Source organism: Quercus robur, chromosome 5, assembly GCF_932294415.1.
Source record: "Quercus robur chromosome 5, dhQueRobu3.1, whole genome shotgun sequence".
Classification (NCBI taxonomy): Eukaryota; Viridiplantae; Streptophyta; class Magnoliopsida; order Fagales; family Fagaceae; genus Quercus; species Quercus robur.
Window position 1 is genome coordinate 13,753,916 of NC_065538.1, and position 72,089 is coordinate 13,826,004.

Below are 72,089 nucleotides of genomic sequence, written 5' to 3' on the forward strand. Positions count from 1 at the left end.
AAAAACCCAAAAAACAATTTCGTGTAACTCACATCTTTGAGAAGTAAACATGCCTTTTTCAAGGAAAAAAAAAAAAAAAAAAAAAAAAAAAAACCTTAAAAGCACAATGGCTACTCTAAGCTCTTCTACATATTTGCTTGTCAACTTGAAAGGCACATGCTCTGCCACATTCCCTGCACTGATTTCCAGCCTTATTTGGCTTAGCAAGGCACTTTTGTTTAGACTCATTCTCAATCTGCCTTTGGTACTCCAAATTCTTTTCAATCATTCTTTGCTCCTCCTCAACCTTACACTCTTCCTCAGCCTTAAGTGTATGATGCAGCAAAATACACAGAGTATACTAAAAATTAAGAAGAAATGAGAGTTGCTTAGAGTAGCTCTCAAGTGGGCACACATCTGCACAAAGAACTAATCTCTGAAACAATAGCAAAAGCTTTGAATTTATTTACTAACAAATGATTCAATTACAATGGATTCATTTACTAAAAAAGTAGTTACATCAACTGTCATGTACACTAATGGATTTCAAATACCAACAATTAACTATGAAGCTTTTCAATTATACTGAGATGCCCCTGCATGAGTGTAAGTTCCCATTCCTCTTGCTCTAATTCATTAGTGATTACAGGACCAACAACCTTAGGATCAAGAGGATAATGTCTGCCATGTGCAGCCAGAAAGGAACTGAAGCACAACAGATTTAAGCCTAGAAAGTAGGGGCACATTTTGCCTCGAATCTCTACAATTGACATGTTTTAGCTAAGATCTGATCAGCAATCAGGGGGGGGGGGGGGGGGGGTGGTCCTCAACCCATATTACACAGTCATCAATATTACAAGCATGCCTAGCAAGTAAGTGTGCTGCAAAATTACAGTGTCTACGCACATGGTTTGTCTTCTACTGCTTGAATGCCTTTAGTTTCGTTTGGGCTCCTTCCACAATCTTCTGAATTGAGCTTGGGGAGTGTTCAGGATTCTCGAGGGCAGATATTACTATTGAAGCATCACCTTCAACCATTATTTCCCCAAGTCCCAGTTTCCTTGCAAAAATAATTCCTTCTTCTGCCGCTCTTGCTTCCACCTCTAGTGCACCTAACGGAAGTAGAATTTTCTTAGACATTGCTCCCATCAGTTCCCCTTTTTCATTTCTAACTACCACTCCAATTCCGCTCTGCCCTGTGTCTTTGAACACGGCACCATCTGTATTGATCTTGAACCATCCACGTTTCGGGGTACTCCAAGTTTCCCTAAACTGCACCCCAGGTCTGTGATTGGCGTTGTTGGGGTCATTGCTTTGACGAAACTCTTCCACAAAGTTGACAGCTTCCCTTGCTATTGATTTGGCCAGTTTGCACCTGCCTTCGTGCTTAAACAGATTTCTATTCTTCCATATTCCCCAGGCCATGGTCGTAAATAACTCCCAATCAGTATCCAAAGCATACTCCCTCATCAACCACAAAATATCAATGAAGTCTCTCTGCGCTGAAACTCTATGAGGGATCTTGATACCCGATCCCTTCCACACTTCAGCAGCCTCCCTGCAATTCCAAAGAGTGTGACCTGATGTTTCTTTCTCTCCACAGTAAACACAACCATCCATTGTCCCCACTTTCCTTCTGACTAAACAATCATTCATGGGCAGAATATTCTTGCAGGCCCTCCACAAGAAATGTTTAATTTTTCTTGGGCATTGCATCTTCCAAATTGACTTCCAAAAATTGGACATTCTTGAGATATCTGAGCTGTTTCCTCTGTCCCGGTTCTGCTGGCCTTCTTTGAGGACTTGAAGGGCTACACCATAAGCACTTCGGACTGTGAATCTCCCATTATTAGTCCAAGCCCAGATTAAGGAATCATCGGGTAGGCATGGACTGATTGGGATACCCAAGACCACGTTAGCTTCATGGGGGAGGAAAGTGCTTTTCACTTTATCAATATTCCACATCCCTTTTTCACCATCCAGCAAATTAGCGACCACCTCCAAATCAACACCTTGTCTTCTCGGGCTAGACACTTTGAAGGAGATAGGAGTTGGGAGCCACCTATCCACCCAAATCTTGACCTTCTTCCCATTTCCTATGATCCATCTCATGCCTTTCTGAAGGACATCCCTATGAGTTTTCATAGGGTATGGCACAAATCACAATTCGATTAGTTGGACATCAAGAGAGGGAGGCACTAGATGCACCACCAAACAAATAGAAAATAAAAAACTAGCAGGACAATGAGGTTGAGCAAACAATTTTTTCTTTTTTCTTTTTTCTTTTTGAGAGAGAACAATGTAATTGCTTTCATAATTTTTTTAAAATTTATCTATTAAAGATTTATTGCATTTATGGCTTACTTACTGATAGGTAGCCGTATATGCAGGATTTAATTATAGATATTTTGAATAATGATAAGAAATTATACCATTAAACGAAAAAGAATGATTTGTTTAAATATTTAATAAAAAATGTGCACACAAAGGCTAATTTGTATTCTAATTGGGCTTATCATGAATGCATTTCATTATTGCACGAGAGAATCTACCCAATCTAAGTTCCTAATGTCTAGGATAAGGCCCAAACCCTAGTGCAAACCTAATCAACCCAATACTTGAAATCACAATCTAATTAGAGTATTTGACCTTTTACACTTTTTTTTTTTTTTTAACTGAATGAAAAAGGGGATCTTTAGTATGAACTTATCGATCCTAAGTAAAATAACAGTGATGAATAATACCATGTAAACTACCGGAGCCTTGATGGGATTATAAGTGCGGGTTTTGATCTTTCACATTTGTTGATGTACAAGTGGATTACACCCATAATTTCATACATATGATATTCACATTTTTTTTTTTTATTGACATCCACTTTTAAATATGAAAAGTGTAATGTGTACTTATTTATTGATGTATGATGACTCCCTACCAATTAACATTAAGATCAATTAATGCAATAGTTATTAAAAGCTGAGATTGAATTTAAAAAAAAAAAAAAAAAAAACTTCAATTTCAATTCTTGAATAATAATAAAAAAGTAAAAAGAAAAGTAAAAGAATTAAAGTTAAAATAGTGAAAAGGCTTGTGAGAGGTGGAGGGGGTGCAAAGTCAAAGTGCAAGACCGCAGATTCGAATCCAAAAATTTCAACATTTCTATCGAAAAAGTCAACCTTGTATTAATGTTTAAAAAAAAAAAAAAAAAAAAGAACCCCACTTTATCACCTTGAAGTTTAACATTTTTGGGAGATCTAGGTCAAGTGCACTGGATTTGGTCGGATGATGACACATGTCCAAAAATAGACATGTGTCATAATCCCAACAAGTCCAGTGTCACTAAACACTAGACCTAATCCGAACCCAACATTTTTTTTTTTTTTCCGTGTTGTAGGCCTCAGTAATAAAAATTACTAGAGAAAGTACATGACATCCAACTTTGAAGATGTAATGTCATATCATCCGGAAGATATTAAAAACATATACCATTTATATTAAATTATTTTAATGTATTAACAAAAAAAAAATTATTTCAATGTTATTTTTTTTATTCTAAAAGTATAAAAAAATAATAGGTTTTTTTTTTTCAATGTAAGCTAGATTTAAACATAAATCTTTTATTTGAGAAAAAAATTATCAAATAAGCTATTAAAATCCGTAAGTTAATATTAATATATAATTTCTAATTAATATGTGCATCATATGGATACATTTTGTTTTTATACAAAATAGAAATTATACTCTAATCTAATCTAATTGTATATGTGTAATGTGTGTGAAATTTCCTTTTAGAGACTTGAACCCTAGCTCTTCCTCCCCCCACACCTCTCAAACATTTGTAAATTAACCATTATACCAAAGGTGTATGGTAATATATGGACACATTTTAGTTTAACATAATAAATTGAATTTCCAACTAAAATTAGTGATGATAAGGTGTGGTTGTTTATATATATATATATATATATATATAACTTTAGATTTTTTTTTGGGCTTTACTTAGTTAAAGAATTTTAGTTAAAATAGTGAAAGGCATGTGAGAGGTGGAGGGGATGCAAACTGCAATACCCCGGATACTAATCCAAAAATTTCAACATTTCTATCCAAAAAGTCAACCTCGTATTAATGTAAAAAAAAAAAAAAAAAAAAAAAAAAAAAAAAAAAAAACCCACTTTATCACCTTGAAGTTCAACATTTTTTTTTTTTTTTTTTGTCTTGCAGGCATAGAATTAAAAATTACAAGAGAAAGTACATGACATCCTACTTTTTGACTTGAAGATGAAGCGTAGTTTGGCATTGATTATTTTTGTTAGTTTATTTCACTATTTAGTTTATTTTTGCTATTATTAATCGGTCTTACTATATTTTTGGTACTATTTATGGATCCAATTGTACCATTTTAGCTAACTTTTACCTTTATTTACAATATTTTCAATAAAAAAATTTCAATTTTAGCTAAATAAACTATTCTTAAACGGATACGTAATGTCATATCATTTGCAAGATATTAAAAATATATACCATTTATATTAAATTATTTTAATGTTATTATTTACTTATTTTTATTCTAAAAATCTAAAAAAAAATAATATATATTTTTTCCCAATGTATGCTAGATTTAACCACAAATCTTTTGTTTGAGGAAAAAAAAAAAGATCAGATAAGTTATTGAAATCCATTAGTTAGTATATAATTTCTAATTAATTTGCATCATTTATTTTTTTTGAGAATCCAATTAATCTGCATCATATGGACACATTTTAGTTCAACTTAAAAAATTGAAATTCCTACTAAAATTAGTGATGATAAGGTGTGGTTATTTATATATATAGTTCTAGAATAATTTTTGTTGGGCTTTGATTATTCCAAGCCCAATAGTTATAATGGACGAAACTACGACGCAATGGGCCCCTAAGTTTGATGGGCATCACAACACATGTTGGACTTAAAGGCCAATATAGATCACATACCCCACCACACAATAATGAACCACAAAAACTAACAGAGTAGAAAAAAATCTATCACCCCGTTTGGTTCGCGAATTCAAACACATATTTTTAGTTTATAAACAACATTACACGTATTTTTACATATTTTTTCACCCACATGTATTTTTTTAAAAAATTGAAAACTGTTATTTAAACACAAGTACCAAACGGACCCTCTATCACGTGATCTTTGACTTTTTAAGGTCGATTGATTGACAAAACACCAATGAAGACTAAAGAACACCCATCTTAATATATAAGGCATTCCAACAAAGGGTCTTAAGCCAGATTTTTTCTCTTTTCTATCTATTCTATCCAATTTAAAGAGTAAAGTTTTAGCGCAATCCACTCAACTTCTAGAGGTAGCAACAACTTGAAATTCAAGTCAAAAGCCTTGTAATTTGATGAGTTCAACATATTAACACCTTTTGATATTTTTAACAGAGATATTCAAATTCAAATCTTCCCTCTCTTGTTGTAACAATCAAATTATTTAAAAAAAAAAAAAATCATGATTATTAGACTATTCTAAAGTTGTTGATATTACCAATATTTATAAATGAAAACAAATATTTTTATCACTTATTTTAAAGTAATCTTTTGAATATTTATAATTTTAATTGCTTTTTAAGGGGCACATATCTCTAAATTTTAATGTCTATTTTGTTTGTATATTTTAGACTAAAATTAAAGATTTGGACCATTTAGAACCGAATGGACTGAATGGATTAAAGTGGATTGAATGGGTCGAATGGACTTAAGTGGACCTAAGTAAACCGAAATGGATCAAATTGACTGCAGTGGACCGAATTGGACCTTATGGACCAACTTATACTAAAATGGACTGAAATTAAACAAATGGACCAAAATAAATTGAGTGGACTGAAGTGTATCAAATAGACCAAGGTGGACAAAAATTAATGATCGAATTGGACAAAATGGACCAAATTGACTGAAGTAGATCATTGACCGAAATATTATGCTAATTTGACTCATAAGTAGACTGTAAACACTAAATTATATACTTCAACTTTTTCATATTATATAGATTTGTAAGATTTATATGTAACTACAGTATCACTAAAAATTATTTAGGAATTCTTTTATTATGTTATTGATGTGAAACTAACCAATTATGTCACATTGTAAAAATTTTAGTTAGTAAACGATATTGTTTAAATGAAAACATTTATAAGATGCATTATTTAAAAGATCTTATTATTTAATTAATATTAATTTTTTTTAAAAAAAAAGCTTAAATGATTTCATGTACTAATAGATTTGGACAAAATTTCCACATGACAAAACAGCAGTCGCAAAGTCCAAATTAGAACATTTATCCATGAACGACACAATAAAAAACAAAATTTGTTAACTTTTGAGCAAGCCCAAGATAGTAAAAAGTAAAAAACAAAATTTCAATGGTATCAAACATTGTTTATTTATTTTTTAATCTGTATTGATATCACATAATTTCCAATTGGTTTATTTGCTATATACCTATAAAAGCACTCTCTATTGGGAAATTACATTCTTTGAAACATAAATCTCACTCACTATTTCCATTTACCGCCAAAACCCACCAAAGCAAAGAGAACAAGAAAGAAAGAAAGAATGGCCTCTTCCTCTTCCTCTTCCTCATCCTCACTGTATGATGAAAGCGGTCGCGTTGTCGAATTTCTTGCTGCTAATAACTTCATCAAGGCACTGGAAGTCGCCAAGTCCCTAGTTTCCGGCCACCCGGACTCCGCCCTCGCCAACGCCCTCACCGCTCTCACCCTTATGAAATTCTCACTCAGAGACTCTGACGTCGTCCGAAGACGCGAATACATTGCCTCCGCCCTTGACTTCAGCAAAACAGCCCTCGCGCTTTCCCCAAAATCCATTGCTTTCGGTTTCTTGAACGCCAAAATCCACTTAGCCAATGCCCATGACGACGCTGCCATCCAAGAATGTGAGTCTGCTATGTCCATTGAGGATCCTCGGGACCCCTGGCTAGATTACTTGGGCATCATCAACGAGGGATATGATCCCCGAGAGTCCAGCAAAGAGTCGCGAATTGAGAGAGTGAGAGCGGAGCTCAGAAAGCTGTTAGTGAAAGCTAAGAGGTACAAGTTCAAGAGGCTCGTTGAGGACCATTCACTGGCAGAGATAAGTAAGGAATTTCAAGCTTTGCAAGATAGAAAGGAAGAGATACAAACAAGATTTGATAGGGAGAGGCAGAGTTTTGAAAAGATGGAAACGCCATCACCGGCTACTTCAGCAAGACAACTCAAGAAAGTCTTGTCCAATGTCGACATGATAACACGTGCCAGGGATTATTGGAACAATGTGATGAGCTTGGAGGCAAAGAAGGATTTTCTGAGTGTCAGGATTGAAAAATTCTTCCATAAGAATAAATCGATGGGGGTGAAGGCAAAAGTGGTGTTGGCAGAGGCTGTGGAGTACGCGAAGGAGACGAAGAGTTGGAAGTTTTCAACGTGTTGTTGTTGTGGCCAGAGGTTTTCAGATGAAGAATTGAATTTGGAGCATATGAAAAGTGCCCACTTAGGGACTTCGTCAGAGGAGTTACAGTCTGTTGTGCCGAAAACTGTACCAATTTCAGAAATTGAAATCGGTGATTGGAGGCCAGTGAACGTGGTTGCCGCTGCAAAATTGATTGAAGATTTGTCAAGAAACGACTCTGGAAATAAAGGCCAAGATGAAGGCAAGTCACAAGATTTGAAGTTGGAGAACTTGCCTCATTGCAATGATATCAACCGCGGCATGTTAATCAAGAGCATTTGGGTTCTTTTGCAATTGTTTATAGAGATTGAGTGTTTTGCTCCGAGTCATTTCTATATGCTGCTGGACTTGATATTGGAAATGCTGAAGAACCAAATCCCAGAAATGCTGCTTAATCAGCGTTGGATGAAGACAACGCTGGTCTCAGTTTGGTTTCTTGATGAACCGGAGCTTGAAAGTGTCCAAGAATTCTTGATAGAAGAACTCGGGATTTCTTGTGGATTACAAGGTCTCTACACCAGTTGCCATAGGGACAAAGCTAGACGTGGTCTTACTATTCCTCATGAGAGTATCGTCTTCAGAGACGATGACTTGTCTCATCTAATTCCGCTGCTTGATGAAACCAGTGAACTAGCTTCTAGAAGTGTTGATGATATCAAGAATGTTGGACAGGAATATAGAGATAATATTGTTCAGTGGTTATTCACTGGTGGTGAGCCTATTGGGGAGAAATTGAAGGAGTGGGAAAAATATAGAGAAGCTAGCAAAAGTCTAGGAATGGAACTTTTCAAGATCATTGAGTCTGAATTTCACCGGCTGCAGAATATGTGTGAGAGGAAATGCAAGTATTTGAGACACGAGAAGCTATGGCTGGATATGGAGGGAATATGTATGGAAGAAGATAAGAGAAGAAAAGAGATTTCTGGCAACCAACAGAGTTACAGGTCACTCTTGTTAAAGCGGCAAAAAGATATTGAGAAGGAGAAAATAATTGATGAGATGGGTAGCATGGAGTTGGATATCATAGGGAGTATTTTGAAAAAAGTACAAGCTGACAATGACATAAAAATGTTATTCCAGATGCACATTGATCAGATGGGTGGGAAGGTATGGTACCAAATTTTAGATGTTTCCGAACTTAGATGAAATACTATGAAAATGTGAAATGATAGTTTTTACTCTTAAATCTGTCCTCCCATGTCCCTTCTAAAGAGGGAGTCTGAAATATAACTAATGAGAAACTGTATGTGTAATATTTGCAGTGTTTCAAATCCGATGCTACAATCCTGGCTACTAATGCTGCCATGCAGCAGACATGGAATAAACTTAAGATGGTAACTTCTTATGACTATAGACGGATTGTGGTGCCATTGTTAAAGACATTCATGCGGGTTTGTGTTTGATCCTCTGGACTGTTCTATTGAATGTTTATGGTTACCTTCTTGTTGGCTTATGATTTAATGTTTTTGGGATAAACCTCTCCTCTATAGGCACAACTAGAAGATATGGTTGACAAATATGCTACAGAAAAGTCTAATGCTGAAATAGAAGTGTTGTTATCAGAGCTTGATCTTAATGCCAAGAACAACACTGGAAGAGGAGGAGTTGATGCAAGACAAGGACAGGGGAAATCAAAGAATAAAAAGAAGAAAAAGGATCACAGAAAGGCTAAGGAATTTAAGGTCTTAATTACTGCCACTAGTTATTGTTCTGTTTCCTTTCATTGTGATTTGGTTATCTTAATTACAGAGTCTGTCATGCAAAGTAATTCCCTAATAATATGCAATTCCCTTATTTCAGGCAACTGGTGGTAGTGAAGATCAACAGGGAAATGTGGAACAAACGTCAGTCTTTATTTTTATGCATACTATTATACTCGCTTCTGGAACCCTTTTTTTTTCTTTTGGTTGGCAAATATGCATGTAAATTATCTAAATTTGTGCCAATATGTCATACCAATCTCTAGGCTTAAACTAAGTTCATTGTCTTTTCACTTGTGTTCTGCTTCAGTTCGGTTCCAGCTGCACATGGCAAAGATCATCCTGTTAATCCTAAGGTTGTTGGTCCTGTAACCACTGATGAATTAGAGCAAGAGGAAAGGGAACTTACAAGTAAGGCTGAGGAAGAGTGTAGGGTTGAGGAGCATCGAAGAATGCTTGCAAAGCATTTGGAGTACCAAAGGCAGATTGAGAATGAGGCCAAACAAAAACGCCTTGCTGAGATAGATAAGGCTTAAACCAGTGCAGGGAATGTGGCAGAGGATGTGCCTTTCAGTGGGATCAACTTTGGTATTCTTGACTTGATAAATTTTACTGCCTGTGAACTTTTTATTTCTCTTGAACTTGATACATTTTACTGCCTGTAATGATGATTGTTGCTTCATTGAGCGCATTATTGATGACAGACTGATGTGAAATTGTTAGCTAGCAACAGACGTTCTAATGTAATTGTTAGCTAGAATGTAAACAAAATAGAATGTTAATGGTTGCTAAAAATGTTGGAGTAATGCTACAAATACAAAATATACGACTATTTTTACACTATTGATATAACAAATTTTTATTAGTTCTCATCTAGACCCATCATTAAATTTTTACTTTCCACTAATCACCAATCACATCATCAGTTTATAAAAAAGTTTGTAAAATAGTTTATGATTTTAGCATTTTCTAAAAGGTTACGTTAGTGGTTGGCCTAAAGCCTAAATAATAAGAAGTAAAATCTTGTTACCTCAATTGTAGCATTGCTTGGCTAAATTGACCAATTCAGCACAAAAAGTATTATCTTCTCATAAGGAAAATTAAATTAAATAAGTAATATGAATAACACTTCCTCCTCTTCCTCCACTATCTATCTATCAAAATTATGTGATTTGTTAGCTAATGCAACCAAATGATTGTTGAGAGCTTTTAGTCCAATTGGTTGGCACATCTTGATTTTTCCATGACATCTAGAGTTTAAAACCATTCTCCTATATTGTAACTATCTAATTATTAAAAAAAAATAAAAAAAATAAAAAAAATTATTGAATTTTATTAGAGAACCTAACAAACAATGTAAAAGAAACTGGGCCTAAGCTTTATTCTTAAAATAAAAGGAAATCAAAATAGAAAATTTCAAAAAATAAGGATGTTTCTAACCTAAGGAACAACAAGAAACTGAGACTAAGCTTTATCCTTAAAACAAATGGAAATCAAAAATATAAAATTTCAATAAGATAAATTTCAAAAATAAGGATGAGACAATGTCATAATTTTAAATAGAAACTAACTATTGATTTAGCAAATTTAAACAAGTGTGAGTATTTTAGTGGAATAGTAAACAAGTGACATGGTCTACCATGATAACAATACACAATTTCTTGTAAAGTGGGTTGCTAAAAGAGTGGTAAAATGGGAATAAATGATGTTTTGATGTGGCATGTTTTAACCTTCAGATGTTTTAAGTGTCACGTGTCCTTGAGAAAACTTGAGAAGTTTGAATAGGAGGGGAGCTGGTCCCATAAGTAATAACCATCATAATATCAAATTTCATATTTATATATACAAATTTTTTTGGGTCTAGTGTACGTGAGATTAGGAATTAAAGAAGCCAAATTTTTTTTTTAAAAATTAATAAAAGAAAACGGTGACTCTTGATAAAGTAAAAAAAAAAAAAAAAAATCGGAACATGGTCTTCAGGGAAATATCAAAGTGGATTGAAATTTTCCAATTTTCTTTTTAAATTTTTTTGAATAAGTCTGTTTTGAAAATATGGATTAATAGGAGAATGTCATATTTTGTAAATATTTTAAGTGGAGTTAGAGATATATTTTTACAGGGTTATTCTTAAGTTTTTTTTCCCATTAAACCTAAGGTTTAAGGATATTTTGAACCACATAAAAGTTCAATTCAAAGAAGAGAATCATCTATAAGTGTTGATAAAACAAGGTAATCCAAATTTGACAAGCATTTATTTCACAAGACAATATTACTTCATATTCTAATGCTCCCTTCCATGTCCCAATCCAAGATGAATTGAATCTTTTCATCTATTGGAAGAGTGGCAACAAAAATAACAAAGCTCTGTGATCAATATGCCTTTTATCTTCAATCCTAGCAACACTCTTGATCTTTGCACCTTTAAAATGATGTCGCCAACATTTGCGATGACAAGAACAGAGCAGTCTACCTCCTCATCTAGCACCTAGAGTTCAAGTAAATTAGAGACAAAATAATTAGTACTAGCGAGAATAATTTTTTTAAGACAAATTTGACATTTTCTTAATCAACATCATTGCTTTTCATAATCAAATTCTAGCTCGTACGTGAAAAAAATTAAGAACAATCACAATTGCACATTCTATATGTACAATGGATTGTACGCAATTAAGTATTACATAAAATACTAAAAAACTTGAATTATACGTTTATATATATATATATATATATATATAAATTTAAGGTTTAGATAATTGAATTTCCGTGTAAATATAACTATAACAAAATTGTAGTATAATTGAAAGAGCACTTAACAAGAAATAGGAATGAGTAGTGTTGGAGTCAATTTAGAATCTAATTTGACTCTTGACTCTAAGCAAATGAATAGTAATAGGATGAATCTCTGTTCTTGGACTTAGGTATGTTTTCCTTGATATTACTGATCAGCAACAAACACAATAAACATCAACATTTTCTCATCCCTCTCTCTCTCTCTCTCTCTCTCTCTCTCATTTTCATAGATCAAAAGGCTAAGAAATTTCCATATAAACGTAAAATATAGGCGAATTGAATAATAAATAAATAATGTATTTTAATTGTTTTGTTTTTAAAAATAATTATGGGGCTATAGGTTTAAATAAAATTAATTGGAAGAAAGAAGAATATCGACAACATCAAAAGAAAATCAACGGCAAACTACCCAAATTGCACCCGGAAAACCAAAGAATATCAAAGGTAAAAAAGAAAGAAAAATCTCTGTGCCTTCTGATTTCCGCTTTATTTATCGGTTTGCCTTTCTTCATCTCAGTTGTTCTCCAACTTCCCAGTCTCTTAACTGTCAATCAACACTTGCTTATAACCTATTTGTTAATTCTTTTTTTTTTTTTTTTTTCTCGCTTTACTCTATCTTCACTTTTTCTTAGTAATTTAATATGTTTGGGGTAGAGTTTCCGGCACAAAAGATGCTGAGAGAGAGAGGACCTGGGTGGTTTTCTAAGAATATGGAGGCAAAGGGTAATAGACATAGACAATGATGATTTGATTTTCTTAAGGTTATTGATTTTGGATTTTGCAATCAATTAACTCACTTGGTACAAAAATTAAAAAACTCAAAATATGATACAAAATTAGACTTTAATTTAAAATATAATTAGATTTTCTAAAATTCCCAGGCTTTGGCTTGTCAAGTTGTGGCAAATAAGGAAAGGTTCAAACTACAAAAGAATTAACCAAAAAAAAAATTAACATTTTTCATCCCATTTGTGCACTACCAAACCACTGCTAGTCTACAGCCTATTGCCTTCTACTAAAAAAGAAGATCATATTTGACTTTATTACTTGACTGAAATGCAAATGATTTTGTGAATCCTAATTGTTCGATATCTGGATGGATATGATTTTAAAATCAGACACCACATTTCCCCCATATTTAAATCAGATGACAACCCACTTTTTTTTTTTTTTTTGATAATCAGATGACAACCCACTTAAATCTAATTAATTAGGCGCACTCTAAAATCTAGTAGAAGAAAAATCATTCCTTTATTCACTTCTTCTGGGAATCCCAATCTGTTTGGCAATAACAATTTTTTTGGACGAAAACTCGAAAGCAAGCCCTCTACAAGACTTCTGTAATCCATTGACAGTGTCGAGCATCTTACATCTATCATCATAACTTCAAGTTGAAATGATGATAATTGCATTAGTAGACATACTTCCTCCCATATAGTGATTGTTAGGTTCAAAACTTTTCTTTGATTTGACATTGCTAGAAGTTCACTCAACTGAAGGAACCAAAAACTGAACCAAATAGTGTCATTGAAGAGAACTGTAAATGTGAGTTCAAAAGGACAAGGAGGATTCTTTGAAAAAATCATACGAATTGAATTCTCGAAGCTGCAAAATACAAATGATGACAAATTCGGACTATCAATTTCAAGCTCCTCCAGCTTTTGGCATGCATTGATTTTTAACATCAGTCTCCGTGCAGAAATTTTGACCCTTTTCAACATGTTGCAGCCAATAACATGCAAAGTTTCAAGGTGGGGAAATCAAAAAATATTGAAGTTAAGATACTGGTCTGTAATGCTCAAATCTCTCAAGTATAATTCTTTCAAATTTTGACATGCAGTGATGTCCACTAGACGTTGGTGTGATTTAATAAATCTGAAATGTTGAATATTTGCAGCTTCAACTTTGATACTCTCAACTTCTTGCTCAAGAGAAGCCACCTCAACCCTACTTAGTTTAGAGAGCTTGGAGATGTCGAGAGTTTTAAATCCCTGACATCTCACAATACCAAAATCAGTGATAAAAGGGCAAGTTCTGATAATCTATTGGATAATCTCTTCGTTCAGATAAATTTGCTCAAGCCATAACTTCTGTAGGGAATAAAATTTCACAGCACTGCAAGTAAATGGTTGCTCTAACTTACCACCATTAGTTGATTTTGCAACAAATATTGTTCTAGGCAGAGTATAGAATGAATTATTTACAGTTTGAACTCGAAGACTTATCTCTTTGGCATCATGTTCAAAGGCCCGCTCTATCCATTTATCAACCAATGCGGCCAACCTGAGGTTAACAAGGGTCGTGTGAAGTTTAAATTTCTGCATCTGCAAATCACGCTCGATGAATCTTCTTAAAGATTTATGCACACTCTTCATGAAGTCTATATGTACATATGGATAACAAATATCTGGCTTGACAAATTCGTCTTAATCAAAATCCAAAATGGGAAATGAAGACCATACAAAATTCCATTCTTTGGACAAGAGACAAGTCTTAGATGCCTCTTTTCGTGGTAGGAAGGACAAGATGTGATGCAAGATAAATTCAGGAAAATCGGATATCCGGTCCATCTTATCAATTTTTTCATCCATCATGTTTCTCTCATGCTCATCAATTTTCGATCCTTTGATTCTGTGTCATTTTATCAGATTTTTGAAAAAGAATATAATTAAAACGAAGTACAAGGGTACAAGCTTCAGCAAAAAATTGATAGTTTATCTAAAACAAAGGTTTCAGAATTGTTATTTTTATGTTAATTATAATTATAAAAGGTTAGTGAACTCAAGTAGAATTTCTTAATAAATTTGTTACTAGCAGTATCAAAATATATAGAAAAGTTTAAGATGAAAACCTCACAAATGAACAAGATATTCATCAAAAAGAGTTACAAGATGATGAAATAATACAACAAAAAAATAACAATGAGAATAAATAAAATGATGTTCAAACATGTAATATAAAATTTTTAATTATAAAAAAAAAAACTATTATACTTGTTACTGTTATTTCAATAGAAAGAAACTAAAATTCACAAAATTCTATTGAAGATCGATTCTGTCACAAGAAGAACTGATTGACTATGGTGGGGGATTTAACTAAAGTAATTTCTATACCAAATATATGCCTGAATTTTGAAAAAGAAAAAAGAAAAAAGAAAAAGACATTAAGCTAGGAGTTTTAATAGGAGGCATTTGGAATATGGCTTGTTTCGCTTCATAAACAGTCTAATGTTCTATTTGTTTCGTTGGAAAACCTTCTATATAGATAGTGTTCCACATTTTCCAGTGTTTAGTAATATAAACAAAAATTGGTCAACGGAAAACTATCTTTGGTCAACGAAAAACTCTTATAAAAATAAGGCTTATTTTCTATAGGTTGTTTTCCAAAAAAAAAAAAAGGAAAACAATCTCTCTCTCATGTGGCGCATAATTCTTAAAAATATTATCTTCTTTTGACTCAGGAAATAATATTTTCTTTCACTCATTCAGCCTTTCTCACAATAAACTCTCTCATTTCTTCTCTTCCCTTTATTTTCTCTCTCTTCTCACACCCTTACTATCACTCTCTCTGGCCTCTTTTCTTCCCACAGATTTCTCTCTCTATTTGCCTCTCTTCTCTTTTTTCTCCCTATTTCTTCTCTCCTCTATAACACCATTCCTTTAATAAGGGTTTTTTTTTTTTTTTTTCCCTCACAAATCCGTCAACAATTTTATAACAATTTTTGGTATTTATCAAACTATTTGGCCTATGTGACATTTTGAATTATTTAAAATGGAACTTATGGGTATAATATTTATTTTGAATTATGAGAAGTACGGTTAATATATATATATATATATATTTTCTCTTGATTTGTGCCACTATAGTACACTTCCAGTGTACTTGGTTTTTTTCTATGTTCATATACGTGAACAAGATGAGTATTTGAGATCATGAAAATTAGATAGCTAATTTTGATTGTGTTCGTTGTCAAAATTTTAGTTTGAAAACCAAATTCATTCTTGGTTATTTATTTATTTATTTATATTGATTACATTAGGTGGGTTTACACAATACACACATTATACATGTTTTAAATTAGAAAAGAAATTTTATAAAAATTGTGGATACCAAGTACCAGAAAACATTCTTAAGCCCATTTTCAAGATTATTACCAAACACCAGAAAATGAGATAGTTTTCCAAAAAATACTTTTTAGAAAATAAACCATTTTTCAGAAAATATTAATGCTGAAACAAACATAGTCTAAGTAATAATTCAATTCATTTGAGTAGTCATTATTTATAGGGTCTATTTGGTTCACCACTTATTTTTTTTTTTCCCCTTAAATCTTTCAATTGAAAAGCCAGAATTCCCATCCTCTCTGCCCATTTACCGCCAAAATCAAGAAGAAAGAATGACCGGCAAGAAGAAACGCTCCTCTGCCCCGCTCTCCCCACCCTCTTCCTCCGAACCCGAACCCATCTCGTCCTCTTCCTCTTCCTCTTCTCCACTGTCCAATGAATGCAATCGAGTTTTCGGAATTCTTCATTATGGGACCTACAGCGAGGCACTGGAAGCCGCCAAGTCCCTAGTCTCCAGCCACCCTGACTCCGCCCTTGCCAACGCCCTCATCGCCCTCGTCCATAAGGATATCGCGATATCGATCAGCGACACATCCAGTGTCATAAGACACGAACACATTGTCTCCGCCCTCTACTTCAGCAATGCAGCCCTGGTGCTTTCCCCGGATTCCATCTCTTTCCCAATGTTGCGTGCTGTGGTGCTGTTAACCAATGAGCAATACGATTCCGCCATCCAAGAATGCGAGTCGGCTTTGTCCATCGAGAATCCATTGGACCCCATGCAAGATAACTTGGGCATCGTCCAATACACTCCCCTAGATTCAACCCTGGAGTCTCGAGTTGGGAAAGTGAGAACGAAACTCAGGGAGCTAATAGCGAAAGCCAAGAAGTTCAAGTTCAAGAAGCTCGTGGAGGACAATTCACTTGCATTTCGAGCTTTACAAGCGATAAAGGTAGAGATAAACACAAGACTTGAAAATGTGTGGCAGAGTTTAGTGGAACTGCCATCACCGTCTACTTCAAGAAAACTACTCAAGAAAGTCTTGTTGAATGTGGACGCTATAGCACGAGCCAGGGCTTATTGGAACAACGAGATGAGCTTGGAGGCGAAGAAGGAATTGTTGAGTGTCAGTGTCGATGTGGATTTCGATATGAATAAATCGATGGGGGTGAAGGCAAAAGAGGTGTTGGCAGAGGCTGTGGAGTATGCGAAGGAGACGAAGAATTGGAAGTTTTCGACGTGTTGTTGTTGTGGCGAGAGGTTTTTTGATGAAGAATTGAATATGGAGCATATAAAGATTGACCATTTAGGGACTTTGTCCGAGGAGTTACAGTCTGTTGTGCCAAGAATTTTACTGAAGTCAGAAATTGAAATCTGCGATTGGAAGCCAGTGGACGTGGACGCTGCTGTGAAATTGATCGAAGATTTGTCAAGAAATGAGTCTGGAGATCAAGGCCAAGATAAGGGCAAGTCACAAGATTTGACGTTGGAGAACTGGCCTTATTGCAACGATACCAACCGCGAGGAGATGATCAAAAGAATTTGGACGATTTTACAAGTGTTAATAGGGGTCAAATGTTTTGCTCCGAGTCATCTCTATATGCTGCTGGACTTAATATTGGAAATGCTGAAGAATCGAATCCCCGAAACACTGCTTAAGCAGCATTGGATGAATAGGACGCTGGTCTCAGTGTTGTTTCTCGATGAACCAGAGCTTAAAAGCGTCCGTGAATTCATCGAGGAAGAGCTTGAGATTTCTTGTGGATTAGGTGATGTCTACTCTAGTTTCACGATGGACAATGCTATGGATGATCTTACTATTAGTCATGAGAGGATAATTTTTAGCAATGACTTGTCTCATCTAATTCTGCTGCTTGATGAAACAAGTGCAAAAGCTTCTAGAAGTGTTGATGAAAGCAGGAATGCTTGTCAGGAATATAGAGATGATATTGTTCAGTGGTTATATATGGCTAGTGAGCCTATTGGGGAGAAATTGGAGGAGTGGGCAAATTATAGAAAAGCTAGCAAAAATCTAGGAATGGATCTTTTCAAGATCATTGAGTCTGAATTTCGCCGGCTACAGAAAATTTGTGAGAGGAAATACAAGTATTTGAGAGAGGAGAAGCTGTGGCTGGATATGGAGGGAATATGTTTGGAAGAAGATAAGAGAAGAGAAGAGATTTCCGGCAATCCACAGAGTTACAAGTCACTCTTGCTAAAGCGGCAAAAAGAGATTCAGATGGAGGAATGTAATGATGAGACGGGTAGCATGGAGTTGGATATCATAGGGAGTATTTTGAAAAAAGCACAAGCTGACAATGACATAAATATGTTAATCCAGATGCACATTGATCAATTGTTTGGAAAGGTATGGTATATCTATTTTCTCTACTTAGATGGTTCCTAAGTTAGATGAGATAGTATGATACATGCAAAATGTTAGGTGAGATACATTAATAGCTTTTGCTCTTAAATCTATCCTCCCTTGTCCCTTCTAAAGAGGGAATCATTCTGAAATATAACTAATGAGATACTGTATTTTTGTTGCCATTGGCTCTTACCATGTTTAATGTTTGCAGTGTTTCAAATCCGATGCTTTAATCCTGGGTGCTAATGCTTCCATTCAGCTGACATGGAAGAAACTTAAGATGGTAACTTCTTATGACTATCGATCGATTGTGGTGCCATTGTTAAAGACATTCATGCGGGTTTGTGTTTGATCCTCTGGGCTGTTCTACTGAATGTTTTAGTTACCTTCTTGTTGGCTTATGATTTAATGTTTTTGGTATAAACCTATTCTTTATAGGCACAATTAGAAGAAATGGTTGACGAAGATGCTACAAAGAAGTCTAATGCTGCACTAGAAGATTTGTTATCTGGGCTTAATCTTGATGCCAAGAAGAACACTGAAAAAGGAGGTGATGATGCAAGGCATGGACAGGGGAAATCAAAGAATAAAAAGAAGAAAAAGGATCACAGAAAGGCTAAGGAATTTAAGGTCTTAATTACTGCCACTAGTTATTGTTCTGTTTCCTTTTATTGTGATTTGGTTATCTTATATACAGAGTCTGTCATGCAAAGTAATTCCCTAATAATATGCAATTCCCTTATTGTAGGCAACCGGTGGTAGTGAGGATCAACAGGAAAATGTGGAGCAAAAGTAAGTCTTTATTTTATTCATACTATTATACTTGGTTCGGGAATCCTTTTTCTTCTTTTGGTTGGAAAATATGCATGTAAATTATGTAAATATGTGGCAATATGTCATACCAATCTCTAGGCTCAAACTAAGTTCAATATCTTTTCACTTGTGTTCTGCTTCAGTTTGGTTCCAGCTGCACATGGCACAGATCATCCTCTTAATTCTGAGGTTGTTGGTTCAGTAACCACTGATGAATTAGAGCAAGAGGAAAGGGAACTTACATGTACGGCTGAGGAAGAGAGTAGGATTGAGGAGCATCAAAGAATGCTTGCAAGGCATTTGGAGTACCAAAGGCAGATTGAGAATGAGGCCAAACAAAAGCGCCTTGCTGAGATTGATGAGGCTTAACCAGTACAGGGAATGTGACAGAGGATGTGCCTTTCAATGGCATCAACTTTGATATGTTTTTGACTTGATAGATTTTATTTCTCATCAGATAGGATGAGAAATCATGTGAACTTTAATTTTCGTTTTTTGAGAAGACTTCAGTGAACTTGAACATGATATATTTTACTGCCTGTGATGCTGACTGTCGCTTCATTAAGCGCATTATTGATGACAAACTGAAATGAACTTGTTAGCTAGCAACTGAGGTAGATGTTCTAATGTAATGATTTACTGCTTTCGTTTATGAAGCTGTTTTCAAGATATCTTCAAACTGAGAGTGTAGTCTGTTGTGCTTCTCATTGGCAAATATACAAAGTCTTTTATCTTTTTATTTTATTTTATTTATTTTTATTTTTTTATGGGAATACAAAGCCTTTTTTGGTTCTTGAGAGGATGGTGAAAACTATAACTTAAGATCCCTGTCACACCAACAAAAAAGTTCTCAACAAAGAAATAATTTAACCATAGTTTTAAAAAAGGTAAATCTTGAGCAGCTGATGCAGGAGCATCTACATTATGAAGTTTTAATTGTAATCAAAATCAGCAGCTAGAAGTAATTTCAATTTTCATGTATGCAGTAGTAGCCGGTTAGAAAATACAGCAACAACAATGGATATTTTTCTGGGCAGCAGCTGAATTGAGTCATGTGTTTTAGTGTCATGTTATTGTTTTCATTGCAGTTTAGTTGACAATTAGTGCACATGAATGTATTAGGTGATCTGTTAGTTAGTTAGAAACAGTTAAGCATGTGCTAGTTATAACTGTAACTAATTCCATTACAGTAGGAGCCACTTAGCAAAGCTTGGTTGCTTTTGTAGCTAGTATTATAAGTAGCTGTAATTCTAATTGTAATGGATAAGAATTTCCCTGAGCCTTTAGTTCCAATTTTCAGAGATGGGTTCTCTGTGTAGAGGTTTGTCCACCTATAGGCTATAAGCTACTCTAACCAATTCTCAACTCTTTCTAAACCCCAATCCTAAACACATATCCCTTATGTACTTGCATCACCAGCTCTCATGAGAAATTTTGCTCCACAATTTGACCAAGTCTTACAATATTATTACAAATATTAGTCAATCTAAATCCAGCATATCGATAGAATCAAAATATATAAAAAATGGCCTAAAATTAGACCACTTTAATCTATATATAACACTACATCTAAATTGATCACTTTAGTAAATGGTCCAGAATTAGACCACTTGAGTTAATTTTTCTTTGGGGACCAAGATAAAAGAAATCCATAATTTTTAAGTACACAAAATAACCACCCCCCCCCCCCCCCCCCCAAAACACACAATTTATTATATAAATATATATTATTTTCTTGTATATAAGAAAATTTCGTAGTTAGTTTTATATAATTCAAGACTACTTTTACTTTCATTTTTACAGTTTTCTTGTATATAAGAAAATTTCAGCATCAGCTACCAACATATAATTCAAGACAAATATTTACATTTCATTTTTATTCAGGATTTTTTGTTTTGTTTTTTTAATGTAAAAATTAAAGATTACATGTTAGAGTAAAATTATAGTTTTTAGAAAATATATAATGTATAAAATTCAATTAATTTTAGATAAATTAAATAATTGATGTCACTTTAATATGTTTTAGCATATAAAATTTAATATAAAGAAATATAATAATAACATCAATAATGAAAAAAAAAAAAGTTCTTTTGTTTATGGATATAAAAGTAAAACAAGTCCCAAACTAGTTACCATAAATTTTGCTTCTTAAAAAAGGAACCCATAAAAATCATAGGATATTTTCTTCAAATGGAAAAAGAATAAATCTTATATGCATTCCAAAATCTCTAAATACAAAATTCAAAAGATTTTATTTGGTGAAAAAAATGGCTTTTAAGTTTTAATGAAGAGATTTACATAATTAATAATCTGATGGTCCTATGTATTCTCAACTCTCAAGATTGTAATTGTTGGAAAAATAATCAAGATGAATATATAGCTAAAATTCATCAACATGGAGAACACTTTTTATTTTTACTGTTATCTTATTAATCTTTCATTAATTGTTTGAGCTTACACCTAAAATTTTCTCTTCTTTGTGACTTTTAGCAAACCTACCGTTTTAGTATTTAAAACAAAAGCAAAAACCAATAATTTTAAAACAAAATATGTTTATGGAGAAATATTAGAGAAAATATTAATATATGTTATTACACTGTTGCCTTTTCCTTCCTATGTGGTTTGTCTCTCTATTTTTAATCATTAACTCATTGTTGTGATAAAGAAAACTCATTATATAGTTTGAGTAGGTTGATCTTTGTGATACGTTACTATTAATTTAATTTTTAATATCTCGAAAATGTATATGTATCTTTATTCTAATTATTAAATTAGTTTGCTTTTTCTTTGTAATATATGTACAACATTCTCCAAAGTTGTCTTACAGAAGACATCCCAATATTATCCGTGCATCGTACGAGCAACTTACTAGTTGTTTTAATTGCTCAATTGTAGGCATTTTAGATCAAGGAGCAAGAATAATTGAAATTTGTAGTCTTTTTCCTTGGTCATGTATTCATTATGCAATTCTTAGTTGGTAAATACCTATTGACCAATTTAAATCATACAACAATAACAATTAAGTCTTGTTTTCAAATTTTTTGAATAAACAATTGAATTAAATAAAAAAAAAATTATTTTACATTAAAACGAATGAGGTGCCACCTAATCTTGTAGCTTGATTAGTTGTCAACTCATAGTGTTTTCAATAGAAACATCCATGTTCAAATCCCCCATCCTCAACTTCCGAATTGTGAAAGAAAAAAAAAAAATTGTGCAAGCCCAAGATAGTAAATAAATTAAGAGTCTAATTAATAGTGCAAGCTTAACATTTGTTAATGGACCATTTTAGAAAACCCTCGATACCACTTTCATGCAAGATATTAAAAAAAAAAATATTGTCAAAAAAATCAATTATTTTTTTCTTTTCTTATAAAAAATTTCCAAAACCAAAGCTAAAGCAACCGTTAACTTTTCTTATAAATTAAAACTTAAAACTAAAATATCAATGGTTTCCAACATTCTAACAGCCAAATTTGCCAAATTTCCATACTTATATATATATATATGTGTGTCTATATATATATATATGGGTGAGGTTTGGGTTCAGTGTCCAGTTGCACTGGACCTGTTGACATTATAACACGTGTCCACTTAAGAACACATATCACCATCTTTACGGGTCTAGTGCACTACATGCAAAGGGTAAAGGGCCTAAGCCTCAGCCTCTCTATATATATATATATGGGTGAGGTTTGGGTTCAGTGTCCAGTTGCACTGGACCTGTTGACATTATAACACGTGTCCACTTATGAACACATATCACCATCTTTACGGGTCTAGTGCACTACATGCTTATGAACACATATCACCATCTTTACGGGTTCATATCACCATCTTTACGGGTCTAGTGCACTACATGCAAAGGGTAAAGGGCCTAAGCCTCAGCCTCTCTCTCTCTCTCTCTCTCTCTCTCTCTCTCTCTCTCTCTCTCTCTCTCTCTCTCTCTCTCTCTCTCAAACCCAGAATTTCCGACTGGTCTATTTGCTATATACCTATTTAACCTCTCTTGGGAAATTACATTCTTTAAAACACAAATCACTCTTTCCATTTACCGCCAAAATCCACCAAAAGAGAAGAAGAAGAAAGAATGACCAGAAAGAAGAAACGCTCCTCTGCTCCGGCCCCCAAAGATGCCCTCATGCACGCTCAAAACCTCGCCCGCAACAATCAATTCGACGCTGCCATCCAGGAATGTGAGTTAGCTTTGTCCATTGAGAACCCCATAGAATGTGAGTCAGCTTTGTCCATTGAGAACCCCATAGACCCCATTAACGATGACGACATTAAGAGAGTGAAGACGGAACTCAGAGAGCTAATAGCGACAGCCAAGATGAACAAGTTCAAGAAGCTCGTCGAGAACAAATCAATAGCACAGATGGCCAAGGATATTGAAGGTTTTCAAGAGATAAAGAAAGAGAGACAAGCAATATTCGATTGGATGAGGCAGGGTTTTGAAAAGGTGAAGACTCCATCACCGGCAAACTTTGACACGATAACACCAGCCAAGGCTCATTGGAACAATGTGATGAGCTTGAAGGCCAAGAAGGAACTGCTGAGTGTCAGAATCAAAGACCTCAAAGTGTATGTCGATGAGAATAAATCGATGGGGCAGAGGGCGAAAGCGGAGTTGTCAAACGATGTGGACTATGCGGTAATGTCAAAAGATGTTGATTGGAAATTTATGATGTGTTGTTGTTGCGGAACGACGTTCTTGGATGGTAGAAAATATACAGAGCATATGACGTCCGAACATTGCCGTTCCTTTCCATATGAGTGGAATTATGTGGCTCCAATACCTGTTCCTAACTCAGAAATTGAAATCGCTGCAAAATTGGTGGAAGATTGGTCAAGAAATGAGTCCGGAGATCAATACGAGTCACAAGATTTGGAGTTGAAGCCCTGGCCTTATTGTAACAATATTGGAAGTGCTTATTGAGACTGAATGTTTTGCTCCGAGTCATCTCTATATGCTGCAGGGCTTGACATTGGAAATGCTGAAGAATCGAATCCCAGAAATGCTGCTTAAGCACTGCTAAAGCGGCAACAAGAGATTGAGAAGGAGAAAAGTGATGATGAGATGTGAAAACTTGAGTTAAAAATCATTAGGATCATTTTAGAAGCAAAAGCAGACAAGGACATTAAAATGTTAATCCAGATGCACAAAGATCAGCTAATGGGGAAGGTACGGTACCAAATTTTAAATGGTATATCTATTTTCTCTCCTTAGATGGTTCCAAATTTAAATGAAATAGTTTGAAACATGTGAAATGTTAGGTGAGATGCGCTGTAGTTTTACTCTTGAATCTGTCCTGCCTAAAGAAGGAATGATTCTGAAATATAAGAAATTAGATAATTTTTTGTTGCCGTTGGATCTCACTATGTTTATTTTTTTCAGTTCTTCACACTTGATGCTATAATCCTGGGTACTTATGCTGCCAAGTGGAATACATGGAAGAAACTTTTGATGATATCTTCTTTTGACTATCAATCAATTGTTGTGCCATTGTTGAAGTCATTCATGCGGGTTTGTGTTTTATCCTCTGGGCTGTTCTATTGAATGTTTTTAGTACCTTGTCATCTTAGGATTTAATGTTTTTTGGTATAAATCTCTCCTTTATAGGTACAACTAGAGAATATGGTTGACAAAGATGCTACAGAGAAGTCTAATGTTGCAATAGAAGCTCCGTTGTCCAAGTTTGATCTTGATGACAAGAACACTGAAAAAGGAGGTGATGGTGCAAGACAAGGACTGGGGAAATCGAAAAATAAAAAGAAGAAAAATAGATCACAGAAACGCTAAGGAATTTAAGGTCTTATACACTGGTTATTGTTTTCTTTCTTTTTATTGTAATTTCATTTATATAGTATACAGAATCTATCATGCAAATGAATGTCCTAACAATATGCGATTCCCTTATTGTAGGCAACTGGAGGCAGTGAGGAGCAGCAGAAATTTATGGAACCTCTTTTCTTTTGCTTGGCTAAAACATGTCAATTGTGGAGATTCGAGGCAAAATGTGCCCCTACTTTCTAGACTTAAATCTGTTGTACTTCAGTTCCTTTCTGGCTGCACATGGCAGACATTATCCTCTTGATCCTAAGGTTGTTGGTCCTGTAATCACTAATGAATTAGAGCAAAAGGAATGGGAACTTACACTGATGCAGGGGCATCTCAGTATAATTGAAAAGCTTCATAGTTAATTGTTGGTAGTTGAAATCCATTAGTGTACATGACAGTTAGTTGATGTAACTACTTTTTTAACAGATTCTGTAATCAATTAGTTACTTTCTATTACAGCTAGTTCAACCTCTAGGCTTAGTAGTATAAATTCTTTGAACCATTGTAATTGAATCATTTGTTAGTAAATAAATTCAAAGCTTTCGCTAATGTTTCAGAGATTAGTTCTTTGTGCAGATGTGTGTCCACTTGAGAGCTACTCTAAGCAACTCTCATTTCTTCTTAATTTTTAGTATACTCTGTGTGTATTTTGCTGCATCATACACTTAAGGCTGAGGAAGAGTGTAAGGTTGAGGAGGAGCAAAGAATGATTGAAAAGAATTTGGAGTACCAAAGGCAGATTGAGAATGAGTCTAAACAAAAGTGCCTTGCTAAGCCAAATAAGGCTGGAAATCAATGCAGGGAATGTGGCAGAGCATGTGCCTTTCAAGTTGACAAGCACATATGTAAAAGAGCTTAGAGCAGCCATTGTGCTTTTAAGTTTTTTTTCTTAAAAAAGGCATATTTACTTCTCAAAGATGTGAGTTACACGAAATTGTTTTGTGGGTATTTTTTTTTTGCCCTTGTTTCTTTTTGGTTTCCCTCAGCTCAGTCTTTTTTGTTCTTGGGAAGGATTGTGAAAAAAGAAGAAGTTAAGATCCCTTTGTGATTAATTTTGCGCGAAATTAACAAATTTAATAATTAATCAAATCAGGAAAAAATTTCCCAACAGAAAAAAATAATTTAACCGTAGTCAAGCAATAAACCAAATCAATCAAATCAATAAAGCTAACAACACAAAATTTTGGTCATCAAGTGGGAAATAGATAAATAATCTCTTCAAAGGAAAAACCACTATAGTTGACGACTCATAAAACATTTGTAGCATAGACTCTCTAAGCAACCTCTAGTAAATGCTTCACTTGTTTTCCTGCCACATTAATCCCAAAACCTTTGGAATCCTTATGTACTGATTTCCTCACAGAGGCCAGAACCTCTGGCAATCCAAAGAACCTTATTAAAGATTTAGCTGCAGTGGACCTTGATTAAAACTTTGAGATTGAAAGGTATGTGGACTAAATAGTGGACGTTTCTTTAAAGCCTGGGTATGGGTTCTTAAACTCTATTATCTTATTTTAGATGCAAAATCAATACATGCGCGTGTGCGTGCGCACACACACACACGCACATATATATATATATATATATATAAGTAAAGACTTCATATGGAAGAGCATGAAATTATGCCAAGTGGATCCCGCATGAGGTTATGTGCGCTTTAAAAGAGTAGTTTTGCAAAAACATGGGCTGACATTTAAAATTGAGAAAATGTTTTGTCCAAGATCAAAGTTCATAGCAAGCCCAAGCCCATTTTTAATCCCAGCCAAACTCTAAAAAGTAATAAGTAATAGCTACAATTAACCCCATGTACAGAGAACATGCGACGTAGTGCTTTTGAAGTTCTGTCTCGTAACACAACTCTCTCAAATACACGACACGACCAAGATGTTGTCCATGCGTGGCATCAATTTCACCAGGTACCTAAATCTCTCTATCTTTGTTTCTTTTAAAAATAAAATGTTAAGGTCTTTCTCTTTCTCATTCTTTTTTGGGGAAAAAAATAAAAAGATTATCATTTTCTTTGAGAATCTCAGCGACTCCGTATGTACCACTACCTGTATAGGCTTTATTCCCTTTATGTTTCCATAGAAAGTAGCACTTCAAAAAAATTTCTGAAAAATTTCCTGTCAATATTAAATGGAATTTGAACTTTGGGTTTCTATTTAGTCTTTTAACATTCTAAATGAAGATTCCAAGAATATAGGACCAACCCAGAAAATTAACCTCAAGCCAAAGGATGACCTGTCAAGGTGAAAAAGAAACCTACTTTTGAGGTTTTTATTTTATAATTTTTTTTTTTTTTTTTGCATAGTGTAGTTAAATTAAAAAAAAAAAAAAAAATCAGTAAGAAACATATTTTAAACAAAGAAACACAATTTCTGGATGTTGAAGAATCCACAAGATTTTTTGTGTAGATACAAGTAACTTTCCCATCCAGGGCTTAACATTTACAAAGTCCAAAATTAATTTTGTTATAAATGATGTATATGTTCCACTCCATGTCTTCCCTACTCAAAATTCTCATGTGTTTTATGGTTGCCTTAGAAATTTTAATAATTTGCTGTTATATATATATATATATATATATGTATGTATAATATATATAAATATATGAAATCATTCAACTCTCCAATAAAAACATCATTCAACTCATCAAAACATATATTGATGAGTATGTTTTGATGTGTTAAGTGTTACTTTTGTTTGATGTTAGATCCAATGCATGTTAGGAATAGTTTTTGTTTTGTTTATCTTTGATATATTTGTTCTTAGTTTAGGTTGTTTAGTTTTATATTAGAAGCATGTTAGGTTTGGTTTGATTGTTATTTTGTTGCTTGCCTTAAAACTCTGTTTCTGGGTGTGTATGCGTGCTTATACTTATGTATACGTACGCATACTAGACGCATGCGTACACATACTCATGTATGCGTACACATACTCATACCCAAAAATGCAGATTTAGGGTTCTTGCAATTTTGATTATTTTGCTTAGTTTTAATCCTCTGTTTAAGTCTTGTTGAGTCCAGTTTTCGCAAGTTTAGGTTTAGGGTTAGTAGAAACCCTCTGCAAAAGGAGACGTAGAGGGTTTCTGAGGACTTACTAGACTACATTCATAGATTTAGAGACCTCTCTTTGATATGCTACGACCTCGTGGAGGAAGAAATACTGATGGACATGTGCATTGCTGGGATGTTGTATGAATATAGTCCTTATTTAAAGAACTTGCATATTCCTAGTTTCACTAGGCTAGTGGAATCTGCCAAAAGGACCAACATGTCAGTAAGGAGGCCTTCCAGGTGTTTGACTTCACAAACTGTTGGTGCTTCTAAGCAGTCTTGGAAGTGGGAGAGCAAAAAGAGAGAAGTAGCTGTAGTAAAGGAGACGAAGAAAGTTACCGAAGGAAGAAAAAGGGAGAGAAGTGGTATTCCTCCCCCTTTTTCTATGTCAGCAGAAGAGCTGTATAGCATCATAGATGCTTGGGTTAAAGATGGAGTGGTGGTGTTACTCACCTATAAACATGAGCCAATAGAAGAAGAAAAGCGAGGCACGCTTTATTGTAGATACCACAGGAGGAGTGACCATTATACCATAGATTGCTATGCTCTAAGGAATATCTTCCATGAAAAGGTGGCCAAGGGCAATTTGGTCATCAAGAATGGAAAGCGTGTAGATCAAAAGATGCATAGGCTCGAGGTGGCTATGGCCTTCTTCGTGGGATGTGAAGATCCTATGGATAGGCTAGGAGTTTGGCCAGTAATAGCTCCACATGTCCACCTGTACAAGATGAATAAATGGTGTTGAAATTCTAGCAAGATGATAAAGTCCATTCCTTTTTGGAAGGGATAGGTCTTTGGCCATTGGCTAGAAGAGAAGCAATGCAAGCCTTAACCGGAGTAATGAAGAGAATCTAAGGAGTTGCCGCTTCTGAAGGAAGTTTATTACAGGTGACTTATCAAGAAACTAGGGAGTTGATGACTTTTTCCTTGAGAGACTTAGCCAACCGAGCAGTTGATGGCTAAAGACCCTTGTATGTTACTACCCTTTTGGGAGCTTCTCAAATCAAGAGAGCCTTGGTGGACACTAGTGCTTCAACTATCATCTTGCCCCTTCAAACGCTGGATGCCTTGAGTATTTTATGAGAGAGAATCATCCAAGAATCATTCTAAGCGTCTGGGATAGGAACGTTGTAGCAGTGCACCTTGGGGCATGTGTCCTTGGATTTGAGACTAGGGCCTATCATATCATGCACTCTTATGCATGTGATGGCTAGGGATACTTTATACCATATCACCCCGGGCCGCCCTTAGCTTAATGCGCACAAATATGTGGCCTCCACTTATCACTGGTGTGTGCAAGTTGTTTGGCAAGGAAGGCCTATGACCATTGAGGCCACTAGGATGTCCTATGATAGAGCAAAACTCCACTGTGTAGAAGCGGCCATGTACCAAGAGTTTGAGTCTGAGGGGGGTAAACATGATCCTTCCTTTTAATTCTACAGTGCTAAGGAGTGTTAAGGAAGATGAAGGAGAAGTCATAGAGCTTGATAGGCCTCCTAAGATAAGGAGGATCACCAAGCTTGATGGCAAGGTGATATATGAGTTCTGACGGTTAGAGGAAAGGGGTCGGGAGAATGGCAGGCCTTGAGAGAAGGGGTGCATGTGGTAGAAGAACCCTTGAGAGAAGCCCTCGAATGCATGAATAACATTGTCAAGAATGTTTAGGAAGAACTTATTAAGGTCAACCTAAATGAAGAAGGAGAAGAAAGATTGGTCAAGATAAGCAAAAACCTACTGAAGGAAGAAAGGAGAAAGTTGATAGCTTTGCTAAAAGAATACAAGGATGTCTTTGCTTGGAAGTATGAAGAAATGCCAGGCTTGGATCCTAAGCTGGTGATACATAAGCTGAATGCTAACCCCAAAGCCAAGCCTGTGAAGCAGCCAGCCAGGAAATACTATTTGGATATTGAGGAAAAGATCAAGGTTCAAGTAAACAAGCTGTTGAAAGCATGTTTCATAGAAGAAATCAAGTGTCTAGAATGGTTAGCCAATATAGTTCCTATAGAGAAGAAAGGAGGGAAGATCAGATTATATTTGGCAAGTCATTTTTTTTAAAGAAAGAAAAGAAAACTGCCATCGAAGGAACTGTAAAAAGGCACAACGTATCACAAATAGGTTCTTTTTCGTTTCTGCTTTGTCCTTTGTTTAACTGATAAACTTAGATGTTATTTTCCTTTGTAAGGGTCCCTTTTATTTAATAAATCAGTTTATTTACTAAGTTATTTTTCAAAACATAAGGATAAACATTTAAATAAACATTTTATTCAAAAGCATAAAATAAAAACCACTTTTATATATTCAAAAAAAAAAAGAAAAAATGATTACATCTAGTTTGGCCTTTATGGCCCCCTTTTACACTTTAAGAAAATAAAGACAAAAACAAAATAACCTACAACCCAAGGCCTCTAGTATGGCCTATTTACATAAAAATAGAACCAAAAAAAAAAAAAAAAGGTTGCAAGTTTAAAGGCGAGCAACTCAAGGAGAAGGTTGCCCATAAGTGTCGAACTCTTCATTAGAACCCTCCTATGGAAGGTCTAGGACGAGGTCTAACTCCTCTGCCTTAGAATTTGAAGTCTTTAAAGAACCTAACTCCTTTGTTTAGGAGCTAGAACCACTTGAAGTGTCCGATCCCTCCGTGCTAAAGTCAGAACTGGTCTGAGAGCCTCTATGCCTTCTCCTTCACCGTGGGAGCTTTCCTATAAAGTCGCGATATGCTCTCTCCGCAGCATCCTCCTTAGCCTTTGCTTAAAGTTTCTCAGAGTTGTAATCATCTTCATTTTCCTCTTCATTAACCTCCTCCCAAGGTTGGGCTTCCTCGGCCTCAAGCAGGAAGACATGAGGGGGAAGGGGAGGAATAGTGAAGGAAGAGGAGGGGGAATGGGATACGGAGCAACATGAGGGGTATTCCCAATGCTCGATGCATTCGAGTCATTGTTTGGGGAGTTGGAGGCTGCGAAATAAGGACTGACAATTTTTCTAAGAATGAGAGTTTTTCTATGCAAGCAAAAGGAGATACAAATACAAAAGGAATGAATAATAAGGAAGGTTGATAGGCTAAGAAAGTATTGACCCCTTGGGTAAATTAACCAATTAATTAGCAAAGTGAATTAATTAAATCAATTAACATGCAATAAACGTGGTAGCACAAACAAATCACCAAATAACTAAATGTAGCGGAAATTAAATTTGACACGGTGATTTGTTTATGAATGGGGAAAACCTCCGAGACAAAATCTCACCGGGTGAATTTAAGGTCACCACTTCTGAGAATCCACTATTATCAAATCAAGTAATTACAAGTAAAGAAATCTTAATACCTTATACCAACCGATAGTTGAACCCTTACCCCAATACATAATTGGACTTGTAATGTAGTGACAATCTCTCCTTTCAATGCACGGCTCTAAGTACGTGACTAACCAATCAATGCATGGATACTAGTACATGACTAACACACCAACTGGAAAAGGATGTTGGTTACAAAACCTTACGACGTACAAACGTAGCGACTTTTTCAAGAGAAAGATGAATTAAGGCAAATTGTCTCTGGTCACAATATGCATCAATAAAACCTTTGCATCATCTGAGATGGCCTTTAAAATAATCCTTATATATGTCTAGGGTTGTGAGAAAAGAAAACCGAAACACATAGCTTGGATATGCATGAAAAACAGATCTGGAAATTTGAATTTCATAATTCTCGATAAATACAACTGTCAAGATATCTGTCGAGCTTCGTATATCAAATCTCGATAGATACATTTGTCGAGCTTTAATGAATAGCACTTCTTCACTTGATTCTTGAGCAGATTTGCATTGGCTTCAATACTTGGACTTGAACTCTTGTTCATTGAAGTATTAAATACATCCTAGATCTACCAAATTACAAGTAAAGTGCATTTTGTCAAAGGATTAGCCAATTCTAAATGACATATGTTCATAAAAAAGTTCCATATATGTCCTAACAATCTCCCCCTTGGCAATCCGTGACAAAACCACAACCAACAAAAGAAATATGAGAGAAGTCATAAATCACTTAACTCAAAATCGCTTGTTGAATACAATAAAATCTACCCTAAAACAAACTCTTGAAAACTTTGTAAGAAGAGAGTTCATGGCATGGAAGATTTTGACAACCTATATTTCTGAAACACTTTAAACAAACTCATCATAACATCTTAGTGTGAAACATAAATATAAGATTGCATACAATAAATAAGAAACATGTATATAAAGAGAGAAAAGAAACAATACATGGAGAGATAGGTGAAATGTGATAACAACATCATCAAATATATATCAAAATGAATACAATGTTTGCTATCACTAAGTGGTCACAATACCAATGTATCTAAAAGAGAAAGAAAAGAAAAGATACAAAAGTCCTTACTACATCCCTTAAAAAAAAAAGAAAAAAAAAAAACGCTCCCCCTAACAGAAAAAATCCTATGCTAACTCTTTCTCTAAGTACATGACCACTTTCATACTAAAACTACTCCCCTTTTTTGTCACGAATGACAAAGGGCAAGTCACTGAGAAGCAGTCATCTCCTTATCTCCGGAAGAGCTAGCATCCTCATCCTCAGAAGCCTGTGGAGATGGAGATGGAGATGCGGTGAAGCCACCCATGACAGCCTGTCGTCGTATGATACGACCAACATAGGAGTTCACCTGACACAACTCATCATTGAGAGTGTCGAGGTGAGCATCCATGTGCTCAAGTTGTGCCACAATGGCCTCTAAAGTCATACCACCCGCGGAAGAAGAAGGAGCAGAGGTGGATGGGGTGGAACGTGCTGAAGGAGTCATCGTTTCGGTCCGTGGCTGCTTCGCTAGAAGCTGGGCCTCCCTCCTTCTAATGGACATAGCGATAATGGCACCCATGATGGAGTAATGAGGAGACTCGAGATAAGGAACAGAGGAGTGGTGAATGATCCTCGTGATAGTAAAAGGAAAGATAAGCTTATCATGGGTCGCTGTGTCTTTAAAGACATTGATGAGAGAGAGAATGAAGTGAAAAGGGAAGTCTATAGTGAGATCCTCAATGAGGGAAAGCAAAAAGTGAGCACGAGGCTCGGTAATAAAGCTATAGTGAGACAAGGATGAAGAACGAATGTCATCACCATGTTAAGGAACCTCGGGCCTTTTGCAAAGCCCGAGCAAGGGGTGTTTTGATGGTTACCCCAAGATGAAGGTGTCTCACAAAAAAGAGACAAGAGTTTGTTTTTGGACACAGTCCATTGATGAGGACATCTAGGGTAATCAGGATGTGATACCCTCAAAACATGTAGCACATCGAAGATAAGCTCTGGAGTGACTACTATACGGATACCTTGAACAGAAGTGATGAAACGAGGTATAGAATGATCGAATCCGTGCATTTTGGAGTAAAACTCCTGTATGATCATGGAAGGACAACTCGCTAGGATCTTACAAAGAGATTCCCAACCCCGACTGTGAATGATAGTGGGTAGAGTGCTATCAGAGAAGTTCGATAAGATAACATGGCGTTTCGAATGAATGCCATGTTTGGAGAAGTTCTCCAAGAAGTCCTGACGGGCCTTCTCATCAGGGAACCTAACATAGAGTGGAGTAGACTCGGAAGAAGATGATGCCCTGGAACAAAGAGGGTTCTGGGATGGAGTGGATTTGCGTTTGGGTGCCATGCGCAGACTATCCAAGAGAGAGAGAAAGAGAGAGAGAGAGAGACAAACAGAAAAGCACCAATCCGTGCATGTTGGAGTAAAACTCCTATATGATCATGGAAGGACAACTCGCTGGGATCTTACAAAGAGATTACCAACCCCGACTGTGAATGACAGTGGGTAGAGTGCTATCAGAGAAGTTCGATAAGATAACATGGCGTTTTGAATGAATGCCACGTTTGGAGAAGTTCTCTGAGAAGTCTTGATGGGCCTTCTCATCAGGGAACCTGACATAGAGTGGAGTAGACTCGGAAGAAGATGATGCCTCGGAACAAAGAGGGTTATGGGATGGAGTGGATTTGCGTTTGGGTGCCATGCGCAGACTATTCGAGAGAGAGAGAGAGAGAGAGAGAGAGAGAGAGAGAGAGAGAAACAGAAAAGAACCAATCAATAGATATAGTACAAAAGAGAAAGAAAAGAAGGTACGTATGCATGAATAATGCATGATCGTGTAATGTGCAACAAAAAAATCATCATGGGCTCAGCCCAATCCAAACCTACCAGCACATAAGGTTCCAACATAGAGAACACACATCTAAATGCATGAAACATTGTTAAAAATGCAAAAGAAATGCAATGCATGAGCATATAACATCATTTAAGCAAAACCCAACCCAGAAATTTCACAAATAACTCATCAATTTCTTAAAAACCCCAAAAATTTCACAAAACCTAAAACCTAGGTCTAAATGAGTGAAATGCATGAAGAATGAGAGATTAGAGAAGCATGCCCAAGGTAAGAAGCAAGATTTGGGCCAAAAAACCAGTGGGGAAGATGAAGGGGTTGAGGGAAAAGTGTTTAGGAGAGAAAAAAGAGAGATTCTATAGAGAGAGATCGGAGAAAAATGAAATAGAAATTGCGCTGGATCTATTAAAAGAAAACGCATCTCGATGGATCGAGATCTATCGAGAATCTATTGAGCACTAATTCTCGACAGATAAATCTGTCGAGGTGTTGTCGAGAATCTGTCGATGGCAAAAGTACCTCGATGGATCGAACAGTTATTGAGAAGCTATTGGCTAGACAGAAACTTTCTCGATGGATCGAGAATCTGTCGAGAAGCTATTAAGACAAATTCCAGAAAGCTTCGATGGATCGAAGTTGTGTTAAGATCTGTCGAGAAAAAGCAGTCCAAGGGTCTCAGTAGATAGCTATCTATTGAGATCTGTTGAGAAGTTGTCGAGCTTGATAAAAACAGTTTTTCAAAAAAGAGAAAAACACATAAATGAATGCAATCAAGTAAGCTACTCAACTAAAAATCCAAACAACATTTTAAGCTTCCAAAATCATCTCTCAATAAGAAAAATGTAAAGCATTTAGATCCAAAACACACATACACACACACACACACACACACACACACTAAACAAGTCTAACCAATTTTATATTTCAAAAACAAGTCAAGACAGTTTAGTGAGCATACATTAACACATGTATTCCTTATAATGACCAACTCACATTGTACCTACACATGTGCCATTAAGGAGCAAAGAATTTTGCTTGTTGTGTGTGAAAACATCGCAAGATTGCATAAGTGTCTACATCTTATGATGATTTAAGATTTGAGAAAATCAATTTAACTCACACACAATCATAACTTCTTGATGGAGACTATCACTTTCGAGGTACATTCTATAAATCTCACATCTCTAAGAAACATGCTTGCAATCATCTTTAAAAGCATTTTGATTCTTTTAGCTTTTATTTTTCTTTGCATATTTTTCTTTTGAGCATATCATGCATGGGCATATAAGTGAGAGAAGAAAATACCCAATTATGTTAAGCTTTAAATATCACAATTTTGCTATGCTGAAGCATACATATGTTATTTCATGATTGGCGGGCTTTAGTGGTGAGATGGTTATTTATGCCTTTTTCTTAGGATTTTTCTAGTCCTTTCCGTAAAAAAGAGTGATATGAGTGTTAAGTATAAGAGATTATTTAATTGTACTCATCACAAACATGAGCCACAAAACTCACTTGCTTAGTTGTGCATAGAGATGCTCATCCAAGCTATACAAGTACCAATTTACACATTTCACACATTGTTTTTGTATTTTTTTTTTATTTTTCAATTTTTTTTAATAAAAAACAAAATAAAGCAACATTGAAAAAAACAAATAAAAACATGTTAACAAAGCTTAGCATAAAAACTAGATTGACTTAAAAATAAGAAAACAAAATACACAAGTAATGCATAAACAAAAAGAAGGGAGGGAGAGAGAAAAAGTAACTAAATCACTTTGAGCCTTTTTCTTCCACACCTTGGAAGAATCTTTTTGTTTGGCAAACCCCTTGATTCAGCAGTGAGGGGGAAGAATTGAAACCGTTCAAGTTTGAAAGGAACATGAGGGTCTTAAGAAGATCTCCAAGAGGAGCAAAAGAGGATGCAAACTAATTCTGGTTTCCAGTTGAGATCATACTGTTACTTTGTTGAGTGCCTAACCACTTGTAGCAATTAGGTCGAGTATGTCCAGTAGCTCCACAATTATGACAGATTCTTTTGTTTAGACTTTTGGTTATTACCTTTCTTAGTCCTAGGGTTTTTAGTTTCTTTCTTATCAAGTTTAGGGGGTGTTCCTGAGATAGATTTACCCTTGTCTATGTTCTCACTAGCTAAAAAAATTTTCATTTCATTATTCTCAGATTCAACATTATTAGTAGGTGAAACAAACACAATAGTACTAGAAGAAGCAATATTAGAAGAAGAGAAATCATACCCCAAACCAGTTCGATCAGAAGCAGATTTCATCAAGCTAAGCATCTCATCAAGCTTTGCACTCGAAGTCCTCTCCAATTGAGCTCTAACTTGAAATTGCTCCACTTCAAGCTTCTTGGTCCTTTCAGCCAAGAAATTGTTCTCAAACCATAAGGCTCCAATTGTCTGATTAGCTTTATCAAACTTTGTGGAGATTTCTTCTCGTTCAAGTTCCACATCACTAAGCTCCTTGGTGGCCAACCTATACAATTTCTCATGCTTTTCAGAGACCTTATACAATTTTACATAGGCTATATGGATGTCATCTTGTTCATCCATCTTCTCAAACTTAGACTCTACCAAGTCTTTTTCTTCATCCACTTCTTCAACAATCCCTTTAATAGGATTCACAGTGGCAGTGAAGGCATTCAAGATTCCCTCATCATCATTATCTGAATCATCCTCAAGTTTGGTGTCACTCAAGGTAGCAGTAAGGCCTTTGCTTTTCCCAATGGTCTTGAGGTAAGTTAGACATTCTTGTTTCATTTGTCCAAAACCTTGACATTCGAAGCACTTTGGTCCAGAGGGAACAATGTACTAATCGCCATCTCTAGCATCCTTCTTCCCTTTATCTTGGTTCTTGAATTGTGAAGAACTGGATTGCTTTCAGTCCTTGTCAATTCCTTTCGCATTGGCATTCTTCATGAACTTTTTGAACTGCCTTATGATATAGGATTTCATCTTAGAATTTTCATCATCTGAAGACTCATCAGTGTCACTGCTTTTGGCCTTCAGTGCCATGCTCTTACTGTTGCTCTTGCTCGATTTCCCAATTCTAGTCAAACCCAATTCATAGGTCTGCAAGTTGCCAACCAACTCTATCAAAGGAATTTGATCAATGTCCTTTGATTCCTCAATAGTAGTGACTTTGGCATGGAATCTCTCAAGTAGAGATTTGAGCACCTTTCAACAATCTTAGGTTTGGGAATGGTTTCCCCAAGATTAAAGGCAGAATTTACTATGTCCTTGAGCTCGGTGTAGAACTCGCAAACAATTCATCCTCCTCCATCTTAATCTCTTCAAAGCTCATGGTAAGCCTTTGAAGCATTGAATCCTTGATAGCCTTAGTTCCTTCATAGATTGTCTAGAGGATGGTCCATGCTTCCTTCGCAGTTTCAGTGGAGGATATCTTCTTGAAATCCTCATTTGTGACCGTACTTTATAACACATTCAATGCTCTACTATTGAAGTTTGCCGTTTTGATCTTAGCATCATCCCAATTAACTGGCGCTTCTTTTGGCTTAGTCCAGCCTATCTCCACAGCTTGCCACACTTTCTCATCTAAAGACTACAAGAAAGCTCTCATACGTACTTTCCAGTATGCATAGTTAGTGCCATCAAATAAAGGAGGGATAATTAAGGATTGTCCTCTATCCATGACAAACAGGGGTCAATGGATCACACAACAAAGATTAACCCAAATCAGAGTGTGCCTACTCTGATACCACTTGATAGACCAAGAAAGTATTGACCCCTTGGGTAAATTAACCAATTAATTAGCCAAGTGAATTAATTAAATCAATTAACATGTAATAAACGTGATAGCATAAACAAATCACCAAACAACTAATTGCAGCGGAAATTAAACTTGATACGGTAATTTGTTTACGAATGGGGAAAACCTCCGAGGCAAAACCCTACCACGTGAATTTAAGGTCACCACTCCTAAGAATCCACTATTATCAAAACAAGTGGCTACAAGTAAAGGAATCCCAGTATCTTATACCAACCTACAATTGAATCCTTACCCCAATACACAATTGGGCTTGTAATGTAGTGACAATCTCTCCTTTCATTGCATGGCTCCAAGTACGTGACTAACCAATTAATGGACGGATTCCGGTACGTGACTAACACACCAACTTGAGAAGGATGTTGGCTACAAAGTTCTTCAGTTCATCCACACGATGAAGATCAAGAAGCTCCTTGGTTACAAAACCCTACGACGTACAAACGCAGTAGCATCTTTAAGAGAAAGATGAATTAGGGCAAATTGTCTTCGGTCATAATATGCATCAATAAAAGCTTTGCATCATCTGAGATGACTCTTAAAATAATCTTTATATATACCTAAGGTTGTGAGAAAAGAAAACCTAAACACATAGCTTGGATATGCGTGAAAAACAGATCTGGAAATCTGAATTTCATAATTTTCAATAGATATAGCTATTGAGATATCTGTCGAGTTTCGTATATTAAATCTCGATAGATACATCTGTCGAACTTTAATGAACAACACTTCTTCACTTGATTCTTGAGTAGATTTGCATGGCTTCAATACTTGGACTTAAACTCTTATTCCTTGAAGTATTAAACATATCCTAGATCTACCCAATTACAAGTAAAGTGCGTTTTGTCAAAAGATTAGCAAATTCTAAATGACATATGTTCATAACAAGTTCCACATATATCCTAACAAAGGTTGCCTTCTTTTTAAATATCACCAATTGAAGCTAGTGAAAAAACGTGACATTTAAGATACTTAATGTCTGTCTGCCAAGCGCGGGAAATAGAGATGCCAAAATGGCTAGAATCACCCGCGGATGTCGCATGTCTCAGTTTCAAATGTCATAGGGCATGATTTCAAAGGCATTAAAGTCTGAGAAGATGTGACTGTCAATAGCCTTAGCTATTAATTCCATTTACAGTGAGGGGGCTAATGTACAATACACCAGTCAAGGATATATATGTATATACACACACACACACACACACACACACACACACACACACACATGGATAAGCCATGAGGAAAGGGGAGGGGATATTGGCAAAGGGAATAGTGTCCCTGACTCATGCCAACGTCATGATCACCCTTTGGGAGAGTGAAATGCATGCCTTGGCATGGACATCGAGCACTAGCCTAAGAGGGAGATAGTAACCCCTAGTGATCAGAGGTTATAGAACGCCTCTCATTGGCTGATGCTTAGTTGGATCACAGCTGTGGACATGTGTATCACTCATAGTCCCCCTGGTGTCCCTTTCCTTGTCTAATACTTGTCCCTTATGGTGTAGTAGAGCTGCCCTTCATCCTACTACCCTAACATCGGTGGATCCCCTCTCTCCTCTAGCCATAGCATAGTACAATACCTGTATTAGGGTTTGAATAAGGGAATGTGAGCTTGACACTTGTTTTTATGTACCTAACAACATTCCTCGTACTATAAGAGGAACATGTTGCTGAGCAATTAGGGCAAGAGACAGAAGAGATGGAAGTGATAGAAAGAAAGGCAGAAATCTAGGTAGGAAAGTAAGGAAAAGAAGAGAGGCTTTTGGAGAAGGACATCAAGATTTGTATACCTTAAACTTTTACATAATAAAGAGCTTTTAAAGAGTGAAGGATTTTGTCCTTCACTTGCTGTGGTTTTCCACACTTTCCTAAGGGTTTTCACGTACAATATATATGTTCTTTACTTTCTTTGCTCTACCTTTACTTTCTTTAGATGTTAAAGTGTCAAAGTTTTCAATTTTAATGTTCATGAGCTTTTGACACTCAAATGTACTGTTAGACCTATAGTTTACCTTCTTTACACACTCGACAATCTAACTTGCATGTATAGGCCTTAATTATATTTCTTTAATAATTTTGTATTTTTATAAAAGCATTTTGTGTTAGTATATGTGTTGCAAACAACTTGTATTTGTATGGATGAATAGAATCTAATACTTGTTTTATTTGCTTTTGGATTGTATGAATAGAATCTAATACTTGTAAATGTGTTGTTCAAATGTGAGGTTCTAATAATGTAATGACAGGTTAATATCAAAGGAAAAATAGAGAATAGAAAATTAGACTACAAATAATAAATCTTTGGCGACAAAATTTTTTGTCACTAATAATTTGGATATGATGGAATAATAACATTTGGTGAAGAAATAATTCGTTGCCAAATATGGACAAATTAAATAAATAAATTCAAAAATGGTTTTGGGGACGAAATAGTCCATCGCCGAATATGATCTAAAAAATAAAATAAAATAAAATACATTTGGTGACAAAACTATTTTGATGCTGAATAATATATTTAACAAGGAAAACATTAGCGACAAAATGGTATCGTCACCAAAAGGTTTTTTATTTTATTTTATTTTTATATAATAAATTAGTCGAACCTTTTGGGGAAGAAATTATTTGTCGCTAGAACTTTTGGTGATGCGGTATACGCGACAAAACCATTTTCGTCACCAAAAAACAAATTTCGTCACCTAAAGTCATAGGTGACAAAAATTTTCATCACCAAAAATAAATTTTGTTGTAGTAATCAAATTAAGATTTTTAGTAATTGTTGGGTTAAAATGAATTGACCCCTTGCAAATTAATTAATTACCCAAGTTAATTAATTAGATCAAATTACATGCAATAGTGTGGCAGCACAAACAAATCACCAAATTATCTAAATGCAGCGAAAATTAAATTTGACACAGGTGATTTTTTTATGAATGTGGAAAACCATTAAGGCAAAACCCCATCAGGTGAATTTCAGATCAACACTTCCAAGAATCCACTATTATCAATCATAAGTAAGTACAAGTATAAGGAATCTTACCAAACCCTTTGGCCTATCCCGAAATACCAACCTACAGTTGAACCTTTACCCCAATATCCAATTGGACTTGTATTGTAGCGGCAATCTTTTTGTTCAATACACAAATCCCAGTACGTGACTAACCAATGATGCATGGATCCCAGTACGTGACTAACTCCACCAACTTGAAGAAGATGTTGGCTGCAAAGTTCTTCACTTCATCAACAATGAAGATTAGGAAGCTCCTTGGTCACAAAACCCTTGGCATAAGGATGCAATAGCTTCTTCAGAGAGAATAATGAACTAGGTCACTTTCTGCATGTATTCCCCTTGTATGACGGCTTTTAAAATAAGCCTTATATATGTCTAGGGTTGTGAGAAAATAAACCCTACACATACATGTTAGCTAGGGGTAAAAATCAGATCTGAAAATTCTAATTTCGTAGATCTTGATAGATTCAGCTTCTATTGAGCTTCTGTTGAGCTTCGTTCTTAAATCTCGATAGATACTGTTTCTGTCATGGTATCTGTCGAGTTTTAATGAACAACTCTTCTTCACTTGTTTCTTGGTCAGATCTTTATAGCTTTAACACTTGACTTGGACAACATGTTTCTTGAGGTCTTAAACCCATCCTAGATCTACCCAATTACAAGTAAAGTGCATTTTGTCAAAGAATTAGCCAATTATATAAAATATGTCCCTAATAATCTCCCCCTTTGGCAATCCGTGACAAAATCACAACAAAACAAATAATCATGAGAGAAGTCTTAAATCACTAAACTCATAACCACTTGTTGTATTACACAATAAATCTATCCCTACTACAAACTCTTGAAAAATTTTGCAAGAAGAGAGTTTATGGCATGATAGACTTTCACAACCTGTCTTTCTAAAACACTTAAACAAGACTCATCAAGGCATCATGTGTGAAATAGAAATAAAGATTGCATACATAAAGAAACACGTGTATAAAGAGAGAAAAAAAACAACACATGTAGAGGTAGGTGAAGAAAAAGAACATACATTATCATCATATATAAGAAAATAAAGTACAATGTATGTCATAATAATAATGGTCACAAGACCGGTGTACAAGAGGCTAATGTAACTAAAAAGAAAGAAGAGTACATATAAACCTCACTACATCCCTCAAAACTATATACACTCCCCCTATAAAAATGTCCTATACTAACTTTCCATCTAAGTACAAGACTACTCTCAAACCAAAACTACTCCCCCTTTTTGTCACGAATGACAAAGGGTAAGTCATTGAAAAGTCTTCATCTCGTCATCATCAGAAGAGCTAGCACCATCCTCATCATCCTCATCATCATCATCGAGTGAGGCCTTTGGAGAAGGAGAGGGAGAAGGAGCAAGACCAGCCATGCGAGCCTGTTAGTGGGCAATACGGCCTACTCAGGTGTTCATCTGACACATCTCATCAGTGAGATAGTCAAGACGACCACCAAAGTCAGCCTGTATCCATTGAAGTTGCTCCATGATGGCCTTGAGGGTCACACCACCAGCTGCAGAGGTAGAAGGAGCGAAAGAAGATGGAATAGTAGAAGCTACAGGATCGATCGACTCCACTCGTGGCTGCTTCGGTCGAAGCTAGGCCTTACTTTGCTGGATTGAACCGGCATTGATGGCACCCATGATGATAAAGAGAGGAGAAAGAGGAACAGGAATGTGAAAGTGCTAAAGGATTCATGTGATAGCCGAGGGAAAGATGAGCTTATCACGAGTAGTGGTATCCTGATACACATCTATAATAGATGTGATGAAGTGAGAGGGAAAGTCGATAGAAAAATCCACCATCAAGAAAAGAAGAAAACGGGCATGAGGCTTAGTGATGGAGTTATAGTGAAACCGTGGAGTGAGAGTGAAGGTCATCACCATATTCAAAAATCTCGGACCTTTTGCAAAGCCCGAGTAAGGGGTGTTTAGAAAACCACCCCAAAGAGAAGGTTTTTTACAAAAGTGAGAGATAAGCTCGTCTCTAGACACCGTCCTGAGACACTCACAACTAGGGTAGTTAGGATGCGCTACCCTAGGAACATGTAGTACCTCGGATATAAGATTTGAAGTAACTATGATACGTGTACCTCTGAATGTCATAGCAAATTGAGGCATAGAGGTATCGATAGCATGCATGTTGGAGTAAAACTCCTGAATGAACACAATCGGACACTCTTGGGTTTCCCACAGAGGGACTCCTATCCCCGAGTTCGAATGACTTTGGGTAAAGCAGTGTCGGAGAAATTTGACAGAATGATCTGGTGTTTTGGATGAACACCAAGGTCTTAAAAGTTCTCAGAGAAGTCCATCTTGGCCTTCTCATCACAGAATCGGATATGAGATGGAACAGAGGGATCAGAAGAGGATGACCTGGAACCACGAAGAGGATTCTGAGCCGGAGTGGATTTTCTCTGTTTGGGTGCCATAGAGAGGTTCTATCCAAGAGAGAGAGAGAGAGAGAGAGAGAGAGAGAGAGAGAGAACATAATAGAATATAACACATGCTTAGAATAGGAAAGAAACGAAAAAATGTATCCATGAAAAATGCATGAACATGTGACGTGCAAAAATAAAAAGCATCATGGGTAAAATCCAATCCAAACCTAATAGCACTCACAAGTTTAATTAAGCACACAAACCTAAAATGCATGAAACATTGTTATAATGTAATGAGGATGCAATGCATAAGCATATAGCAACAAAACAACACAACCCAACCCAAAAAATTTCACAAAAATCTCAAAAACCCCAAAACCTAGGTCTAAATGCATGAAATGTATGAGAAAGTGAGGATTTAGACGTCATACCTCAAGAAAGAGGCTTGAACAAGGCCGAAACTTGATTGGAGTGAAGATTTAAGTGAGGGAGAGAAGATTGGATCGAGAGAGAGAGATTTATTCTGTCGAGAGAGATGTGAGAAAGTGAAATCTAAATCGCAGCATAGCTATATATAGAAAACGCAGCTTAATGGATTGAGGTTCCTATCGAGAAACTGTTGAGCACTAAATTTGACAGAAATGAATTTGTCGAGGTGCTATCGAGAATTTTTCTATGGCAAAAGAATGTCTCAATGGATCGAGAGTTTGTCAAGAATCTATCGAGCAAACAGAATGCACAGAAATTTGGCTTAATGGATCAAAGAAGCTGTCGAGAATGTATAGAGCAGGGACCTAGAAATCTTGATGGATCGAGAAGCTGTCAAGATCTATTGAGAAAGGAGAAAGAAGGCTCGCTAGAAAGAGAATCTGTTGAGGATTTGTCGAGAAGCTGTTGAGCTTGAAGAAAAAGAGTTTTTCAAGGGATGAAAAACACATAAAGATGAATGTAACAAGCAAGCTACTCAACCAAAGATCCAAACAACATATTAAGCTCTTAAGACATCTCTCAACATACAAGCATAGCATCCATAGATCCAAACACACACACACACAATAAGTCTAACCAATTTTATATTTCAAAAACAAGTTAATACAATTTAGTGAGCATATATTAACACATGTATCTCCTGTGATGGCCAAATCACATTGTACCTGCACATGTATCAAAAGTAGCAAAGGGTATGCATGTTGTGTGTGAAAACATAGCAAGAGTGCACAAGTTTCTCATATTATGAATATTCAAGATATGAGGTGATCTAATACACTTCACACATAATCATAACCGTTTGATGGGAACTATCATCTTTTAGGTACATCATATAAACTCCTACTTCTCCTAGAAACACGCTTACAACCATTATTAAAAGCATTTTGATTTTTTTGCTTTTCATGTTCTTTGCATATTTTTCTTTTTTAACATTCCATGCATGAGCATATATAGAGAGAGAAAAGTTACCCAATTATGTAAGCCAAAAACATCACAATTTTGCTATGCCGGAGAATACAGATGTTATACATGATTGACGGGTTTTAGTGGTGAGATGATTATTTATATCTTTCTCTTAGGATTTTTTAGTCCTTACCATAAAAAAGAGTGATTAGAGTATAAAGAGTGAAAGATCACTTGATAATACTCATCATAAACACGAGCGACAAAGCTCACTTGCTTAGTTGTGCATGGAGATGCTCATCTAAGCTATAAGAGATACACAGTTTAGAAAACTTTGTTTCAATGGCCATCCAGGGTACACAATTACCAATATACACAAACACCCACTGTTTTTGTATTTTTCTGATTTTTCAATTTTTATTTTTATTTTTATATAAAACAAAATAATATAAAAAACAGAAAGCTGACAAACAAAAACATGTTAAATAAAACACACAAAGCATAAAGACTAGTCTGACTTAAAAATAACTAGAAAGCAAAACAAAACAAGTTATGCAAGAACATAAAGGGAGAGAGAGAAAAAGTGATTGAATCACTTTGAGCATTTTTCTTTACAAACTTTGGTTTTGGAGGAAAATCCTTTCCTAGAGTTGAACCTTTGTTTTGGAGGTGAGAGGGAAGAATTGAAACCGTTCAAGTTCGAAAGGAACATGAGGGCCTTGAGAAGATCTCTTAGAGGACCCAAAGATGGTGGAATCTGACCTTGACCACCGGATGATGACACACTATTGCTTTGTTGAGTGGTTAACTACTTATAGCAATTTGGATGAGTGTGTCCTGAAACTCCACAGTGATGTCAGAAATATAGCTTCTTTGGTTGAGACTTTTTATTATTATCCTTCTTATTCCTAGGGTTTCTAGTCTCTTTCTTTTCAACCTTTGGGGGTGCTCCTAGAATAGATTTGCCTTTGTCTAAGTTCTCACTAGTTATTTCGGTTTTAGCTTCATTATTTTCAGCATCATTATCATTAGCAGGTGAAACAAAAACAATCTTACTGAAAGAGGCAATATTAGGAGAAGAGAATTCATACCCTAAACTGGTTTTGTCAAAAGTAGCTTTCTGAAAACTTAGCATCTTATCGAGCTTTGCATTGGAAGTCCTCTCCAATTGAGCTCTGACTTGAAATAGTTCTGCTTCAAGCTTCTTGGTCCTTTCAGCCAAGAAATTGTTCTTAAATCGTAGTGCTCTAATGGTTTGATTTGCTTCATCAACCTTGGTAGAGAGCTCCTTTCGATCTAGCTCCACATTGCTTAGCTTCTTTGTGGCAAGCCTATACAGTTTCTCATGTTTTTTTAGAAACCTTGTACAATTTTTCATAGGCTGTATGAATGTCATCTTGTTCATCCATTTTCTCAAACTTAGATTCCACCAAGTCCTCTTCATCATCTACTGTTTTGGTAATGCCTTCAGTAGGATCAACTATAGCAGTGAAAGCACTTAAGATTCCCTTGTCATCACTGTTATCTGACTCAGTCTCATGCTCAGTATCACTCAAGGTAGTAGCAAGAGCCTTGCTTTTCCTAATCGACTTGAGATATGTTGGACATTCTTATTTCATGTGTCCAAAACCTTGACATCTGAAGCACTTTGGTCTGGAGGGAATAATATACTAACCGCTATCCTTAGCATCCTTCTTTCCTTTGTCTTGACTTTTGAATTGTGAAGAACTGGATTGCTTACGGTCCTTATCAAAACCTTTCACATTGCCATTCTTCATGAACTTCTTGAATTGCCTAGTGATGTAGGACTTCATCTTGGAATCTTCATCATTTGAAGGCTCATCAGTGCCATGTTTTTACTTTTGGTTCCTTTCCCAAGTCTAGTCAAACCCAATTCATAGATTTGCAAGTTTCTAATCAACTCTGTTAAAGGAATAGAGTCAATATCCTTTGATTCTTCAATGACAGTGATCTTGGCATAGAATCTTTTAGGTAGAGACCTTAGCACCTTTCTTACAACCTTGGGTTCAGGAATAGTTTCCCCAAGATTAAAGGCTGAGTTGACTATGTCCTTGAGTTTAGCATAGAACTCATCGAATGACTCATCCTCTACCATCTTGATCTCTTCAAAGCTTGTAGTAAGCCTTTGAAGCTTGGAATCTTTAACGGCCTTAGTTCCTTCATAGGTCGTCTAGTGAATGGTCCATGCTTCCTTTGCAGTTTCAATCAAGGATATTTTCTTAAACTCCTCATTCGTGACAATACTGAAAATGGCATTCAATGTTCTGCTGTTGAAGTTTGCCGCTTTGATCTTTGCATCATCCCAATTAGCCAGCACTTCCTTTGGCTTAGTCCAGCCAATCTCCACAGCTTGCCACACTTTCTCATCTAAAGACTGTAAGAAAGTTTTCATGCGTACTTTCTAGTATGCATAGTTAGTGCCATCAAATAAAGGAGGTATAATAAGAGACTGTCCTCTATCCATGACAAACAGGGGTCAATGGATCACATAACAAAGATTAAAACCTAATCAGAGTGTGCCCGCTCTAATACCACTTGTTGGGTTAAAATGAATTGACCATTTGCAAATTAATTAATTACCTATTTTAATTAATTAGATCAAATTATATGCAATAGCGTGGCAACACAAACAAATCACCAAATTATCTAAATGCAGCAGAAATTAAATTTGACACAGGTGATTTGTTTATGAATAGGAAAAACCATTGAGGCAAAATCGCTCATTGGGTGAATTTCAAGTCACTACTCCTAAGAATCCACTATTATCAATAACAAGCGGTTACAAGTATAAGGAATCTTACCAAACTCTTTGGCCTATCCTGAAATACCAATCTACATTTAAACCCTTACTCCAATACCCAATTGGACTTATATTGTAGCGGCAATCTTTCTGTTCAATGCACGAATCCTAGTACATGACAAATCAATGATGCACGGATCCTAGTATGTGACTAACTCTACAAACTTGAAGAAGATGTTGGTTGCAAAGTTTTTCAATTCATCAACAATGAAGATCAGGAAGCTCCTTGATCACAAAACCCTTGGTATAAAGATGCAGTAGCATCTTTAGAGAGAATAATAAATTAGGTCACTTTCTGCATGTATTCCCCTTATATAACAACTTTTAAAATAACTCTTATATATGTCTAGGGCTGTGAGAAAAGAAACCCTACACATACATGTCAGCTAGGGCCAAAAATCAAATTTGGAAATTATGATTTTGTAGATCTCGATAGATTCAACTTCTGTCGAGCTTCATTCTTAAATCTCGATAGATACTATTTCTATCGAGATATCTTTCGAGTTTTAATGAACGGCTCTTTTTCACTTGTTTCTTTGTTAGATCTTCATGGCTTTAACACTTGACTTGAACAACATGTTTCTTGAAGTCTTAAACTCATTCTAGATTTATCAAATTACAAGTAAAGTGCATTTTATCAAAAGATTAGCTAATTATATAAAATATGTCCCTAACAGTAACTTAGAATTTATAGATAAATTAATAATAAAAGGATTAGATAAAGAATTTGGATTTTAATAATTAAAAAATAGTAAAAAAAAAATTAATAATAAAAGTATTAGATGAAAAATTTGGACCGTAATCTTAGTAGCTTAGAAATTATAGATAAATTAATAATAAAAAGATTATATGAAGAATTTTGGATTGTTATTAAATTAAATTTTTTTATCAACTTATAAATTGTAGGAGAAGAAGATAAGAATGCAAAAAATTATACATATACTTTTTAAAATTCTAATTTTTTTTTTTTTGCAATTTGGAGAAGCCACAACTTCTAAAGCCCAACTTTTATTATATTATGATATGATATAATATGATATATAAATATATATATATATATATATATATATTTTTTTTTTTTTGAAATACTATGAGATATATCTAAATAGAAATAATTTGTGCAAATTTTTAGGAAAAATGATGTGTCAAATGTAGTTATTAATGAATTTTTAAAAAAATTTAATTCTTTTAAGTAGTTGACAGACGGTGCTAAAAACTTTTGGCTGTTTGTTTTTGGAAAATTAGAAAAAAAAAAAAAGATAACCTAAATTTCATAAAGGCAAATATAAAGAAGCTAAAATTTAGGAATTTGAAAGTAATTAGTTTTATGTGAGACTTAAAAATACATTTTTACTTTATTGTCTTTAAATTTTGTTTCTGCTTAAATCTAAAATTTAAATGTATTTTTAAACCATAGAAATAAGAATCTCAACAAGGAAAACCCTTTAAATAGTAGTATTATATTGTAGTTCAATAATATCAAAGGAAACAGACCTTCCTAAAATTGGAAATGGTGATAAAGTATGTGCAAAGAAACTGAAATAACATGTGCAAAGAAATGGAAAAAAAGAGTATGTGCTAAGTTTTAGGAAAAAAAATGTGTCAAATGTTGTTATTAATGAATTTTTAAAATTTCTAAATTTTTATAAATTTTTTTTTAATTTTTTTTAAGTAGTTAACTAAGGGTGCTAAAAACCTATGGCCATTTGTTTGGGAAATTAGAAGGAAAAAAAGAAAAAAAAAGAAAGAAAAAGAGAACCTAAATTTCAAAAATACCAAAATAAAAGATGCTAAAATTTAGGATTTTGAAAATTGGCAATTTTATGTGAGAGTTAAAGATATATTTTTACCGTATTGTCTTTAAATTTTGTCTCTATACAAACCTAAAATTTAAAGGTTTTTTGAAGAAAAGAAATAAGAATCCCAAATAAGAAAAACCACTTAAATAGTAGTATAGATATAAATATAAATATTTATATATAATACATACTAGTCACAAGTAGTATGTATATAAGGAGATAAATAGATGAGATTTATAGGTCTCAAGCTCAAAACAACAGGTGGATCTATGCATGTGAACATGAAAGAGCATGTAATAGAAAATATAGTTTATGTGCAATATCTAAAAATCTAGATCATGAATGAGTGCATAAATTATATCTGGTTTGACACCAAAGTTTGTTTATCTATACCCACAGAATCATTTCATTATGTTGGACTATTTGGAATATCATTTCACCTCTAAAAATTCAAAGAAATGAAATACCCTACCTTCAAATACCCTACTTGGAAGGATTTAATTTTTTTATTAAAAAATTTGTAGTATTATAATATTGAATCTTACTTCAGTAATAATATAATATAAATCCCTAAACAAAATTATAAAAAAAAAAAAAATACTTATAATATTTTATCAAATAAGGAAGTCATCCGTGATTATGTATTCGGAATTTATTGATTGCTTTAAAGTAAACTTTTTGTTTATATATATTTGATTTGAGTTTTCTCTATATTTTTCCTCTCAAAATATATATATCCTTTGAAATCAAGATTAAAATGATGATTACACTTTTTAGTGTTTAAGTTACTATTTTTTTTTTTTCTATTTACAAATCATTCTCATTATTTGAGCAAATGCATAGAGTCAACACGCATTAGTAAAACCCAAACCACAAGGAGTAATGAAGGGAAAGACGTTGTGTTAAAAGTTTAAAACAATCTTATTCAATATATGAAAGTCTTCAAGAAAATGGACTTTACAAAAATCATTATTCAATTAAAAGTCTCATTCCTCACACCTCTAATTATATGTTAACTGAATTGGATGTACAATTTGATGATCACCGACGATGATTGTGTGGGAACCAGATGGCAAGACAGCATTACCATTGGAGTCTACAATGCCCAAGCCCTGGCAAATATTTATGGCAAAATGAACCAGCTTACTCGTCCTAGCTGCAACAGAAACCCTTTGGAACTTAATCAACTGCTTAATATGAGTTCCAAGAATACCAAGTGGGGGCTGTGAGTAAATCAACACAACTTCATCTCCATCTCTGTTACCCACATTTTTTACTTCAATGTCAAATGTGAATTTTTTATGACATCTCAAGTCATCTATTAAAATTGCTGGGCAGCTAGGCTTGATGGTTCCATTTTTATATGGTAGGTCACGGCAGTGTTGAAATTTGTTTAATTTTTTCGACCATTTTGATGGCGCGGCTTTTAGTGTATAGATGAATTTTGTGTAGCTGAGGCCATAACCATAAGGGAAGACAGTAGGGCCATCGTAGAATTTATATGTTCGACCTGGGTAGCCTTTGCTATCATCTGGCCTTAATTGCAAGGATGTTAGGGGTATCTTGTCAACATAATCAGCTTGATACCAAGTAAGAGGTAATCTTCCTCCTGAAAAACATAGGGAATAAGGTGTAAATAATGATACAAAATCTTAGAGATAAAAGATTTGCATTGGTGTAAGGAATCAAATTAGATGTTACCTGGATTGTATTTTCCAAAAATAACATCTGCAATGGCTTGACCACCTTCTGCTCCAGGATATCCAGCCCACAAGATGGCATGGATTTTGGGGTTACTCTTAGCAAAGGAGATATCAACACCTCCAGCTGACATGATTACAAGAACTACGGGGCCTTTGGCAGCATCAGCAACTTGGTTGATAAGATCAGTTTGTTTTCCAGGAAGGAGGATATCCAACCTGTCAAGGCTCTCTGCCTCAATTGATAAATCTATCCCCGCAACAATTATGGTGGCATCAGCTATTTTGGCGGCTTCCACGGCTGCGCCTATCAAGTTCCCATCAACACATTTAACATTGGAGCATCCGGCTGCATAGTTCACACTTCCATAACTGGAGAAGCCATTAAGTGGAGTACTGTATCGACATGGAGAACCTTTATTATATGCGGCAAATGCATAGTTTCCAATCATGGTAACGGAAGCATTAGCATGTGGTCCAACCACTGCAAGGGTTTTGTTCCTTTCAGTTGCCAATGGCAAAATTCCATTGTCATTCTTCAAAAGAACAATTCCCTCCCTCGCTGCTTCTCCTGCTAACTCGATGTGGGCGCTAGTGCACACATCATTTATACCGAGAGAATTGTATTGAGGCTGTCCATCAAATATTCCTAGCCTCATAAGCACGACATAGAGGTATTGCAGTGACTGGTCTACATCTCCCTCCCCAACCTTCCCATGTTTCACAGCATTTTCAACATTGTCGGTGTAGTAAACTCCACAATCCAAATCCAAACCTAAACCAGGTAGAAATTAATCATCCGTGAACAAAAAAGCAAACGAGGAAATCAAAAAAAGAAAAGAAAAAAGAATAGGTAAGGCACATTATTAATAACCTGCTTGTAGTGTATATGAAACTGCAGTCTCATTGTCAACGTTTAGCCATTTGTGGTCCTTAATCATTACTTCAACAGAATCACAATCTGCAACTATATATCTGGCAACGATTGTAATGTTAGTCTTACAAAAATAGTATCCGAATTAAATTTTATTATTTTAATATTGAGATTGGAATTTAGATAGATTGTACCCATGAAGATCCCAGTCTTGTCTAATGGTTTCCTTTAGGAGTTTGTGATCAGCACAAGTAGGTATGCCATTAACACGGTTATAAGAGCACATGACACTACTAACATCACCATTTTGAACACACATTTGAAAGGGCCGGTTAAATGTCTCAACCAAATCTTGTTCCATCACCTTCAAATAATAAAAAAAAAAAAATACTTTGCTTTAATATTTTTTTTGAATCATAGTTAGTGGTATATCAACTTTAGAATCATGATTTTCATATAAGAGTTACCCTAGCATCAAAATTGTAGCGCTCAATTCCTTTCCAATTGTCAACATCATAGGCAGTAAAGTGCTTGCAACATGCAGAAACTTTAAGTGGTCTTGAGTTTAAATCCTTATATTTATTACTCTCGGTTCCCTCAACATCTTGCAAGCCTCTCACGTAATTCATAGCATAGGTGCCAACTACGAATGGATCTTCACCTGGTGTCTCAATGATTCTTCCCCATCTTGGATCCCTTGCTACGTTAATGGTTGGACTCCAAAATGCTAATCCAGCATGCCCTAAATTGTATAATGCTCGTGCTTCTGTGGAAATAGCCTACATTGTGTAACAAATTTTAGCTCATCTATCTATACTACAAGTAATTTTAAATTTAAAAACACAAATGGTTTGAAAGAGTAATTTACTATTTTTTAAAAGTTCCTAAGTTTAGAAAAAAATCCTAAAAATTAGGACAGTCTCTATTTCATTTTTAAATATTATGACAATAAACCCAAAAAAAAAAAAAATAATAATAATTACTTTAAACTTTTCTTTAAACTAGTATATAAATATGAATATTGATTAAAAAAAATTACTTTAAACAGTTTTAAGTTCTGAAAAACTTAAACAGTGTATTTATATTTTTATTTTTCAACAAAATGCTCCTATACCTTCCCAATTGTGTTCCACAATGACTCGTTGAATGAAGCTGTTGTAAGAATTGGCGTGGGATAGCTGGTTGCATGTGGAACTGAATTATCAAAAAAGGTACCTGGACCAACATTGGACAAACCATGGAGTGCCTCGGACCACCACTCGTACTCAGGTATCCCTAATCTTGGGACTCCGTAAGCATGATTTCCTAGTTGTCGTACCTTCTCGTGCAGTGTCAGTTGTCTCACCAAATCTCTTGCTCGGACATCGTAGGAAAGTTTCTTGTCACAAAAGGGGAGTGACTTGATATCCAATCCAAGTTGGGCATACCTGGCAGGATCACATACATAGGTGAAGTTTCTATGGGTCCCGGCATCAGTGTAGATGACACTGAAAGCAAAAGTGAGATAGATATAATGGACAAGCCTAAATGGCTTGGCCATTGCTTTTAATTGAGTCGCATGTAGTACTCGCCCATGAAGGCTCTTATATACGGAGGAAGGAAGCTTTCATAAGTCAAAAAAAAAAAAATTAGACTTGTGAGTTGGCTTTTCTCCCTTGTGAGTTGGCTTATCTCTTTTACTCTTTATTGTGACGATGATCTTACTTCACGGTTGACATTTTTGTAGACTTTTTCTAGTTTCAGCTTTGAATAGTCTGTTTGTTTATTTAACAATAGAATGAAGCTAACAAAATATAAAGTCAAAGTTAAAGAATAATGTTATCTATTTAACCGCACAAATAGGCATGCAAATACTTTTGTGACAAATAATAATATTAAAATTTATATCTGTATATATCTAAAAGATGAAGCGTAGCATTTATTGTTGCTACATTCTTGTTGAGTCACATTAGCAACCATATCATCTATCAATTTCCAACCATTTATCTCAACTATTTCCAACCATAATATCATTTTTACCTTTTCATCTCTTCACTACTCTCAACTTTAATGTCACTCTTCATTTATCCATTTATCTTTTTTTTTTTTTTTTTTTTTTTTTTAATTTTTTTTAACTCTTCTTATCCCCATTCTATTACCATAAATATGTGATTCTTTCTCCCATTATATACATTTTTTCCCACATGAAAAATGTTATTACTTTCACTCTCTCTCTTTCAAGTTTTATTTTTTTGTGATTTTTTTTTAACCTACTTTATATTGATGAAATTATGTCTTCTTTAGAATTCTAATTTGGGTTGATACAATTTGGTTTTGTATTTTGAGTTTTTAAGTTATTATCTTTTTTCTTTTCTATGATTGTTAAATGTTAACATATTGCATATAAAGATAGTTTACAAGAATATAATGTTAATCTATTATAAAGCATGACTTAGATAATTTGGTGTCTGACTCATGACTATATTTTTATTTTGACGCTTCTTCTTCTCATTTAATTTTTTATTTATCTCCCAAAAAAGGTAATTATTCTCTCTCTCTCTCTCTCTCTCTCTCTCTCTCTCTCTCTATATATATATATATATATATGTATATATTATTTATTATTTTTTGCAATTTTACTTTAGGTTGATGACTCATTGTATTTTTTTTTATAATACTATTTTGGGTTAACATGATTTGGTAGTGTGTGTGTGTTAGTTTTTTTTTTTTTTAATTTAATTTTTAGTTTTCCACCACAAGTCTTCTCTCTCCCTCTTATAACTTTTGTTTGATTTTTTTTTTTTTTGACATAATACTTTGTCATTTTGGAAGTGATATTTTGAATTTATATCAAAATACAATCTTGGCTATGTATTTGAATGTGTTTATTAACTATTAAAATTGCCCAAGATGAATATATATAGACAATATTTTTGTTTTAATTTTTCATTGATTTATTATTTAGTTAAAAAATCAAAATTAAAATAGATAAATATGTAAGGTTAAAATTGACTAAAATGAATTTTTAAAGCCTATATATTTATATATTTAACATAGTAAAAAAAATAAAAAAAAATAAAAGTAAAAAATAAATAATAAAAATTAAAAAATAAAAAATATTATAATGGTGTCTAATTTGTAATAAATACAATTCCATTAGTCTAATATTGCTAAACCCAACAAAATAGCTCTTTGCAATACTTGTACTCCAAATTTAATTTTCATATTTGCGTATGCTAGACATAGCATCAAGGTGAAAAAATAATCAAGGATTTAGATCATCCAATGATTTCATTCAATCAATCACAATGCTATTGGCTTCTATGTAAATTAAATGCCTACAACAAATATAGATGTGGCAATAGTGTTTATTAAAATTCTTGACAATGTTTGTTCTGCAAAATACAATAGAGCGAAAAGTGAATTTATGTAATGAGACTGATTTACAATTAATATGAAGTTGTATGTTTTCATTGTTTCAAAATTGGATTTGGATTTTGGCTTTGAGCAAAGCAAACACACAAAGGTTGCAATCCTTTGCAAATAGTTTTCCCATTATCTTAATGTTGCTTTAGTTTTCTACATTATTTTCTGGAAGAAAGTAGTTTTGCTTTCTTTCTTTCTCAATCTCTTTTTTTTTTTTTTATTATAATTTTTTATAGCTTTTTCTTGGTGGGCGAATTAGCCTTTTCTTTTAAAATGAGGTTGATTAATTAAATATTTAATCAACTATCTCATGCATCACATGAGTTAGTGACTAGTTTAATAATAATAAAAAAAGAAGACCAAATCTAACCGTATCCATATTATGAACAAAACCACTCAAAAACAAGCAATTTATTATCATATATTGGATGATTTATAATTTTACATACAAACTAACATTTACTTTCTTCGATTCATTTCCCCCTCCCCCCCCCCCTCCCCCTCGCCCCCCTAAAAAAAACCACACAAAAAATAGCTGCAAGCGATTCATTCGGCTAACAAAAGAAAAAATGTTCTTCACCACATCAATTTAATTGGACGGCTCTAGCAACCTATGTTCCTTCAAAAGGATGAATAAAAAATCATTCCTCATTGCTTTAGGGCTGGTAAGAAACAAGCAACATTTTGGGTTGAAGTTCACAAATATTTTGTACAAGATCAAACTACACGGGGAAAAGAAATTCTTCTTCAAGCCAACATAGAAGGGGACAATATGTAAAATATGGACTGGCAATTGCATAGTTATGTGAATCAAATGATGAGGGAATACAACTACTATTATCGATTCTAAATCAATCAGATGGAAAACAACTGCAATAAAACTATCAAAGAATCCTTTGACATACAACTTTTGGAACAAACACATTTCGCATCCCAAAAAACAAGCATGCAAAAATATTGGAGTGGGTCATTGGGATCATGAATGCCCTTCCCCTTATGGAAATGAAAAATTACAGGTAACACATAAAATGTGCTCAATTAACTTGAAAATGTACAAATTAGTTAGCCGACTATAGTAGAATTAATGTTTCAAAAAAATAAATCAATTCTACAATAAATTATCCTCATTTTGTTCCGAATAGTAATGAATAATAAAAAACATAGCTTCATGAGCAAAAGCATTAGCATGAATCATGCAATATATTGGTGATACATATATAATGCAGGTTGAGTTGTAAGAATATGACAAATATTAATAATAATAATAAGACCACCCTAAAAAATATTATCACGTGTGATGTGTGAATCCGCAACTAGTTAATATTGTTGAGGTAAGTCACTCTTTAGTTTTTCACAAATTTTAAGGAAATAAGTAACATGTTGGAGATATTCTAAATTTCTAATTATATATCCTTCCTCATTGCTTTGCCACTATTGATCATTTAACAATCAGGAAAAAAAAAAATTGGAAGGCCATTTAAACTTAGACATGTGTTTTGAGAGAAATTAATCTAAACCAATATGGTCCTCATTGCATTTGCGTTGCCCTAAATATGTAATGACAATTTTTTTTTTTTTTTGAGATAATATAGACAGAAGACCTATGGAAGGGGAAAAAGAGAGTGGGAAGACAAGACTTACAATACTAGCACTTACAAAAGGGTCTTTTCTTTTCTTTTCTTTTTGATTGAGATATAATGACTATATTGTGTATGAAGTGGAATATTAATATATTTTATTTTAAAAATAGACCTAGAGAAATTAATCTAAACAATGCAAATGCAAATGGGAAAGCAATATTTCAGTTTCAATAAAATTCTTTCCCCCAACCTTTCACCTTCCTCACTCATTCAATATAAGTCAAAACATTTTTCCCCATTCCTCTCCATATTTTCATATTTTAAATATGCTCTTTTTTTGCTTCACAATTTCATTTTTGTTTTTTATCTCCACCATTAAAGGTACCTCTCTCTCTCTCTCCCCCCTAATTTCTTTCTAATCTCATTTTTGGATTTTTTTTTTTAAATGTCTTTTCTTAATAGATTGCTTTCTTCATATATAGATTTTACAATTTTGTGGCTAAAGATTGATTTATTTATTTTATTGGTTAAGAATGGTTGATATTATTTTGAGATTATTGTTGTTAGACCAGTTTCTTGTTAAACTAGTCTGATTGACTCGTGCAGTCCAATTTTTAAAACAATGATTATAATCATGACAAAACCCTAATAGGCTGAAAATAAAGAAATCCATAGGTAAATCTGAATTTTTTTTTTCTTGAAAATAGTGATTGCTGCACTTTTCATCTTCTTGCTGCCAACTTGCCATATCAATCAAAAACAAAGAAAACTCAACATTGTTGATCATTTGGTATTTGCAGAAACTAATAACTTAAGGAAAGAAGAGCACAGAAAGTACTAATCTACAGGCATTAATATAATTTGACTTTTAAAAAAGGAAGTATCTATTATCTCCTTCTGTGTTATATATGCCTATGTGATTGTAGACTCCCCAGTCACTTTCATTGCTAGGCAGGCTACAGTTCATCTTCTTTTTGAAATTCCTATTGTTCCCCACGGGACTCACCATAGAAGCAAGACCTTTATGTCCCTCTGCGCTATTAACATGATTTGACACATGCTTTTTTAAACTAGAAAACATGAATGAGATCGCTAGGTGAAACATACATGTAATAGGAACTCAGGCTTACTTGGAAATATTTAGGATTCGGTATCACAATCCTAGTCATTGTAATATATTGACATTAGATATTTCTATGAACGCCTGAGATTTTCTATTTTTAGTTGACTTTGCCTTTGTTGCCTGTAACAACTCAAGCTTTGATCCTCCCCCCCTCCTTTTATTTTCCTATCTTACAGGCAGTACATTCATTTGATGCTCAAGCAGAAGGGGAGTTAAACCTATCAGGCAGTACATTCACTCGTCTGTTACATCCTCCACTGGTAATTGAAATATGGACTGTGCTCTTGAATGGCCAATGATGCAAGCCTGAAATAAGAGTCAAGTAGCTGTCTTTGTAGAGATATGCAGTTTTAGTTGCTAAGGGCTTTCCATATGTAGGAGTTAATAAACAACCATCAGTACCAAAAATCTTAAGCTAATATGAAAGGGTGAATTTAAGCATTTAACTACTCCCCTTACGCGTGCGCCCGCAACTCTTCCTGAATAAGTGAGGCCGAACGTGTGAAATTTTCTCTTAAATGGGAGGTAGAGTGAGACATTAAAAAAGAGCTTGTTCTGAGACCACCTACCCTGGTAAATTATGAGCTTGTTCTGAGAGAGAGCAGTTAGGTCTCAGCAGCATCGTGCCTGTCTTATTCATTTTGTGATTGGCATTAAAAAAGAAAAATTGGAGTGAATCTGTAACTGGTATCAATTTTGGCTCCTAGTAATGAAGTGTGAACAAATTTATTTCTCACAGCAATTGAGACACTTTCAAATACTGCTAGCCCATCTCATACTTTTTCTTTTTTGATATTTAGCCCATCTCATACTTAATTGTTTTTATCGTAGTTTTACATTTACTGTATTTTTACTCATGTAATCATCAGGTGGCCCCTAATGGATGGTCTGAAGGAGAATGCAATGGTAAGGCTGGATAGTTTTCCTCGGCTTACGTAGAAAGGCAAGAGAAAGCACCGGCAAGTAAGTTAGAAGAAGAAAGCTCGAAACCTTGATCACAAGGCTGTCCTTGATTAAAAGCTGTACATTCCTTTCTTCTGTATTATAGTTCCCCTTGGATGCAAAACTTTTACACAACTTTTGCAAGCTTCTAGTATTTTTCTGCTTGCACATGCTGACAGGTCTAAATTTGTAAATTACAATTAAAAAATAGTCGTACCCAGTGTACCAAATCCCACTTTTGCAAGGTTATTTAAGGAAATTGGTTATGAAGATACGCAATAAATCTAGTTTCCAATGCATATAGTTTTATGATTTCTGCGTTTCTTTTCTAGAAATAGTGATCAGAAAGTTGTCCTTACTGAATTCTGATTGAGATTGTATACTCCACTTTTTGTATTACTAGTCGCTAACCCGTGCGATGCACGGGAAAGTTTTTAGTAACTATAAGATTTTAGCAAATCAAATGCTTTAAAATTTGAAAATCTTATAGAACTTACATTAGCACTCATCAATTTGTTTACAAAGTCAATGCTAAATAGATTTATAAATTGCATTCTCATATCCTTTGTCATTTGCAAAGTGATAGGACTCTTTTCATTATGGTTTGCATCCTTCTATCCTTCAAAGGCTTTAAAAAGTGCCATGTGGTCACTACATAAGAATGTGTATAAGGTTATACAAAATTCTGTCATTATAATCAACATCCTAAAACTAACATCCAATCCAAAAATGTGTAACCAATGTTACACATCACTTAGTGTAAGTAAAGCCAATAAAAATTACCAAAAAAGGAAAACCATTTTGTTGGGAACATCACAATGACCAATAAATTAGATAGAAATATAAAATTAAACAAACTCATTTCCAACATGTATCTATGAAAACTCAAAAATATATAATAAATTTTCTTCTATCTTCATTTAATAAAGAAAAATGATAAGAAACTGTTATTCTAACTTTTATAAATTGCACTTATATCTATCGCTTTCATCGAACTATTTGATTAACAGGAATACAAACAACACTTAGTGTAAGTAAAGCTAATGGAAGTCACCAAAAAGGGAAAACCATCTTGCTCACAGAGACCAATAAATTAGACAAAAATATAAAATTAAACAAACTCATATACAAACACGTATCTATGAAAAACTAAAAAATATATATAACAAATTTTCTTCTATCTTCATTTAATAAAGACAAATGATAACAAAATGTTATTTTAACTTTCATAAATTGCACTTATATCCTTTTCTATAAGCAAGCAAAAAATACATAGCTGAAGTTGTAATAACAAAAGTGGAAAATTCTTAATGGAAGAAGGTAAGCTATCTATGAATTCAGCTGTAGATATAATAGGCATATGAAAGCAACAATAACACCAATTAATCAATTATCCAACCTAGCACACACTATTTAGGTAGCTTCCCTAGTGAATTAGGCTGTAATGAATTGCACAAATTGGCCTTGATACCAACTGTGCTTTCAGTGTTAGATGCTCAGGCCTTTTTGAGAAATTACACTGCCTCTTTTAGGTTTTTAACTTTGATGTAAATCTTTTTTTTTTTATATAAATAATTACGATAGGATTTTATATATATATATATATATATAAATATATTATTTATGTACATAGACAAATAGTTAACCCTATACTAAAAAAAAAATTCAGAAATTTAGTACAGAGGCAAACGAATACCATACCTTTAACCTTGATTCGAACGGAGGAAAAGACTGAAGAGAAAGGCAATAAAAAAGTAGAAATTAATCAGGAATATTAAATCTAAATAAAAGTGAACGGAAGAACAAAAATTAAGAATGAAATCTGCTTTAAAATAGCAAACAAATGTACAAAGAATTAAATCTGTTGCTGTTTGGTATTCATTGAAAGCTGCTATTTTAAATTTGTTGTAGGGAAGGAACAACACAAATGTACAAAGAATTATAAATTGAACAGCCATGAATTGGTTTGGTACACAGAAAATATATATATTAAAAAAATAGAATAAACATCATCACAAAAACTATTTTATAAGATAATGGTTATAGAGTCCTAATTAAATTTGTTTATAGTTACAGATTTCTAAACAAATTTGATCACCAAAGCTTATCTACAAAAATAAATGAAAAAAAAAACACTAATTTCTAATCAAAACATTAACATTCAAACTCTCTCATGTTTCTAACCATATATTTGCTATGTGTTTAGAAGAGAGCATACCCAAACAACCTTCAAGGATCCTTTGTTGTTTCTTGAAATAATTAGATACCCAGTTTCTTTTTCCTACAATTAAATGCATAAGATGAATGAATGCATCAGAAATCATCAAATTTTGATTTTTTGCTTTCCAAAAGACTTAACATCATGTATGTCAAAGAATAAGCTTAACATCTGCTAGAATAGCTTAAAAAGAATAATTGTTGGAGTTTCACTACAATTCTACTATAAAACAAAACAACAGCTACAACCCAACTGAGAACATAAAATTTCTTCCTACATTTTACAATCAAAGACAGACCAAAACAAAAAAGACATGAACCTGTAGAATTTCTTCCTTTGTGTCAGATTTTGAAGGTTGGGAGGCTCTTCAATACTATCTGCACTTTCTTACAAAACCTGTAGAATTTGATGTTCTATGAGTGTTTCCCTGACTTCAACAAAAAAGAATAGAGAGAAAAAGGGGATAGGAATTGAAATCCCTAAATTGACAAAAAAAAAAAAAAACTAATTGAAGAAGAAATCCTTAAATTGACAGAAAAACCTAATTAAAGAGAATAGGAAAAGAGATTATTCATAGATTAATTGAGAGATACCGAGATAGAATGCGCTGATATGGAGGCTGGGTCAAAGATTGAAAACGTTGGCTCCCATGGTCATGCCCTTGCAAGCTTTTTGCAAAATAGCTTGGATCTGTGTGTGTTTGAGAGAGTGAAGATGTTCTGCATTTGGTGAGTAATGTTTAAAGGAGAGGTTTTGGGTTTGGTTTTGTCGAAAGGAGAGGTTCTGCCGTTCTGCCTTTGCACTATTGCTCTAGGTTTTGCCGTTCTGTGTTTGGTTTCAGAATTATATCGGGAAGACTATTTGGATTGAGAAAGGAGGGTATATATATTATATATTTAATTAAAAGAAATAAATCAGATTTAAAAATTAGAAAAAAAATGCTGACGTGGAAAATTGTGAGAGCGGCAGAGGCTTCAGTTATATATATATATATATATATATATAGACTAGTGGCTGACCTATGCATGGCACAATTTCTTCTTTTTTTTTTTTTTTTTTTTTTTTTTTTTTTTAAATATTAGTCTTTAGACATCTATAGTGACAAATGAATTGTGATACACTAACTTTAGGAGCAATGGTTAGGATTGTAGTCCTAACAGAAACAACTATTGCTTCTTACCAAAAGATATGTAATAACCTTATGCTTTACTTTGTATTAGTTTCTCCTTTTTTACAATGGTTGTAACTAAAAAATAAGGAGACCAGAAGATAACTCGTTCGATAAAATTTCATGACATAGTGTTGAGGTCAAAAATATCACAAACATTGTATCAAGGCCCAAAACATTACAAAATTAAAATTTGAAAAAACCATTCGGGCCTTCAAAGAAGGGACAAGGCCTAAATGGGCCAATTAAGGGTCACTTAAAGAACCATTAAAGGGAGAGATTCAAGGTTTTAAAGGTTCGTCCGAGGTCGAACCGTGATGACATCATAATTAATTTAATAATAAAATAAAATAAATATAAAGATATTAAATTTGTAAATATTAGCAAATTTGACTAAAATATCTTTAAAAGTGGAAACAAACTTTCAAATAAAAGATTATTACTTATTCTTATTATACCTAAATGATATAAATTAATGAATTACCTATAATGTTAAAAAAAAAAAAAAAAATTCCAAGTAAGAGTAGAGATGATGAGATTTAAAAATAAAAAATAAAAAGAAGGAAAAAACAAAATAAAAACTCAGGACTTTTAGTAAATTGAGTAGTACTACCAGTGTACTAGTACAATGGGGTAATTGACAATTTGCATTTTGCAAAACCTTGGAAGATGGTTCATTTTCAATTTTAATCTCATTATTATATTCTAAGTCCCACCTACCCACCCACCCACGTCATTTCAGATTTATCTCTTCACATTATTACTCTCCTTCTTCATCCTCACGTTTGTGACTCATCTAATCTTCTTCTTCTTTTATTTATTTTTTATTTTTTATTTTTTTTAATCTCACCATACCATTGGTGCTTCTTATATTTTTTTGCTTCATTTTCGGATCTTCTCATTATTTTCTCTTTCTATTTTTTTTCTCACTTCAGATCCATGCCAAAATATCAGATTGGAAAGCAAATTTCTTCACAGACTTACTGTTGAACCGGCTTACGGTTTGAACGGTTTTTCAAGTTAGACCTCGGTTCAAACGGTTCTCTCATATTGTTTACATACTCGGTTCTTGTATACAAAAAAACCGTTTTCATGAACGGTTCATAGTTAACCTAGTCAGACCGTACAGTTTGGTTTGGGTTTAAAATCCATGCTTCAAACAAGTGTTGAGGTCCAAAAAATCATAATGTTGTACCAAGGCCTAAAACAACACAAAGGATTGAAACCAAGGAAAAATAAAGCATTTGGGCTTCCAATAAAGAAAAGAAAGAAAGAGGAGATGTCCAAACCCATTAAGGGTTCATAAGGAGGGACCAAAATCCATGAATGGGCAAGTTTCAGGCCCCATGAAATAAAGGAAAGAAAAAGCCCAGCCCAATCGTCAAAGGTCAGAAAAATCGATGGGGAGCCCGGGAAAATAACTGGGCCAGGATACCTGGGGATTCCCAGGAGCCTGGGATCCTCGGGACATGTAGCAAAGCTAAGATGGGATTAAGATAGTTCAAGGAGGGGTGCCAAAAAGCACAAGGAACAAGAAAAAATATGTCCCTATCAGCCACACAATGATGCAGAAAAGGGGTCAGAGGGCTTGGGAACCAACAACTCATGAGTAAGAGCCTGGTACCTCGGGGAACTTAGGAAGAAGAACCAGGAAGGAAGGTGGCTTGGGATCTTTCGGCCTAGCAGAAAGGAATCAGCACACTTGGGAAAAATGACAAAAGGGAAAGCAACCAAAAGGTGGGTCTGAAAAAAGTGGAATCTAAAAGCCTTTGAGAAGGAAAGAATAAAAGCTAGCCTTCTAGGACTCCTCGAACGGGAAAGTCAGCAAGAAGCTTTTTGAAGAAGGAACCTCAAAAGAAGAAGGAACCTCAAAAGAAGAAAATAATGAGGAATGAGGAATGGACCAGCCACGAATGTTGCTGGCACAACATTGGTTCTGGTACCTAGAGGAGAAAATGAAGGGAATTAGTAGTACCCCAGAAACCCTAGGATGGCACTAAAAAAGGGGAAGCAGCCAACGGTGAAAGGCATTGAGGAACAATGAATTAGAGTAAAAATCTTGGGGAAAACTCTGTTAGAATTGAAAAGGAGAGAAAAATGAGGGCAATACCATCCAGTATCCTCAAGCAGCCACTAGAGAACACACTTGGATTCAAAGGAATTCAAACTTTGCAAGTCTTAGAGGCCTGAAGAGCCATCTAAGTCTGTGATTTTTGAACTTGTTTAGACCTTGTAACACGTCTTAGTGAGCATAGTGTATTACATAATCAAGAAAGTTGTAAGGTTGAATTTATTCAATCATTTTGTTGGTTTTATTCCGTGCTAAATTTGCTTATAATTCAGCATTTAGAAACCTTTTATTTAGGTGGGAATCATGTAATGGTAATGTATGAGAAAGTGTGATGAAAAGATCAAGAGTGTGCACTCAAAAAGAGTCTTGCGATTGGATCTCACGACTGGCGAGTCGCCAAAGGTGGCATACATGTGAAGCATACAAGGGAGCTGAAGGGTCACACCAGCTGGAGCACTACATGACAAAACTTTCAGACTAGCTAGGTAGTTAGCTCGTGACTCAAACTTGCAACTCGTTCCAGTCGCGAGCTCGAGTCGTCAGAATGCCCTGTTTGATGAAAACTGATTGTTCGAATTCCTCACTCATCTTACTATAAATACCCTTATACCCACGAAATGTAGAAAGTTTCCAAAGAGAATTTTGAGAGAGAAATCCTAAAGAAAAACAAGATTGACTCATTCACAATCTTCATCTTTTGATTCTCCAAATTCCTCTACTCTCACCCTCTCCATTGTTACATCCTTGAGAGGTATATTAGCCAAATCCTCATCTCATCATACCCATATCTGTGAGGAGACATTTTGGTACTTAGGAAGCAGTTCAGAAGGGACCAATTCATTTTGGTTGATGAAATGGGCTGTTGTGGGATCTGGTAAGCTAGAGAAGACAAGGTTTGGCGTAATCCTGTTGGAACAAGAAGCTTGGAGGGCTTAGGTGCATAGGGTAGATTAGGCTTGGAGGGTCTTCTGCTATTCATGTATCCCAACTTTATTCTTTAGTGGATTATTGACTACTTAGAGGGTGGCGGAAAGGTTTTTCGCCAAGAACTTTAGTTTCCTCTTCGATAACACATCGCAGTGTTGGCTTTGTGTTTGCATCTCTTTTACCATAATCTTTGCCTTTTAATTACTATTGTGGTTGTGATTAATTTTGGTTTAGATTGTTTTACCAATTCTGTTTTAGCTTATTTTCATATTCCGCACATATATTGTTTGATTATAGGTTTGTGTTGGTAATTTGTAAATTGAGGGTCTAAATGTTCATAGGTGTTTTACACACTATTTGAACATTCAAAAATAACAAAGTATTTTACATTATTTTAAGGATCCCTAACGCTTTATTTTATGTTTCTTCTTTATCATTTCGTTCCTTTGTTGTTTTCTTGTTGTTCAATGCATATATATTTCTTGTATGTTAGCATGTATGTGTTGTAGGATTTGTGCTCTGTGCACCACCTGGTTTGAAATCAGCCCAATTTAGCTATGGTGAACCAAGCCCCATCCCTTAAAACAATAAGTATTGGGCCTAGGATCCTTGTTTCTACTTGGGCTTGTGTGCTAAAAAAAAAAAAAAAAAGAACCCACACAACAAGTAGGAAAGGGTCTAAACTCATGAATGGGTAAGTTCTGGGCCTTAAAAAATAAGGGAAAAATAAAAAGGAAGCTCAACCAAGCCCTTGTAAGAGAAATTTGCTAGGGAGCCAAGAAGGGATTGAACCAAGATACCTTGGGATTCCTAGGAACTTGGGATCCTCGGGATATGTAGAAAGAGATCAGTTGAGATTTGGACAGTTTAATGGGGCATGCCCATGAATATAAAGAATGAGGGTGGAAATGTCCCATCTGCTGCCCATGGTTTAGAAAAAAAAAAAGAAAAAAAGAAAAAAAAAAGGCTGATGACTTAGAAATCAGCACTTCATGGAAAGAAGTTTGATACCTCGAGAAACGTAGGGAGATAGACCATGAAGGGAGGTGGCTGAGGATCTTTCAGCCTAACAGAGAGGTATTTTCCCATTTAGAGAAAATGACAAAATGTGAAATAGCCAAAAATGTGAGTCTAGAAAGTAGCATCTAGAAGCCTTGGAAAAAGAGGATTGAAAGTTAGGTCTTAGGACCTCTCAAAAGAGGTGATAAGCCAAGAATGTATTGACTCCTTGTGATGAATTAACCAATTAATTAGCCAAGTTAATTAATTAATTCAATTAGTATACAATAAGCGTGGTAGCACAAACAAATCACCAATTAAATTAAAATGCAGTGGTAAAATAAATTGACACGGTGATTTGTTTATGAATGGGGGAAAACCTACACAGTAAAAATCCTAGCGAGTAATTTTAAAGTCACCACTCTTGAGAATTCACTATTATCACAATAAGCGGTTACAAGTAAAGGAATTCCAGTACCTTATACCAAATTATAGTTGAACCCTTACCTCAATACCCAATTAGACTTGTTCTGTAGTGACAATCTCTTCTTTCAATGCACGGCTCTTAGTACGTGATTAACCATTTCGATGCGCAGATCCTAGTACGTGACTTACTCACCAACTTGAGAAGGATGTTAGCTGCAAAGTTTTTCAGTTCATCACACGATGAAGATCGTGAAGCTCCTTGTTTACAGAACCCTACAGTGTACAAATACAGCAACTTCTTGAATAGAAAGATGAACTAAGACATATGTCTCCAGTTCAAAATATTATTGTGAAAAACTTTTGCATTGAGGTGCATCAGCTGTGACGGCCCTTAAAATAATTTTTATATATGTTTAGGGTTGTGAGAAAAGAAAGCCCAAACATCTATACAAGGATTGGAGTGAAATCTGAGAATTCACTATTATCACAACAAGTGGTTACAAGTAAAAGAATCTCAGTATCTTATACCAACTTATAGTTGAACCCTTACCCCAATACCCAATTAGACTTGTTCTGTAGTGACAATCTCTCCTTTCAATGCACGGCTCTCAGTATGTGATTAACCACTTCGATGTGCGAATCTTAGTATGCAGCTTACTCACCAACTTAAGAAGGATATTGGCTATAAAGTTCTTCAGTTTATCACACGATGAAGATTGCGAAACTCCTTGGTTACAAAACCCTACGATGTATAAATATAGCAGCTTTTTGAATAGAAAGCTGAACTAAAGCATATGTCTCCGGTTCAAAATATTCTTGTGAAAATTTTTCGCATTGAGGTGCATCAGCTGTGATAACCCTTAAAACAATCTTTATATATGTTTAGGGTTGTGAGAAAAGAAAGCACAAATATCTATACATGGATTGGAGTGAAATCAAATTTGAAAAAATGATTTTCTTAAATCTCAATAGATACCCTAACTATCGAGTAACTATTGAGCATCGAGCTTAAACAGCCTTTTAAATCTCGATAGATATTAGCTGTCAAGCTTTAAAATTCAGCACTTCTTCACTTGATTCTTGGACAAACTTGCATGACTTTAATACTTAAACTTAAAACTTTGTTCCTTGAAGTATTAAACATATCCTAGATCTACCAAATTACAAGTAAAGTGCGTTTTGTCAAAGGATTAGTCAATTCTATACTGACATATGCTCCTAACATGATTTACATATGTTCTAACAAGAGGAAGGTCAGATAGGGACTTTTTTTTTTTCGCGGGGGAGGGGGGGGGGGGGCCTCAAAAGGAAAAAAAATAATGAGAAAATAGGGAAAAGACCAGCCACCAATGTTGCTGACATAACATTGATTCTGGTACTCAGGGTAGCAAATGGAGGGAATCAATGGTATACCAAAAACCCTAGGAAGGCACTATAAAAAGGGATGGAACCAACAATGAAAACCATTCAGCAATAGAAAATCAGAGCTAAAAGATCTCTTGAAAAACTTCTTTAGAATTCAAAAAGAGAGAAAAGAGGGAAAACACTGTGAGAGATCCTAAGACAAACATTACGGGATACACTTGAATTCAAATGGATTCAAACCTCACAAGTCTTAGAAGCCTAAAATAGCTATCTAAGTCTGTGACTTTTGAACTTATTTGGACCTTGTAACATATCTCAGTGGAGAAAAGACCCAATGTATCAAAAAATTCAAGAAATAATGAAATGTTATTTATCATTCTGAGGATCCCTAACATCTTATTTACCTTTTTTGCTATTCTTTTACTGTTCATTATTGTACAATACATATATATTTTGTATATGAATGTGTATGTATTGTAGGATCTATGTTTTATACGCAAATTGGTTCGTAATCAACACAGCTGCAGTGAACCAAGCCCAGTCCACCAAATAAAAAGTATCAGGCCTAGAATTCTTGTTCCTACTTGGACCTGGGTACTGTCAAAAAAAGAACCCACACATAGTTATTGTTTAAAGTGACTAGAGCCAGCCATTACAAAACAAAAATATAACTAATTAATGCACAAGTAACAAGCATATTCTAAAGCGTAAATTGTGATTAAGATGACATCTAAGCCTTTCTTCCACGTCAATCAGATGTCCATTTAAGTTTAAATTTTTTTTCTTTGGTAAATCATAGTTTCATTCAAATTCAACAAAGCAATCCACTTTGAATTTTCAGAATCCTCTTCCCCACTTAACTTCTCAACCTTTACGGCATATAAGGAATGTCGTTGACTAAACTTTGATTTGAAGCCCCTATTAAGTATCTTCTCATTCAGAACCTCTTGTTAGGATTAGTGCCTTAAAATCCTATTGTATACCATATATGACATCATGTATGACATTATGTTTTGTGTAATAAACTTATTTTATTATTATCTAAAATAATGATAGCATGAATGTTTGGACATTATCATATAATCCTTGAGATGTATAGTATGTGCTTTATGTGATTTAGTTACAAAAGATATAAATCACAAGCTCTTTGTAAATTAAAAATCTTAGTTTATATTGAGTGATAAAATTTGACATTTCATTTGCGAAGACTATAACATATCAATTAAGATGATTTGTCTTGATCATGGAAGTGGAGACTTCTAGTTGATATGTTAATATGTTTAAATGTATAAAACATATTAAACTGGACTATTGTGAGATTTATTATTCTATTAACGATTGTCAAATGAATAAGAAATCTCACGACTTCTCATTTACATAAACTCTCGATCCTGAGGGAATAGTGAATCCAATCATGAAATGTAAGTCACTTTAATATATCAGGAGTGAGATATAGAAAATTGGTCAAAATCTTAGTATGTTGGACAACCACACGTAATGTTGAAGGAACACATATTCTCAAGATGAAATTCATAGTCTCTTTATAGAGATATAAAATACTCTTTTGAAATAAGTTTAATGAGTTTAGTTATTCAGCGTGTTAGGCTTAACCACTTTAGTAAAGAGTTACTAAAGTTTATGTTTTATGAAATTAGATTTAATAAAATATATATATATATATATATATATATAACTTAAAGGATTAAACTAGGCACTCAAGGATTAAGATGTAGTAATTTTCAAAGTGACGGTTACACATTATGACTTTGTATTATTGTTAATATTTTCATGAAGGGGTTAAATGTTTAATAAATTTTTGGAATATAATTTATCAATAAAGCCTAGAGTGCAATTATATTTATATAGTGGTATTAAATATAATTAGTGGTAATTTTGAGCTTGTCAAGAGTTGACAGATAAGTCCAAAACCCATTGGAGCTAGAGCTTTATTTGTCCCTTTTGGTCTCACTCCAAGCCACACACTAAACCCCAATTGGGTTGGTCCAAAAAGCTAACTTAATTAAATAATCAGTTTTTTATTTAATAAGAGTTATTAAATAAAGTAACTGCCTAGCTAAGTGCAGATATATATATATATATATATATATGTATGATTAAAAGGAGAAAATTGATCAGAGTTTTTCTTAAGAGAAAAAAACTTGGTTATTCCCTTGAAAAAATACATATAGAACTAATTGAGAGACCACATATCTTGGGCACATTGTGGAATTAAAGTGAAGATTGAAAGGCTTCCCAAGTTCAATCTTCTTTGTTTTGAATTTTGCTGCATCAAGGTACGCTTTCTTGTTCTTTGTTTCTAAAATTCAAATGTTGCAAGTTATTTCACATGAATGAAATAGATCCGTCATATTCCGCTGCCCGTTTTGTATGAAATAGAAAACTATGTTTTCCATGTGTTTTTTCAACACCTATGACAGGGTAAAGCAAACATCAAATAATGTTCATAAGAACCCTATGAATATAGTACAATAATTTTGGAAAAGCATGATCACACAGAGAGGATCAATAACATACCTCTAGTAATTTCCTGGAACTAGACATTATTGTCAAGGTCTCTATAGAAACATTAAGCAATAGTCTCTCTAGCGAATCAGATAAACTGATTGATGATATAGCTATTACTGACCTCAATTCCTTGAGATTAGTTAGGAAAGTATATTTTCATTCAATCCATCTAGTAGAATACCATTGCACTATAATGGAAAACAGAATGTCACAAAATCAAGGATAAAGATATTCTTGTAATATTTTATAAAATTCAAAATAGAAGAGAAAATACATACCTCAAAGTGGATAACCAAGTTCAAACCTTCATAACTATTAAACTTTCCAACAAATTCCTTCAATTTATCAAGGCAAAGAATGAAACTGCAGCTAAGGTAGAAAGAAAGCCCAACTTCTTGCAAACTTGTAGTATTGAAAGAGTAGGACAATTTATTCATTAAGGAGTTTAGAGAAACTAAATTGGGAGTACCTAATTCCGCAGCCTCAAGATTTTTGCACCCCTTTATGGCTAACACCTTAAGCATTTGACAAGAGATTTTGATACTTGTCATTCTGCATCTCACAATGCATAAATCATCAAGACTGGGACACTTTGAACTTATGTTCTCAAGCAACTTGCCTATCATGTTATTTACAAGATAAAGTCCTAGTGTGCATGTTTTAAATAGTTCACATCCTGCCAAGTAAAATTCACAATGTCGCCTTGCATTCCTATTTGAAAACTCAAGAGTATGTAATCTTGGGGCTTCAATGTCAATCCTTGACAGCTTTTCGCAAGATATTACAAAAAACTTATTGAGTCGAAGAAGACTTGAAACCTTTAATTCATTAAAACCATGAGAGTGATAAAGCTTAAAATCCTTAAATAGAGTTGGTGAACAGCGCACACACCATTTGGATTTTGCTGTGTGCACTATTCAGTGTTCACCAACTCTGGAAGACATTCTACAATTTCGAGGTAAAAAATGCCCTCAAATTGATAAAATAAATTCCAGTATCTGAAATAAAACAAACAACGACTAGAAGATGTTTATATAAAATAAAGAAGAGTTTGATAAACCACATACCATTGATCAGGGTCGAAATTGTTACAAATCAAAGGGCGTCATGAATAGCTAAACTAGTCACAAAGCATTGAGATTTCACTGGAATTTCATCGAACACTTTTAAGGGTAAGGTCAAAAAAGGTGCGAGGTTTCAAAGAATGGAGAGACTTGAGGCCAAGCAACAAACAATCCTAACTCACTCATGAGGCTTGGAT

General features: G+C 34.5%; 3 protein-coding genes across 3 annotated transcripts; 2 read left to right on the top strand and 1 right to left on the bottom strand.

Annotated features, from left to right (window-relative positions):
- Positions 1 to 1,416: 1,416 nt before the first annotated feature.
- On the top strand, positions 1,417 to 9,708 carry LOC126727836 (uncharacterized; the record flags this gene model as incomplete). Its single annotated transcript, XM_050433746.1, has 6 exons — positions 1,417 to 1,478; positions 6,629 to 8,579; positions 8,735 to 8,863; positions 8,963 to 9,154; positions 9,273 to 9,316; positions 9,483 to 9,708. Coding segments are annotated over 6 exons (2,604 nt in total), but the record flags the coding sequence as incomplete, so codon positions are not given.
- A 6,650-nt stretch (positions 9,709 to 16,358) lies between these two features.
- On the top strand, positions 16,359 to 19,577 carry LOC126727837 (uncharacterized). Its single transcript, XM_050433747.1, has 5 exons — positions 16,359 to 18,395; positions 18,607 to 18,678; positions 18,834 to 19,025; positions 19,144 to 19,187; positions 19,352 to 19,577. The coding sequence occupies exons 1-5, from the start codon at positions 16,359 to 16,361 to the stop codon at positions 19,575 to 19,577; spliced, it is 2,571 nt and encodes an 856-aa protein (XP_050289704.1).
- A 30,928-nt stretch (positions 19,578 to 50,505) lies between these two features.
- Positions 50,506 to 53,618, bottom strand: LOC126727838 (beta-xylosidase/alpha-L-arabinofuranosidase 2-like). The gene is made up of 6 exons (XM_050433748.1): positions 53,193 to 53,618; positions 52,546 to 52,857; positions 52,273 to 52,442; positions 52,079 to 52,179; positions 51,206 to 51,979; positions 50,506 to 51,113 (listed from the first exon to the last, which is right to left on the bottom strand). The coding sequence occupies exons 1-6, from the start codon at positions 53,616 to 53,618 to the stop codon at positions 50,506 to 50,508; spliced, it is 2,391 nt and encodes a 796-aa protein (XP_050289705.1).
- Between the last annotated feature and the right edge of the window lie 18,471 nt (positions 53,619 to 72,089).

Bases quoted from the DNA above. Each gene is read 5' to 3' on its own strand.
- LOC126727837 (XM_050433747.1), top strand. From the start codon at position 16,359: ATGACCGGCAAGAAGAAACGCTCCTCTGCCCCGCTCTCCCCACCCTCT. The intron at 18,679-18,833 runs GTAACTTCTTAT...TATTCTTTATAG, and splicing joins CATGGAAGAAACTTAAGATG to GCACAATTAGAAGAAATGGT. The intron at 19,026-19,143 runs GTCTTAATTACT...CCCTTATTGTAG, and splicing joins GAAAGGCTAAGGAATTTAAG to GCAACCGGTGGTAGTGAGGA.
- LOC126727838 (XM_050433748.1), bottom strand. From the start codon at position 53,618: ATGGCCAAGCCATTTAGGCTTGTCCATTATATCTATCTCACTTTTGCT. The intron at 52,858-53,192 runs GTATAGGAGCAT...TACACAATGTAG, and splicing joins TGTGGAACACAATTGGGAAG to GCTATTTCCACAGAAGCACG. The intron at 52,180-52,272 runs GTACAATCTATC...AATCGTTGCCAG, and splicing joins CAAGACTGGGATCTTCATGG to ATATATAGTTGCAGATTGTG.